This window comes from Medicago sativa, chromosome 5 (assembly GCF_051527215.1).
Source record: "Medicago sativa cultivar Bolivia chromosome 5, Bolivia_mono, whole genome shotgun sequence".
In the NCBI taxonomy this organism is placed as follows: Eukaryota; Viridiplantae; Streptophyta; class Magnoliopsida; order Fabales; family Fabaceae; genus Medicago; species Medicago sativa.
Window position 1 is genome coordinate 54,839,242 of NC_140753.1, and position 71,414 is coordinate 54,910,655.

The window sequence follows — 71,414 nt, forward strand, 5'->3', positions numbered from 1 at the left end:
GTTAGGGATATTGCATATTATATATGCAGGGGTCTGGGTTCGAACCCCCAGACACCTCACTTCTCCACATTAAAACATGTGAGAGCCTATTTGAAAAAAGAAAAAAAAATATTAATAACCAGCCGCTAGATCAATACCAAATAAACGGTTAATAGTTAGTGTAATTTGAACCCTCTTATATTTGGCCTTTTCCCTGTACAGCCGTATTAGGGTTTAGCAGTATTCAACTCTGCTAATTAGTCATGTCGCTCGTATTCCTCCCTGATGAACTCATAGCAGAAGTCCTTTCATTCCTTCCTGTGCAATCTCTGATGCGACTAAGGTGCGTGTGCAAGTCATGGAAAACCCTTATATCTGATAAATCATTTGTCAAACTACACCTTCAGCGACCTTCAAGAAAGAAACACATAGCAGTAATCAAAAATGAAGGAGGTTACAATGCCGTAACTTTTCCTTTGAGTCATTTATTGGAGAACCCGTCAGTAACCATCGCCAGCAACTCTTACTACCAATTGGAGTACAAGTATTATAGCCGAGTTGTTGGTTCATGCAATGGATTGCTTTGTTTGCTTGGTTATTCTTACCTAATGAATCAGGATGAAACAATCTTCTGGTTCCATATCTGGAACCCGGCTACAAGGATAATATCCAAAAAATTAGGAACTTGTCACCAACCTTGCAAACCATGCAAGCTCAGTTTTGCATTTGGGTATGATAATTCAACTAGAACTTATAATGCGGTGGTTTTGTGTTCTAGTGAGGTGAAAGTTTTCTGTTTCGGTGATAATATTTGGAGAAAAATTGCAAGTTTTACTCCTTTTGACCTTGTTGATACCCTTGGCTATAGTTATGTGAACCAACAAGGAATGTATTTGAGTAGCACTGTTAATTGGATTTCCATTTATCCCAAGGATGTTACTGTTGAGAAATTTGCGATTATCTCGCTTGATCTTGCTACTGAGACATACAGGAAATTGTTGCCCCCTCCTGGTGCTGTTAATTTAGTGTCGTCATATATTGAACCAACTATTGCTGTTTTGATGGACCGCCTTTGTTTTTCTCACCATTTAAAGGAAACTCATTTTGTTATATGGCAAATGATGGAATTTGGAGTTGAACAATCTTGGACTCAATTCCTTAAAATTAGATTTCAAAATCTACAAGCAGATCAGATTTCGGAATATACTCTCTTCCCATTCTGTCTTTCTGAGAATGGTGAAACATTGATATTAGCAAGCTATGTAGCACCCAAAGCAATTCTTTATAATTGGAAAACAAATATAGTAAAGGGAGCTATTGGTAACGGAATAATGTGGTGGTTTTCCAAGGATTATGTTGAAAGTTTGGCTTGGATTTGTTGAAAGTAAGTTTCTTTACAATGATTTACCTATTGTCTACTCCTAAGTGTTTGGTAATAATCTAGATTGAATAAAATTGTGATGTTATTATATTATTGTAACTGGAATATGATTCTTCCAAAGGCAAATTCAATTCTCTTAGTAATAGACAAGTTTAAAGCAGGAAACATGTCAATGCGAAGTGACAAGTAAATTTTGACTTGGAAAGATTGTTTTTGGTATAAGACTTGGAAAGATTTATTATCAATCGATCATTACTAAGATTACAAAAGGAAAAACCAAAATTACTTTATTTCTTCAAACTTATATTAATTGCATTTACTTCAAAATTTGCAGATGCTGAGCGTTTTTGTATTGTATTGAAGTTCAAATTTGTTGAAATTAAAGTATGTTTCTGCACACATTTTCTTTGTCACGTCTGGGCTTTGGAATGAGTACAAACTGTTGCTTTGAGTTCTAGAGAATCATGCATTCATTTTTTTCCTTTGTGTTTTGTTTTAACCTTTTGTATTATAGGTCTACGACCCAACTGCAAGCACATCAAGAGTTATTGGTGGTAGATGGTGGCATTAAAGGAAGAAATAGTTTTAGAACTCATTTTATATAAGATATTTTTAGATGATGTCTCTCATGGATTTCTTTGAAAGTGTTGACTAATAGAGTTTAATACCGACGTACTCTTCTTATTAATTTAGGGTCTTTTGGTTGTTACCCAAAGTTTTGTTGATTGGTAATTCTCTATCCATCTTTGAATTATTTCTGCTAATTTCAGCAAGCTGAACATCAAGAGAATATAACATGGTTTCTACTTCTGTAGTGTGAAAACTACACTTGCTCTTATTTAATATCTTAACAGTTTCTTTTGTGCTGTTAGTCATATATGATTGCTGTGGTTTATCTTGCATACTCTTGATGTTGTCCAACTCTCTTTTTTGGACTCAAATTATGAAAAATATCTGATATTATCTTGTCTATATCTTAACATTGTTTTATATCCTAAATAATTTGTTAGGGTTTATTTTTATTAGAAACTTTGTCATTTTTAGTCATATCATACCATGTAAATAAGAATTAAAAAAATCTCTTATGTTTGTTTGCATTTATTGTATCAAGCTGATATAAAACAGATTCTGTTGTATAATAAGACACAAGAAGGAACAATTGTTTAACAAGATGGACATGATAGTTTCTGCTTGTCTGACTAGGTTTCTGATTCTCATTTTGTATTATCTATAGCTGATACAATTTGGCATACAATTAGCAATAGGTTACATGAAGTAAGGTTTAATGTTGATGGTACGATTGCATGGTTCACTTAAAATTAATGCTTGAATCATTTGTGTAGTTTTATATTAATGCTTGAATCATTTGTGTAGTTTTATATGTATGTCAAACTTGTATTTTATTGACCTATGTTGGACATTTTGCCTTAACTGTGGTCCACACCTTGAAGTTGACACCTTAACATTAAAAAGTTTATGGGTGCTTTAATTTCTATGTGAGGGTTGTGCATAGTCACCTTAATTACAAACGGTTTTGTGGTTTGGTCAATCTTCACCATACACGTTGGTTTTGTAGAGTTGAGTTAAGCCTAATCTCGAAATCTAAGAACCTGCTATATAGTCTGTAGGTGAGATGATTTTGCCTTGACCCTGTGGTTCTTGTTTATCCCCCATGATTTGCATTGCTTTTGAAATTTTTGAAGTAAATCAAAACCATTATAGCCTATCTTGGTATATGACAACACATGTACTCATTGTTGTACTGGGACTCGTCAAGTTCTCTGAATGAATTAGATGTATTTTATTTTAAATTAGGCTGCAGAACTCGTAGTTGAGTGTAATTTCCTCATTAAAAGTTTAAGAAGCTAGTGATTTTATTTATTTATTACTTCATTTGAAAGTCGTTTATACCGTAGAGATTAGGGTGGATGAGTGAGGATCCTGCTAAAGCGTTTGTGTGTTATTGTAGCTAAATGGATTTGTTTTGTTGTTGATTGAAAAAGAGTTGTTATACGAAATCAATTACAATAATTTCATGAATGATTTTGCATTCAAAAAAAGTTAGAAAAGTTAAATTTTGAATTAAAATATTACTTTCGTAAAACAAATACAATTAATAACTTTTTTTTTTCACAAACTAATAATAACTTAAAAGACCTCATTTTGGATTTCGCCTTGAGCCTCAATATGTGTTGGGCCGGCCCTGAAAAATATACATATGTGATAACAATTTATATGAGTCAAAAATCACTTATTGGTCTCCATTACCGTCGATAGTATCCGTGCATCGCACAGGTCGAAAGTCTAGTATATATAAAATATAAAATATAAACAACTAGCTTAAAGAAGGTTGACGTTTTGGTTGGTCTCTCATTCCCCAAAAAAAGCATTCTCCCTAATTTAGTGAAAGATAGATAAAAAAAAAAGAAGTATATAGTGAGTCATATCACTAAGTGGATCCCATTGTTATTAATTATTTTCAAACTTCTTTATATCCTTATCTCTTCAAATGAAAGAAAGGGAGAAAAACTAATATATATAAAAAAGATCTTGACTCCTCAAAACACGCCGCTATATAAAATCAAGATAACGTGCTAAATTACACATCCGTAGCGCACGGTCTTTTCCTTCACCCCCAAAACACTCTACTATATATATAACATAAAAAACCTTCAAACTTCGTCACTCCATTTCTTACTCAACACTCTCTTTGAGGTAACACTTTTTCTCTCTCTCTCTTCTTCTCCGATCTCATTTCCGTTTATCTTCTCATTCTTAATCGTTTTTCTTCTTCTTTGTGAAAAAAGAACTTCTCCGTTCGTCTTCTAGGCTCATCTCTTTTCAGTTTTTCTTTCTCCACTAATTTTCATTAGGGTTAATAGGCTTTTACCCCCCTGTAATATAGGTGACTTTTGGTTTTGCCCCCTAGGAAATTTTTTCTTTTAGATTCCGTCCTTGTAAAATTGAGATTCTTCAGTTTTGCCCCCTGAGCCAGTTGAGTCAGCAGAATCTCCTATGTGGCACGCGACGTCAGCAGATTCTGCTGACGTGGCGCGCTGACTGTATAATTATTTTTATTTTTTTATTTTTTTATTAGGGTACACGTGGCATTTTTGATTTTTTTTAAAAAAAATTTAAAAAAATATAAAAAATTCTGGAAAATTGAAAAATTAATAAAAAAATTTTAAAAAAATTCTGGAAAAATGAAAAATTAATAAAAAAATTGAAAAAAATTATTAATAAATTCAGGAAAATTGAAAAATTAATAAAAAAGAAAAAAACGGAAAAAATTTAAAAAATCTAGAAAAATTAATAAAAATTCAGTGTATTTTTTCGAAATTTCAGTGTATTTTTTCAGTGTAATTTTTCAATGTATTTTTTCGAAATTTTTGAGAAATACTAATGAAAATTTCAAAAATTCGAAAATTTCGAAAATTTTTCATTAAAATTTCATTTTTCCAGAATTTCATTTTTATTTTCGAAAATTTAAAATTTCATTAAAATTTATTTTCCAGAATTTTTATTTTCGAGAATTTCATTAAAATTTCGAAAATTTCATTTTTCCATAATTTTAATTTTTTAGAAAATTTCAAAATTTTATTTTTTCCAGAATTTTTTTATTTTTTTATTTTTTTCAGAATTTTTTCATTATTTTTCATTTTATTAGATTATTTTATTTTTATTAATTTTTCCAGAATTTTTAAATTTTTTCAGTATTTTTTGCAGATTTTTTTTATTTTTATTAATTTTTCCAGAATTTTTAAATTTTTCCGTATTTTTTCAATTTTTTTCATTTTTATTAATTTTTCAATTCTCCAGAATTTTTTAATATTTTTTTTCAATTTTTTTATTAATTTTTCATTTTTCTAGAATTTTTTAATATTTTCAGAATTTTTTATTATTTTTCCAGAATTTTTTAATTTTTTTTAAAAAAAATCAAAAATGCCACGTGTACCCCAATAAAAAAATAAAAAATAAAAATAATTATACAGTTAGCACGCCACATCAGCAGAATCTGCTGACGTCACGTGCCACGTAGGAGATTCTGCTGACTCAACTGGCTCAGGGGGCAAAACTGAAGAATCTCAATTTTACAAGGACGGAATCTTAAAAAAAAAAATTCCTAGGGGGCAAAACCAAAAGTCACCTATATTACAGGGGGTAAAAGCCTATTAACCCTTTTCATTATCTCACCCATTTCTTTCTCTACTGTTTTCCACGAATTTGCAATATCTAAGTATTTAGAATCCATCGTATCCACATCACATGGGATCATGCGACACTAGTGCCTTTCAACACTTATTATTGTTTTTAAGCATGAAAAGATGTTTGTTTGCTGATGAAATGATATAAGCATCTCTTGTGATACAATAATGGAGAGATAATATTGATGGGATTAAGTTTTGTTAACTAATTAATAATCTAATGTTCTTCTTTGATCGATTATATGCACTCCTTCTATTTCAATTATACATTCACTTATCGTTATCCGTACATCTCGATGTCTCGCAATTAACGAGATATCCATTTTATCCTCTAACTTCTAATGTTTTGCTTAGTTAGCTGATAATATGACATAACATTCCGACAATGTGTGTGATTCTAAACCTAACTTGATGTCTCACGACTAACATCTTCAAATGCCTCTACCCATGTCCCTTACAAATAAAGTCTATGTCTAACATTTCTTAAGTCAAAATATTAATTTCAAACTGAAGGTCGAATAAGCACTTAGAGTGAGAATAAAAACATCAATATAATGAAATAGGACTTGTATATAACCAATCAAAACAGGCATCTACATCAAAATCATAGAAACTATACATAATCCCATTGATAAAGGGAATTAATTATACATAACCTTACAATACATGGCAAGGAAAAAAAAGAGTCGATGTTGAAGACGATGTCTCGATCTTCTGTGCCTTCAACTCTCTCTCTCTCTCTCTCTCTCTCTCTCTCTCTCTCTCTCTCTCTCTCTCTCTCTCTCTCTCTCTCTCTCTCTCTCTCTCTCTCTCTCTCTCTCTCTCTCTCTCTCTCTCTCTCTCTCACTTCAAGAAGTGAAAAGATACAAAAAAAGAAAGAGACTTTCAGTTCCTATTTACAGATTCCAAAAAAATGAGACCAAGTTTCTTTCGTGGTTAAGTTACTTTAAAGTCAAATTTCTTAGTTTCGTGCTAGCTAAGTTTCTTTCATGGTTACTAAGTTTACTTCTATGGTTTCTTCAAGGTTAAGCTACCTTGCCAGCTAAATAATCTTCACCATTGCAGCCATTACTCTCTTTACAGTTTAGATACAAAATGTATTTGAAATTTTCATATTTGGCTGAGATCTTTCATAATTGACACGAAATTGAGGGTTTTTATTGGGTTTATTGCAAAATAAATTAACAAGGGTCCTAAAATATATAGGTAAAATATCGTAATTTTTTACACTTATTAACTCTCTTCCATTTTGTTTGTCTGCAAACAAAAGTCCTAAAAAAAAGTAGGTATAAGGCACGCAAACAAAAGTCCTACAAAAAAAGTAGGCTTAAGGCAAATTTCACAAAATTTCCATAGTTTCTCTTTATAATATAAAATATATTACATTTTTTTAATACATGTGAAAATGACAAAAAACAACTTATAATTTCTTATAAAAAACCTTATAATAAAATACGGAGGAATATTATTTTATGATTTGACTGAGAGTCAACTATTATTATGATACTCCTAAAAAAACTATTATTACGATGAATATGATAGGATAAGAATTATTCATATACACCATCAAATTACTATTATTTACAAGAGAAAGTTGATTTTTTAGATACATTGAATAATGTATGTATCTAGTCAAGAACCTAAACCAAATATATAAATTATTTAATGTATCTAAAAAGTAAATTGTTTCTTGTAAATAGGACCGAATGGAGTATATCTTATCTATAATATTAATTTGATTTATCAATTATTCAAACAATTTAAAAATTATTTTTCTTTATAATAATGATCGAATGATGTACTTAACTAAATTAATCCGGTCACTATTATAAGCAAAAAATTACTTTTTAAGTTCATTGAATGAGTGATGTATGTGACCATTAATATAGACTACATACATCATTTATTCAATGAACTTAAAAAGTAGTTTTGTGCTTATAATAATGACCAGAGGGAGTATCTACCAATTTTTATGTAGTTGAATGAATAAAATATAGAGTTCCCGGCATTTTAATTGACTTGATAGAACCTTTACAAAATATATGTAGAGGCTGAAGTTCAAACCGAGGATGATGAACACATAGATAAAATATTTTGGTTAAAACAAAGTCAATGTAGAGTAATAGCCGCAAACGCAAATAAATGCTGTCGTTTTGGTCCATTCTCTTTCATTCCCCTTAATAAGATGAGTTAAATATGTTTTTAGTCTCTATAAACATGTCAATTTTTCGTTTTAGTCCCTCTAAAATTTTCCTTCGACTTTTAGTCCCTATAAAATTTTTAATCACTACTTTTGGTCCCTATTTTAAATTTAATTTTTGTATTTTTTTAATGAAATTGTGCAGAAATGTGTAAAATATTCTAAAAAAAATTCCTAAAATAAATTAGAATTTTTTAACAAAACACAAATTAAATATGAATTTTTAACCATAAAAAATATAAAAATTCATATTAAATTCATGTTTTGTTAAAAAATTTGAATTTTTTTTGGAGTGATTCTTATAATATTTTGAATTTTTCTGGAAAATTTTGTTAAATAATATGAATTCTACATATGAGTTTACTTTAAAAAGAGACTAAAATTGAAAATTGAAAATTTTATAGAGACTAAAATTGAAGGAAAATTTTAGAGAGACTAAAACGAAAAGTTGACATATTTATAGAGATCATAAATATATTTAACCCTTTTTGGTCCTTCTTTTTCCCCTTTCCCTCCACGTCACCCAAATCATCGTTACACGCTAAAATCCACAACCGTAGCGCACGGTCTTATCCTTCACACCCCAGAACACACTACTATATAAAATCAAAATCCTTCAAACTTCACACTTCATTTTCTACTCAACACTCTCTCTGAGCCTGAGATACCGTTTTCTCTCATTCTTCTTCTCCGATCACAGTTCTGTTATCGCTTTCAACTCTTCGTAATTTCTCTGTAGTGATATTTTGTCCTCATTTTCAGTGAAAATCACTTCGAAACCCTAAAACGGTTTCCGATTCTGTTTCTACTTGAATTTCTTGTTCAGTTACTCGATTTTTTATGCTAAATCGTAAAAGAACACTTCACTTTTTAGTTTTGAGCTCGATTTTCCTTGGTTTATTTGATTTTAGATCCAACATTACTATTTCTGTGTCGTTTATGTGTTCACAATTGTTTTACTGATTTTGTGAATGTGTTATGCTATATCCGTCGATTACGATGGAAGAGATTCTTCAATTTTTGCGATTTCTTATGTTATATTGTGAATTAGTGATTCTTGGATTGTATTTCTTATATGATCACGCTTATCGAAGTTTTTTGTTTGATTTTGTAGGTTTGGTTATGAACTTATGATAGTTTCAACATGTTCATTAAACAGGTAATTGTGTTTTGAAATGCTTTGATCCATTTATTTATTTTTCATTTGTATTTGTGTCTGCTGTTATAGTAACATTGATGGTTGAATTACTTTTTTGTATTTAACTTTTTTCTTCTTATATTTCCTTTATATTGTTGCTTTTTGGAGTTGATTACTTGCTAAATGAACTTTTGATGCACTTTGTGTATTTTTTTTAGGTTGTGATTGAAGGTTTCAAGAGTTACCGAGAGCAAATTGCCACGAAGGATTTCAGTCCTAAAGTTAACTGTGTTGGTAATAATTTTTTTCGAAAGCTTTTGGATATAGCATCGGAGCAATGTAGGAACGATTACTAGTATTTTGTCGAGAAGTGTATGACTATATTTTTTAGAAATTGGCAAAATGAATTCTTGAACAAGCCATATGTTTTTGATTCTATTGAATATAATTATACAAAATCCAAATGAAAGGATTTACTTTAGAACAAAACTTCGATTCCATTTCTTAATCGAGGCTACTGAAAGGAATATTACTAAACGAATATTTACTAGTTAAACTATTTCTGGGAAGGGGCTAGCAAAATGAATCAATCTTATTGGGAAGTACATTCTCTTCATTTTCACTACTTCTTTATACTCTCATGCTTCTTCCTTATGTTTATTCCATGTAATTTACTGTGAAGTTGTTTCAAATTAATGTGCCTGAATGGTATTTCTTAGTAACATCAATAGTATCTGTTTGCTCATTTTTCTGCAGTTGGTGCTAATGGATCTGGTAAAACAAATTTTTTCCATGGTAAGAAAAATGTCATTTCCTGTGCGACTGTTCTTATTACTTGACCAGATTTTACTCTTTGTGAATTAGCTGAAACTGGATGGCTAACCTTGAATTTGACACTTACTTCCCCCCCTTTCTTTTGTATCTAGCCATTCGTTTCGTGTTGAGTGATCTCTTTCAGAACTTACGCAGTGAGGATAGGAATGCACTACTCCATGTATGGCACAATTCATACTTCCTTTTATATATCTGTACTTCTGGTTCCTTCCCAGGACTAATCAACTGTAGAATTGGACAATGATTAAAAGAATTTTTCTCTTTACAGGAAGGGGCTGGACACCCAGTTTTATCTGCATTTGTGGAGATTGTGTTTGATAATTCAGACAATCGTATCCCGGTAATAATTTCAAAATAATAGTTTCATTTCTATTAATAGACAAAGAGCATGGTTTTCCACTTTTTTTGAAGTTCCTTTGCCTTAATTATGTCATAAAAACATCACTTATGCATATTTTGTTTTAACCTCTGAAAAAAAATATACTACTTTCTATTGTTGTTGGGTACTAGACCAACACTCTAGTTTACTGGAAATGACAAGATTGTATTAACATAAACTCAGGGAAAGAGTCTTGTACTCCTGTCAATTGAATTAAAACTGTAACGTGTCACAATGGTTGAAGGAACTGGTATGAAAATAACTCTCAAGGCTCAGTCGCAATGTTTTCCACTACACTCTACCCTGCCATTCCATTACTCCCTCCTATATGCATATCCTTTCTCTCTGTTATGCCTTCTAACTGCTCCCCTTCCTTTCCCTCCTTCACGCCTCGCTGTCCCTCTGCAGACATGGGTTCCCAGGCCTATTATCCTTCTTTCTCATTTGGTACACATACTTGGCTGGTCTACCATTGTGCCTAGAGATTGTATACTGTTGCATTGCATGATTGCCATAGCAAGAAAAATGACTTTATCCAGATTTTTTTTGTAGACTATATTTGGGAAGATTCTGATAAGTGTAGTTACCCTTTTTTCCTGGCTTTCGTTACTATATTAATCTATGGCAGATGATTGGTTATTTAACCGTTCTTATCCGTCAAGTTCTACACTATGGGTTTTGCTGCTCAATCTATCAGCATAAAGGATCTATATGCAAAAAAAGAATCTAATATAAGAGAGATTTTGGATTTAGTTAACTTAAGACTTGTGAATCTGTGATGACTGGATGCATATTATTTCCATTTTCCTCTTTTAATTTTTCATGTCATTTTTAACTCATCGATTTTCAATGTTGAAGTGATTTATTCTTATTCCATGTATGAACATGTTTGGCATTGTTCTCTGGGATTTTGATTTTACCCACTGCCTACCCCAAGTTGAGAAGTAATTTGATTACTGATATGGTTCTCTGGGTTGGTCAGAGTTTTTATTTGAAAAACTTTCTGGTATAATTTCCTTATTATAGAACTTGCTTTATAGTAAATATCCTTTTATCCAAGTTTTCTGCAAAATCTCTCGATTGATGCTTGGCGATGTACTTCTTTTTACATTGCACCCCGATTTCTTTCTTTTCACTTTCTATATTATTCAAGTGCTTTATCTTTGACAACCACATTTTTTGCAAAATTTGCGCATGTACTTTATCTTGGTATCTATTTGTGTCTGTGAATAGGTTGACAAGGTGGAAGTGCACTTACGCCGGACAATTTGTTCGAAAAAGGACGAATATTTTCTAGATGGAAAACACATAACGTGAGTGTAATAGATTAAGACATTGAACACATACTATATATTAATGGGTTAATTATGTTTTTGGTCCCTACAAAATGGCGACCTTGTAAGTTTAGTCCTTACTTAATTTTAGTAGCATTTTTAATCCTTACAAAAAAAATTTGCACTCAATATTAGTCCTTACTCAATCCAAATTTGTTTAATTTATGCTTAAACTCTTAAGTTTTTTAACAATTTTTTACAGGCATGTTAAGAACGTTATTAAAAGGCACTCAATATTGATTTCTACGTCCATATTTTTGTTACTTATATCTTAAACTTTTGTTGTTTTAAAAAATTCATATTTAATTTATTTCATGTTAAAAAATTATAGATTTTAGTAAATGAACCGTTCATAGTGTTCTAAACTTGTATAAAAAGAATCGTTAAAAAATTTAAGAGTTTAAGGATAATTAAACAAAATTTATTTTAGCAGGGACTAAAATTATAAGTAAATTTTTTTTTGTAGGGATTAAAAATGCTATTAAAATTAAGTAAGGACTAAACTTACAAGGTTGCAATTTTGTAGGGACCAAAAACATAATTTGGTTATTTGAGTATTTATTTACCTATATCCTAATTCCTAAAGAAAGATGATAAATAATTTGCAGTAAAACTGAAGTGATGAGTTTACTGGAAAGTGCTGGGTTCTCGCGCTCAAATCCATATTATGTTGTACAACAAGGAAAGGTATTGGTGCATGCTGATGGTGCTACGGTTCAGTTTTTTAATTTGTTATGTTGATAAAATTCAAAGTAATTACTAATTACTTGCTCATTTATCTCTCTTACCTAGATAGCATCCCTAACCTTGATGAAAGCCTCTGAGCGATTGGATTTACTGAAGGAAATAGGTGGTACTAGAGTTTATGAGGAGAGGCGTCGTGAAAGTGAGAAAATAATGAAAGATACAGGCAAGTTTTAATGATTATTATTATTAATTATTATTATTATACTCCCTCCGGTCCTTAATATAGGAAATTCTTAAAAAAAAAAAAATTAGTTTTGTCTATAAGAAAATGTCACAACTTTTAAGGTGTAGTTATTGGTTAAAAGACTTTTCTACCCCTCATTTAATGGTTGTCTTTTAAATATTAGTGGATGTATTTAATGTTTCACAACATTCTATAAGGTTATAAATGTAAAAGTATTTAAAAAGTTGCAACAATTAATGATTGTATTCGTTTTGATGTTTTTTGGTTTTCTTCTGATAATAAGGACCGGAGGGAGTATTTATTTATTTTTATTTCTGATTTTTATGTTTATTTTCATGTAATTGATATTATCATGTATTTTACCGTGAGACAGATAACAAAAGAGAACAAATTACCCAAGTTGTACGGTATTTAGAAGAGAGGCTGAAGGAACTAGATGAAGAGAAAGAGGAACTTAGAAAATATCAGCAACTTGACAAGCAGAGAAAATCCTTGGAATATGCCATATATAACAAAGAAGTTCAAGATGCTCAGCTAAAGCTTGCAGAGGTTATCTATATTAAAATATTTCCTTATTTATAATTATTTGAACGATTTTTGAACCGTGTTTTGTTTTTGAATTTTTTCTTGATGATTGGATTTGGATTATCAATTACATCCATTTAGGTGATGATTTGTTGTTTTTGTTAATTTGTAATGCATGGTTCAAAATCATTTCTGAGATAATAAGATGACAGATGTTATAATAAATTCATATGAAGACCTCATTGTTTGTTTTCAATTACTATTTTGCTTGGTGATAGCTAATTAGACAGGGTGGCAGATAGCCAGATACTTAAGTACTTGAGATACTCCTGCAGATACACAGTCTCAATTGTTTGGGAAGGTTATAATGATAACAATTCTTGACTAAAATCAGAAATAGAATACATCAACACGGTTTACTACCTACCATAATATAATAATAACTGCCACCATACATATAAATATAAAAGCTACATAACTGTCCTCCAAACCTATCTGTCTAATAAAAATAACTGTCCAACTGCTTAATAAAATTGCTTGCCGTCCATACACATAACTGTCACCAGTAGCTCCTTTTTTATTTGGACATAAACTTTCCAAAATTCCAAGGCCTTGTGTGCTGTAGACTGGTCTGTCATCAATTTGCGTGAAAAGTGGACGAAAGTAATGACCTTGGTAAAAGTAGAAGCCAAACATGTTATCTATTAGCGATGATGGACCATGGCTGAAGGCTGAAAATCCAACATTTTAAGCTGCCGTTTCTGCTAAAGCGCCATGGTGCTTCCGTCCTTCACAAATTTGCCATAGCAATTGTCAAGAAACCCGCCACTGCAACATGGCCAGTATTTGACAACACTGGAGCTAGGTCATGCAGAGAGTGAAATGCACTAGACATTATAGCAATAGCAAATTAATGATATTCCAACTTAGTTGACATCTCTAAATTTGTTATGTTTTGGAGAGACCAGACTACCAAACACATTTGTTTCTGCAAGCAAGTTTTAGGGTAAGTCTTCCAGCTCATTCATACCCAAACCTCCGCTCCTTAGTCTTCTGGCAGCTGGTTACTCTGTCACTCATCCCTTTTTTCTACCTTGTCACTCCCTTTTTCTCTTGTAATTGTCTCTTATCTCTATTTCATCCTCTTCCATTCCCAATTAGCTTAACATTGTCGACTCCTTTTATCCCTGCTATAAACTTTGGTAAAATGCTCTCAAATATTCAATGCAATTATTTGCAGTTTATAGATCAATAAAAAATTAGGATGTCAAATTTATATTGTTATAGTCTTCTAGACATTTTTAATTCTGGTTTTACTATATTAGATTTCTGATGCCTGAAGGTAAATGCTTGACTCCTTGGTTTAGATAGAAAAAGCTCGGACCAAGGTTTCTGAAGTATCAAAAAAGAAGTATAATGAGGCTCTTGTTGCACATGAGAAATCCAAAGATCTGGAGAATAATTTGAAAGATATAATGAAGGAACATCAAAACTTTATCAAAGAAAAAGAAGTTATTGAAAAGCGACAAACAACAGCATTTAAGAAGCACACAGAGCTTGAGCTTGATGTCAAAGACTTGCAAGAGAAGATCTCTCGAAATGAAAGCGCCAAAGTATTATTCTAATGATGATATCATGCTATGAGTTATAATTCTTATGAACAGGGTAGTTCTGCTCATGATTTATCTTTGACCTACATGGTTTTAGGCTGCTGCTGAAAAACAATTGACGATAATGGTGAAAGAAATAAAAGAAGCAATGGATGAACTGGACAAAATCAGTCCTATATATGATGGTCTGGTTCAGAGAGAAAAAGACATTACCATGAGGTATACTTTGGTTGTACATGTCTACTGATAATCTCTCCTAGTGCATTCATTTTGACTTCCCAGTTTATTTGTGACTTCTCTCTCTCTCTCTCTCTCTCTCTCTCTCTCTCTCTCTCTCTCTCTCTCTCTCTCTCTCTCTCTCTCGCTCTCTCTCTCTCTCTCTCTCTCTCTCTTCAAGTGTTTGCCATTTAATATACAATTTAGGGAAATAAAATTTATCTTTCACAGATTTGTACAGTTTTTTATTTGAAGCTTATTTCTGACAAAGTTATATATTGTTAGAATCATGAAGCACGAGAAGGAACTCAGTATTCTCTATCAAAAGGAAGGACGAGCAACACAGTTTTCAAGTAAAGCTGCCCGTGATCAGTGGCTTCAAAAGGAGATTGTTGATCTTGAACAGGTGCTCTCTTCAAACACGGCACAGGTAAGAATTCATTTAATAACACAAATTATTCAGAATTACGGACACGATACTGTTTTTTCTTAGGCACATGGAATTATCAGCTTTTCATTAGGATGTTGATTCATTTTCTATTTTTTTTAGCTCAAAAGCAGAAATGACTTCTTTGAGCTCCAGCGCATATACAGTTTTCTGCATAATGGACTAGTATTAGAGAACAAAATGAAAGAAGTATAAGATCAGGGGATATTGTATGCCCCTGGAAGGAACTTCAACTTGCATTACAATTACAAATAATATAATATAAGCTTTTCAGGCACTGTAAATTCAATCAAGGAACCCGTATAATATTGCTGTTGTCTGAAGCTCTGAGCATCACCAAAAATCCAAAATATAATTTCTCCCAGAGGCACAAATATTTTCACTTATATTCAAGATCTCTGAAGGTTGAGTCTACTTTGCCTCTGATTGTGAAAAGCTGCGCTACTAAACAACTGCCAATTTCTTACAAGAGGCTTTTCAACACTAGGCCATCAGACACTTATGTAGCCTAGTTAATTAGAATTGGGTTATATACATTGACTTTTCATTTTGTCCCACTTCCTAAATCCCATGGTATGTTCATAAATCTTATTGGCTGTTGAGCCATGTTATACTTGTATTATTAAGATTGATATATTAAATTTTGTAGACTGAGTATTCTATGAGGTAATGGAACTGAGTATTAATCCATGATATGATCAATCTGTGTAGTCAATACTGTGCTATAGCGCCGAAGCCGTAGTGTTGCTGCCGCTGCTCCAAATTGTGGCAGTTGTGGTGAGATAGCTCTAAACCTCAGAATAATATAAAAAATATGCAAAAAAAAATCCCTTATGATTTAAGTATTAAGGATTTTTAGTTGGGATATAATAGAAATTTTTCAATTAAAAAACACCGAAATAGTGCGACCACTACATGTAGTTCGAGTTTTTAATTATATATACACTTCTATAGTATAAACAATATAAATTGTATCGAACTTTCAAAATAATGGCCATCCCGCTTTCCACTATTATTTTATAGGCATTTTGGTGTCGGCTGCTTTGCTCCACTATCTGTGATTCGTAACACTGATGAATAGCTCTTGCCGTTGTCTTGTACTGTTACAGTATCTTTGCTCTCTTCTACTTCACTTTCTTTCTAGTTTTTTATTTTTGTTTTGCGCCACAGGTGAAAAAGCTGATAGAAGAAATGGAATTGCTTAATGTTGAAATGCATGGCTGTGATACGGATATCGATAGCCGTAGAACAAAGATTAATACTTTGGAATTTCAAACGGCCAAGTCACGTGAAGGGTTGAATAATAATATAGTAAAAAGAAACGGTCTTCTTGATGAGAGGAAGTTCGTATCTTGTCTTTTTTTGTGATGCGTTACATGTTTTTGATTTCATAGTCAATGAGATATTTCTTATACGGTTTGATATTTGTATATTATAGGTCCTTATGGAGCAGGGAGAAAGAACTTACTGCTGAAATTGATAAACTGAGAGCAGAAGTTGAGAAGGCTGAAAAGAGTCTCAATGATACAATTCCTGGTGTATGTAGCCCATCTTAAAAAGTTCTTTTATTGTGGTATTTCTCAATGCATAAAATGTATAGATCCCTTGTGGTATTTCTGAGGCATTGCACCTTTCACTATGTGTGAGGTACTTTGTGCTTGTTTATTGTATATAATTTTAATGATTTGTACATACCCTGCATGAATTAACACATGTGTTCATAGAGGTAAACTACGTCACTCTAAAAATTTACGAATAATCTTGACTTGTCCTTTAGGTGTTTTTACAACTATCTTTAATTAATCTATAGATGTTACAACTTCTGGTCCAAAAGAAGCTGCAGACTCTTTACCTCAGAAAATGACATGACATTAGGTGATAAATGAAATAAAGCGATTCTATTCTGTGGTTGCAGTACTTTTATTTTTTTAAATATGCTGAAAAAGGGCAACCTGGTGCTACAGATATCTCACCATGGAGGGGGTCTAGGGAAATTAATAATTACCACCAACAGTAATTGGTGAATGAATTTAATAATTGCTACAAGGTTATACATTATTAAATTATATTATATGTGTGTTTTAAAAATGTAAAGGAAAAAAAAAAAGAGACCATGAGATTGATGGTAGTGGAGAACGTCATCACTCTCTGGTTCTGATTCTGAATAAGATGTTTTGGGGTGTTTTTGGTGTGAGTGTGCATGAATTTGTTATCTGTAATTATATATGATATTTGTGCCTCTATTTTGCTTATCTTGTTTACTAATGTTCACTTAGCATTTGATAATAGTACCCGCTATTATTACCCTGGCAATTTGGGGATGATCTGTCATGTTGATGTTTCTGTAGGTCTATTATAGAGGCAGGTTGGCATTATTATACATCACCTTCTTTGACACACTACTATAATGTGCAGGATGTTAGAAGAGGGTTGAATACAGTTCAGAAGATCTGCAAATCTCAAAACATTTCTGGAGTTCATGGTCCAATTATTGAGTTGCTAACCTGTGATGAAAAGTTTTTCACTGCAGTTGAAGTTACTGCAGGAAACAGGTCTCCCTGTAATTCTTTGAATAAATAGGCTCCAGCACATGTTACATTCACAGTGTATTTTTGTTTTGGAAATGGGGATGGGATAGATTTGGCATATGATATCCATAGCATGTATTTTTTTTTTTCTTTCAACTCTAATATATGTTCTTGGCCTGGTGTTTTTATTGGTTTTATAATTTTGCATATTTGGCTTGATTTCTTAATTTAACAACTTCGTTTTAACAGCTTATTTCACGTGGTTGTTGAAAATGATGACAAGGCAACTGAGATTATTAATCATCTTAACCGACAAAAAGGGGGACGTGTTACATTTATTCCACTTAACAGAGTAAATGCTCCACGCATCACTTATCCACAGAATTCTGATGTCAAACCTCTTTTAAAGAAATTGAATTTTAAACATGACTACACTCCAGCTTTCAATCAGGTTAGCTTCTACTCGAGTGTTGTTTCTTATTTACATATGGGTATGTGGCATGGTATCTTCAGGTGATATGTAGTAATTAACGTAATTATATAATGGTTTATCTGGTTTCATCACAACTCTTAGACTATGGGCTGGACCTAACTCAACCCTACAAATTTTCACCCATTTAAAAATTAGAAGTTAGTCCCTCCATCCCAAATTATAAGTCGCTTTGGGAAATTCTTTTGTCCCAAATTATAAGTCGTTTTACAATACCAATGAAGCTTTAATGCTACTTTTCCGACCCTTAACTATTTAGTACTTTATCTTCTTTCAATTCTTTCATTTATCTTTCCCATAACATTTACAAATTTGTAAAACAACTCATAATTTCTCTTTCCCATACAGAATTAATTACATTTCTAATACGTGTGAAATACAATTGAAGCAACTTGCGCCTCTTCATTTGGACTAAAACCATTTTTTACCATTTTAAACCAGTTTAAATTTATTGGAGGGTAGTTTTGTAAGTTTAATTTAATTAATTTAAAACACATAAAAAAATCCCCTTTCTCGTAAACACCTATATTTATAAACTGTTTCTCGTTTCAATGCGGGACTAGAGTTTTTTCCAATATACCCCTTCATGCTTGGCACTATTGGCTTGGCGCGTGGGTAATTCTATCTTAGGTTTTTATATCAGACCTAACTTATCCTTACGAAATTGGCTTGTAAGGCGAGGGGTGCCCTCTTTTCTTCGGCATTGTCTATTTTCAATGTTGGATTTGTTTTTTTCCTAATAGTCCAAAACTTGGGTACGGCAGCATAGAAAATAAGAATCTAATTACGGATGAAACATATTTGAAAACAAACAATTCTTAGTATTTAGAAATATAACAGATTCAAAACACTATTTTGGGGACCAAATGCAGTTATTAGCATATTTTGGGGAACTAACTATATTTAAGCCATTACTAATTTAGAGCGTCTAAGTTTGAGTCATAGTTGCACACTATACCTAGAGTAGTCTTCTGGGGAATGCCCTTCCATGAGGAGCATTTCGAACCTAAATATTACTTTGTCAACATCAGTGATGTCATCCTCTTAGTTAAATAGTTGTGCAAGATGTTCCTTGACATCATTTATGATATTTATATTAGGTATTTGCTAGTACAGTTATCTGCAAGAATCTGGATGTGGCTTTAAAGGTAGCTCGTACCAATGGTTTGGACTGCATAACACTGGAAGGTTTGGTTTGTACTCTGCATGTGTCTGCATAGTGTGGACGGTCAATTGTTTTGTCTTGACAAATTGTTGTTTGTCTTTTTACAGGTGATCAAGTAAGCAAAAAAGGCAGTATGACCGGAGGATTTTATGATCACAGACGATCAAGGTTGAAGTTTATGAATACCATTAAGAAGAATGCTGACAGTATTCACATCAAAGAGGAGGACTTGGTGAAAGTTAAATTTGAGATACAAGATATCCTTTAATGTTGGGAAATAAACACTGTACATTTTCCATTTTTAAGGTAAGAACTTATTTGTTACAATAGACATGTAAAATATATGTAAACTCTGTAAATTCCTTTAATGGTACAACTTCCTAGGTAAAAGGTCACAAAGTCACAAGCTGCTCTGATACCATGTGAAATATATGTAAACTCTAAATTTTGTGCGACTATAATGAGATCACACACCTTGTATTTATAATGGCTTTACAATAAATGCATTGAATGCTTAATTAGTAAGCACTAGCCTAGGAAGTCGTATATTCTACGAGTAATAACAATCAATCTAGGAAGTTGTACCATTAAATGAATATCTAAATATTTTCAATTTTAACAAGACATAAATTGAAACTGAGCAAATAAAGTAAATCCGGAGGACCTTGGTTATCATCAAATGTTTGAAAGAAATAGCTCTAAGAGTGAGAAGAGAAACCATTTGGTAATCTGTACCCAACTGTCATATTTACTTTTTGCTTTTAAAATTTTATGGTTATGTTATAGTACATGTTTTCACATGTATAAAGGGAGATAATATGTTTTTCTATAATTTTCTGTGATTAACTGCAACTTTTACAGACTGTGATTTCGTTATGGTTTGACCATCATTTTTTTTCCTGGTATCTCTAACCATCATTTCGTCATGGTTTGATCAGCATTTTTTTTTCAGAAATTGTGTTTCTTCTATTACAGGGTTTCCTACACATGGTTCATTCATTGATGATGATTGGTTTTCTTTTTAGATTATTCATTGTTTTGTCTTGTGCTAAAAAAATTTATTTTTTATAAGAGGCGCTTGATTTGTTTATGATGTGGTAACATGAAATACCACATATCCATTAGTTCTGTGATTCATTCTGTGATGGCTATACTATTCCTTGTCATAAAGCCATTTTCCCCCATGGTTTTGTTTTCACTGAACTGGTCTCACAGATAGACCAAAAGGTTAATGAACTTTTTACTGAGAAGCAGAAGGTTGATGCTCAATGCGCTCATAACAAATCAGAGATAGAAGAGCTTAAGCGGGACATTGCTAATTATAACAAACAGAAGCCATTATTTTCTAAAGCACTTGTAAAGAAGGTGTCATTGAATTTCTCAGATTCTACTCAATTATCACTTGAGTTTCCTTTCTATTTGTAGGGTCTTGTGAGATTGTTCACTGCTAATTGCTTTTCATCTTTTCCAAAATTGCTTGTAGGAGAAATCGCGTGAGGATGTCCAGAATCAGATTGAACAGCTTAAGGCTAGCATTGCTACGAAAAAAGCTGAGATGGGCACAGAGCTCATTGACCATTTAACGCCAGAGGAAAAAAAGCTGTTGTCAGACTGGAACCATGAAATTGAAGGCCTTAAAAAGGACCTTGTTGCTTGCAAGAATGATCGTATTGAGGTTATTAAGTGAATTATATTGATGTTCATAATTGCAAAGGGCTATCTATTCTCACCATTTTAACTTCAAATTTTGCAGAAAGAAGAAAAGAAAGCGGGGCTGGAAACTAATCTAACCACTAATCTCAGGAGAAGAAAACAAGAGCTGGAGGCTGTGATATCATCTGCAGATGATGACTCTTTGCGTGGTGATGCTGAGTCAAAGAGTCAGGAACTTAGGGATGCTAAAGGATTGGTTGATGATGCATCAGATCAGCTTGAAAGTGAGAACTTCAGCTAATGTTGTCTTTTATCTATATCTTGAGGCTCAAATTGTTGTTCCTTGTTTGACCAATATTTCTTCTTCAGGAGTATCGGAAAGTATAATTGATCGAAACGGGCAAATTGCAAAGATCAAAGATGAAATTAATAAATGGAAGGTATGATTCTTTTAAATTGTTTAATGGTTATGTCTTATTGGTCCATAATGATAAAGTTATTTGGCTGCAGTCTTTGGAGGACGAGTATAATAGAAAACTTCAGGAAGAAGCTAAAGAATTGGAGCAATTGCTGGATAAAAAAAATGCATTTTCTGCTAAAGAAGAAGAGTATACCAAGAAAATAAGGGAACTGGGCCCATTGACATCAGATGCTTTTGAGACGTAAGGCTTGCCTTGAAGCTTATTTTTACTTTTCTTAATTTTTTTGTGTGTTGAAGATTTATTTCCATCTATTGGTTGTGTTTTATATTTTTTTAATGAATATTTGCAGCCTTTTTTTTGTGATAAACTTGATTGATTTACCTTGATATTTTAAATGTTTCATTAAGATATATAGTTGTTATGGTTTCTACATTATAATTTACCATTTTCTCTGTACTGTGGTTTTTGCTAGTTTTAGTTGACTCTTTTCCTTTTATCATTGGACGTGATAGGTACAAACAGAGGAATATTAAAGATTTGCAAAAAATGCTACAGAGGTGCAATAAACAATTACAACAGTTCAGTCATATCAACAAGAAAGCCCTCGATCAGTACATAAATTTTACAGAACAGCGAGAAGAAGTTAAGAAAAGACAAGCTGAACTTGATGCAGGAAAAGAGGTATAATGTCATTTAGTTAAGGAAATTATTTATAATTATTTCTGAAGATTCAAAAGTTTTGTATCTTAACAAAAGTCTCTGATGTCCAAATTTGCCTGACGAGTATTGCTGGTTCTCCACTTTATCATCTTAAGTTTTCGAACAAATGATCTTTTATGGCTGTGAATTTCGTTGCATCTTTATGTGTCTGTCTATGAAGTCGGTCTTGTTGAATACTGACCTGCATGTGGAATAATGTATATTTGAGATATTTTTGTCACCAAGTTTCCATTTTTTTATGTATCATGTCCTGAAGTGTAGTTTTAATGTCATTCTTGGTTTTAAGATTGGGTTTGAGTAGGACTGATTCAATGCCAACTTTTGCATATGTGATTGTATTGTATGCAACATTACTAAATTTTTGAATTTTTTGCCTTTAAATAATTGCAGAAAATCAAGGAGCTAATAACAGTGCTAGATCAACAGAAGGATGAATCAATAGAACGCACTTTCAAAGGTGTTGCTATGCATTTCGGAGAAATATTCTCTGAACTTGTACAGGGCGGCTATGGTCATCTGGATATGATGAAGAAGGTTTGTGGCTATTAAAAAATGTCTTAGCTTCTCCCATTGATTCTTGTGATTGCATTGGATATGAAAAGATGACGCTTTATAGTTTGTTATATGTGTTGTGTTGCATGATTGTTGAATTATTGCAAGAGAATTATTATTTCAGTAGAAGTCTAGAAGAGCACTCCTTTTATAGGAGGAATACTTTAATGTAAACTTCTCAAATTCAGGAGTGATTTAATCAAATAATAGAAATAAGTTTCATGCTAACCTGTGCCCAAGTTAAGGAGCTAAACAAGGAATTAAAACAAATTTTGTATTGAAGTGATAAATTTTTAAGTTTAAGATATTAAATGCACAATTTTTATGATTATATTTCTATATTTGGCTTCTTAACTTATGCCCTTAAAAGTTAGCATTTCAACAGGAGTTCTACCATCATCTTTAGTTCCTTTAGGACTCTATCAATCCATAAGCCTTCACAAATTCCACGGGCTTTGCTCTAAACGCGGCTTTCGTGCTACTTCTGACAACCACTCTTTGTTTCTTGCTTCTCACACTTGCCGAGTTTCCCTACACATAGGTACAATAACTTAAATTAGACTTCATATCTTTTACAGAACCCGTCCAATCTACATTTGTAAAAACAGCCACATTCTTATCATTGGTTTTTTCAAAGAATAAACCTTTTTATGGGGTAGCCTTTAAGTATCTAAAAATTCTATGGACAGCCTCATGATGGTCTTCATAAGGAGAGTGCATAACTGACTGACCACACGGACGGGGAAGGCAATATTAGGACGGGTATGGGCCAAGTATACCAATTTTCCAACTAATCTTTAGTATCTTCCAATATTAACCGGAATATTTCCTTTTTCCAAGTTTTGCATTTGTGATTCATAGGAGTATCAGCTGGCCTTCAACCACTCATTCTCGTTTCCTTCAAATGATCAAGAGTGTACATTCGTTGAGAAACTAATATTCCTTTCTTATATCTAGCAATCTCCATGCCAGGGAAGAGAACCTTTTATAGGAGGAATACATAATGTCAACTCCTCAAATTAAGAAGTGATATAATAATAAAGACTAAAATATTAATATTCCTCGAGATATTTTTTTCATATTAAATTTTTTTATGCTTTCATGTCAAACTGTTCTCTTGCTCCTGTTTGCATGTGGTGTTTGATTATTGATTTATTTCTGTGTATTTACAAAATTTGTGAGTAATCTCCAGAGATAAATTGTTGTTTTACCTTTGCTACTGTAACTCATGCCAATGGTATTTCTATATTTTATTATCTTTCTCTTAGGATGATGATCAAGACAAGGATGGTCCTTGGGAAGCAAAGCCAAAGGGGAGAGTAGAAAACTACATTGGAGTGAAAGTGAAGGCAAGTGTATTCGATTTTTGCTTCTTTATTTTTAATGTAATGTTTGTAGCGTGATTTATGATGTTTTTGTTTTCAATTTTTTTTTTTTGTTGACAAAAGTAAATGATATTTCATTCAAATTGATAAAGTATATCGATAGAATACAAATTCAAAGTCGCTGAAAACAAAAAAGATGAATCTGCGAACAAACTCACAACATCCATGTTAACAACTCCAGAATACTCATCTCTCAGGTTCTGCAACATTGACGACACCAAAGTCATTGATTGGAATATTAATATTTATGTTTAGAGATATATTTTAAGTTCTTTTGTTTTATGGTTGGCATTTGGAGATAAATTACATTCAATTGGTAGCACAACCAAATAAAAGCAAAATTTGATATCATTCAACAAAGATGTGTCCTGTTCCTTGACCCTTAACTGAGTGTAAAGCCCTCACATATATTTTCTCTCTATCACATTTTGGCTGGGGATGTGGGTTTCTTCAGTTGCTCTTTATTGATCCAAAAAAATGAAGGTTTGCATTCCTACTACCTGATATTCGTAGACATGTTTATATCTTGCAGGTGTCTTTTACTGGACAAGGGGAAACACAGTCCATGAAGCAGTTGTCGGGAGGTCAAAAAACTGTTGTTGCCCTTGCACTTATCTTTGCCATACAGAGATGTGATACAGCGCCCTTTTATCTTTTTGATGAGATTGATGCTGCTTTGGATCCACAGTACAGAACTGCTGTTGGAAGTATCCTTTTTATCATTGTGGGGGCTATCTTGTCACGCCCTATGTCTGTTACTGCATTTTCCCATCTGTATTTACTGCAAGCTTCGTAAAATGTTGCATTGCATGTTAGAGGGGAAGGTTTCAGTTGTACATAGAGGGTCTTCATTCATTGGAATATATAAACCTTAGGTATATGGTTCCTCCTTATTATTGAATTCCTTTGTACATAGTGATCTATACACCATAGCTAAATTGTTAGAAATAAATTTTTAGCCTCAATCTCTTAACAATTTTTAGCTAGGTGTTATCACTTTGTAAGAAGCACGCGCTTCTAGTGAGGCTACGCAAGGCTTGAATGGAGAAATACTTGTAGAGTATTAGGTGTCACTTGGTCCATCTCAGTGGTAAAAATGTTGGTAATTGTTTATTTATTACTGTCAAATGGACTTCTTGTGATATTAAAAATTAAAAATTTGTTCATGGTTGTGATATTCTGAGTGACATCTGGATTTCCATTTATACTCTCGTTCCTTTGGGGATCCTTGACTTCTAACTATAGATATGATCCGGCGCCGGGCAGACATAGCAAACACTCAATTTATCACAACAACATTCCGTCCAGAGCTAGTGAAAGTTGCCGACAAGATATATGGAGTGACACATAAAAACAGGGCCAGCCGTGTTGATGTGATATCTGAGAATGATGCTCTAGAATTCATTAATCAAGATCAGACACAAAATGCTGATTAAGGTAACATTATAGCTTCACTATTTCTCTTTCCGATGTTTATGACTATGACAAATGCTCGCTACTCTTATTTGGGGCCAGGCAAAGCGGAAGTAACTCGTATTCTTCATGTGCTAGACAGACCGAACTCTTAATTTTTCTGGAAAAATGATAAACTGACTGTTTTATTTTTGGTAGCAAACTGAATTGGTTTGAACTTATTCTTTTCATTTTTAAAATTTAACATACCATTTTAGTCAAATATACATTTATGTTCAAGGTCTGTTTAAAACTGTAAAGAAAAGTTATTTAAGGTTTATAGTTTTACTTCTTCGCTTTTAATAAAATGTCATTTTTTACTTTATTTTTTATTTTCAAAGTTATATGTAGTAAACATAAACATTGAAAACAACATAAACCAAGTAACCAACTCTACATAGTAAGAACGGGTTTAGTTGTTTGTTGATCCTTCTTTTTATGATTTTATATATATTATTATACAATTACTACAGAATGAACTTGCATCTCTGTTAAATCAATGAATAATGACATTTCAATAACAAGTCAAAGGCTTACTGAAATGCCCTGATACCGTGGTTCGCCCATTCTATCTTTTATAGTAAATTTTGTTTTAATTTTGAAGTGTGTATTTATGTATTATTAGGTGTTTCTACTTGCATGCCCAGACCTAAATCAGCTCTTGGAACCCTTCAATGTCAACAACTTAGCTGTCAAACTCTCCAACCTGCACTTTTGTGAACTGATGCTACATAACACATAGGTCTTAGTAACTCAAAAGCTTGATAACTCTTCATTAGTTTTTGTAAATCCTTTTTATTCATGTTAATATCTTGTGCTTACTGTGGTAAGTAACCATTGATCCATAGAGAAGATCTTTGGAGGATTGGTTGATAATATACAAAAAGTCTTAGAAGCTGGAAGATCTTGGTGTGTGTGATTTGAATCCGCTTTATTTGCAAAAATGTTAGGCTGAAAAACGAAAATTGTTTCATGTTTGATCTGAAGAGTGTTTAGGATACAAGACACCACACTGTTCAACACTTTCTAATTAATTAGCAGCAAAAAAACACTTTCTAATTAATTAAAATTGAAATGGGGCATAGGGCCCGTTTGGATTAGGCTTATTTTGAGCTTATGTAAAACAACTTATGCAAATAAATAAGCTTTTATGTTAATTTATAAATTCCCACTAACGTAAATTGTATCTTTATAAACTGTTTTTTCATAAACTACATTTACAATCTTATGAATAATACATAAAAACTTATTTATTTGCGTAAGTTGTTTTGTATAAGCTCAAAATAAGTCTAATCCAAACTTGTCCTTACTATGTTTATGTCGGGCTTATATTATTTAGTGAGATACATTTAATTTTTACTCGATTAGTGCATTGAAGAGTGTTCGAAAGTGAGTTGATAAAAATCCTAAAATATAATACGCGTCTTAAATATAAGCAAAAATTCTCTTTTCAAAATCCAGATTTTTTGAATAACTAATCAGATAAGACGCGTATATTACTTATACAACTGTAATCAAAAGAATATTCTTTTTTTTTTTGAATAACTGTAATCAAAATATGTTGCTAGCATTACTTATACAAATGAAATCAAAATATGTTGCTGGCATTACTTATACAAATGATTATGTCATATTTGCCAATCTCCCAAACAAAGCATCCCACCTATTCTTGGCTCAATTGTTAAATTCTGATTATTGATACAAAAATACTTACTATATAGTGATACTACATGAAAAATATCAAATTTTAGAGGGGTGGTCTTTTAACTGGCGATTACTTGTATTTTGTAGTCTAATCCTGACATAAGAAAATCTTAGTGATGCTCTATTTTATAAACAGTTGAATAAATATAAACATAGTGTCCTAATTATTAACCATCTTGCTTCTCCATTTCATGCTTAAGTTATTATTTATTAAATCACTCCAGTATCTAAGTGGAGAATACCAAAGCCCTGTCTTTTTCTTTTGGCATGTGGTCCTCACATTTGCTAATAATTTTCTGACAGGAATGATAAAATATTGCATTTGCTGCATAGAAATAAAATATTGCATGATTTTGTTCATAAGGAATTCCAAAGTGGTCACAGGTTTCACACGAAGTATTGATCAGGACCTTTGGCGAGTATATGTGTGGACTCAACAATGTTCTCTCAATGAGTGGAATATTTGATGTGGACTTTAAATTATCAAACTTTAAAGCATGCTATATTACACTCTTTAGCTTTCTTTTATATACACAAAGGTCACAGAAATTGCATTAACATTCAAAGTTTCACATCATACCTAATCTTAGGCCAGCACTCTTTTAATAAACAACTTAATTAAGCGCTTATATTATAAGCGCTTATCATACATCTGTTTAAGTTATTTTTATAACAAATATAAAATAAGTCAAACTATTTCTATATAAGTTATAAGTTGTTTTCATAAGTTATCTTAGAGAGTTTATATAAATAAGCTGAAAACAACTTATGGATACGTCATAAGCTGTTTTCATAATCTCTCCCAAACAGTCTTATAAGTTATAAGATTTTATGACAGTAGATAAATTCAAATAAGCCAATCTAAACACACTTTTAATGGAATAACTATATAGCAGAAAATCGGTTGGCAATGTGTCTTGTTGTACTTGCTGCTTTGATGAAAGAATTTACAAATAACAATGGTACACAATTCAAGTGCTGGTTTTGTAAGCTTCTATTGAAGTAAGTAACTGATGTGTAGTCCCCACCTTCCTAATTTTTTATTGTCTTGTTTCTGAGGTAGGAATGGAATGATGACATAATTGCTTTAAACTAAATATTCCTGCTATCTTTGGTTTCACTCAAGTTAGATGCCTTTTGTCCACTTCTCCATTACATGGAAATCATAAAGTATGATCTACAAAGTCACAAGGAGCTCTGCCTCTGAAATAGAAAGTAATAAAGAGTGCAAAGTGCTTCTGCTACTTTTTTACTTCTCAAAAATATAGATATGCTTCTTTTCTGACCATCTTAATCCACTTTTGTGCTTGTTATTTTTGAACTTTCCTTTGTTCTTTCACACAGGTTTTTCATGATAACCATTCTCAAATGAAAAATAGTGTAATTAAATATCCCTATAAGTTCTTGCTTCTTACTCCAATAGCTCTCACCTAACAGCTTCACATGTATGGTATATTTCTCTAAAGAATATTAATATTATCATCATGCAAACAATAGTAAGCAACAAAATGAGTCACAATGAAAAAACAAGCTTTTCATGGAGACAAAATTCTAATAGAAAATCGGGTAGAAATCGACATGTTAGGAGCTGTACATTCAGGATTCCTTGGCAATCGGAATTCTCTCCCGTTGAACTAGTCAAGGATCTTGCAGAAAGAGTAACAAATGCTTTACGCTCGGTCTCTCGGAGGAGATCATTAAACCGAGACCCTTCTTCCTTAGGAAGATCAGCATCAGCAGGGTCATCTGCTGATTCTCATAGGACAGCTGCTGTTGAGGATTGCATTGAATTCATCCACTCTTCTTTTTCTAGATCCAATTCCTCAACCAAAACATCCCACGAAGATTCTATAGAAGCTTCTTGAGATACTTATGATCACAGAATCAACTACAAAGGTTTCTGCTTATTGTATATAAACAGAATTAGTTTATACTTTTTTTTTCCTTCATGGATTTCTAATAATGTGCATTTCATTTCTGCAAAATATTAGTTTGATTTTCAATAAAAAACCATCTTCTCTTGCCTTTGTTTATTCATTCTGTAAGATTCTGTTGACCTGTTATGAAATCAACTTCTGTGTTCAACCAAGAGCAGCAAACTAGTCATTACAAGTGTTATGAGTTTGAGGTTTTCCGAATCCTAAAAGAGTCTAGCTTCTCTAAATAAGCAATTCATTTAGAGAGTGAAGTAAGTTATCTCAATTGTTGATGAAAAACATCATTATAGTTGGTTGGGATCAATAAACTGATATAATAATTTGTATGTGGAAGATGTTATACTCAATGAAACTAGTTTATCAGAGATTAACTCTGTCAAGCAGTTACTTGAGCTCCCTAAAATGCATACTTGGATTGGACGTGGATCGTTCCGTTAAAGTATTCACTCCAATCAGAGAAAACATGCCCTTGATATTCTCTCTGACAAAGGTTTGATTGCAGCCAAGCCCTGTTTTACTCCTCTCACCAAGGATCTTCACAACATCTTCCCCTCCTTATGACAATCCATCAGCATATAGAAGACTTGTGTGCAGATTACTATATCTTACCAAAACTTGTCATGATATATGTTTTATAGTTCAATTTCTTAGCCAAATCATGTCTGCTGCCACTACTCTACACTGTCAGCCTAACTAATTGGATCAGTAAACTAACTATCTAACTGTCAGTTTATTGATCTCAATAAATATTACGTGCACACACATAATAAAACTTGAATGTGTTAGAATATACCGATGATTTTTTCATGAATAAGTGAGATTTATTACTTCACCCTCTAAATTGCTCACTCTAGAGATAATAATGATAATAATTCTGTAAGTTTAACAATGCAAAGGCTAAACTAACAAACGATTACTGAAATTATGATGCAAAAGGTAAAGAATGTGAGTATTGTTTCAAATCCCTAGCATATAGCTTTATTTCATTAACAATTTTTTCTCTCTACAGAAAGCGAACGTGATAACAAGAGAAAGGTGAGGTCATATTGCGTGAGAATAACAACATTGTTTAAACTACACAAGGTTCTTAAGAATAACAACTATCATTTCTGAGCGGTACATGTTTTTGGACCATTTGCAACAGATGATAATGTTAGAACATCAACCTGGTTCCAAAGAATAAAGATACGAAAATACAAACAAAGAAACACACAATGATTTTCTTATGGACACCGTTCTTTGATTGACAGAAACACATGATGTTCGGTAACAAAGTTTGGTCAATTTTGGCTACGTCTTTCTATCATTTCAAGTTTAGAGTTTACAATATACAACTTGTATTTAAATACTATGGTCCAGATTACAACAATTATCCTGAACCGTATCAACAACATAAACAAGGCTGGAGTTATCTAAGTCAAATGGTTACAGTCAGTTTGAAATTTGGCATTGAATTCATCTAGTTGATCATAACTTTGAACTAGTTTCAATTCCATGTAACCTATGAAAGTTTCCCAAAATTGAATTGGAGTTAAGTAAATTAACTTCTGGTATCATCAACAAACAGAACAAATCATAAGCCTAGAATTATCATCTCCACATAAACCAACAACATTAACTGCCTAGCTAATTACATGACTTAACAAGGTTCATTTAGAATGAATTTCCATGACTTCAAAACCCAGGACTAAAACCACCATACAAAGCAACATTGTGTAAATTGTGTCTACGAGGCACTGATACTGATACAGATGCACACATAAAACTAACTATTGACACTAACGTAAAACAAAATGAGTCACTATGAGAAAACAAGCTTTTCATGGAGACAAAATTTTAATAGAAAATCGGCTAGAAATCGACATGTTAGGAGCTGTACGTTCAGGATTCCTTGGCAATCGGAATTCTCTCCCATTGAACTTGTCAAGGATCTTGCAGAAAGAGTGACAAGCGCTTTACGCTCGGTCTCTTGGAGGAGATCTTTAAACCGTGACTCGTCTTCCTTAGGAAGATCAGCATCAGCAGGGTTATTATCTGCTGCTTCTCACAGGACAGCTGCTGTTGAAGATTGCTTTGAATTCATCCACTCTTCTTTTCTAGATCAAATTCCTCAACCAAAACATCCCACGAAGATTCTATAGAAACTTCTTGAGATACTTATGATCACATAATCAACTACAAAGGTGTATGCTTATTGTCTATAAACAGAATTAGTTTATACTTTTTTTCTTCTTCATGGATTTATGATAATGTGCATTTCATTTCTGCAAAATAGTAGTTTGATTTTCAATAAAAAACCAACTTCTCTTGCCTTTGTTTATTCATTCTGTAAGTTTATATTTGACCTGTTATGAAATTAACTTCTGTGCTCAACCAAGAGCAACAAACTATTTTCTTCATTAGAAGTGTTATGAGTTCAAGGTTTTCCGAATCCTAAAAGAGTCTAGCTTCTCTAAATAAGCAATTCATTAAGAGAGTGAAGTAAGTTATCTCAATTGTTGATGAAAAACATCAATATAATTGGGATCAATAAACTGATACAATAATTTGTATGTGGAAAATGTTATGCTCGGTGAGACTAGTTTATCAGATATTAACTCTGTCAAGCAGCCACTTGATTCGACCTTCAAAATTAAGGATTTGAGCTCCCTAAAATGCATACTTGGATTGGACGTGAATCTTTCCATTAATGTATTCACCCCAATCAGAGAAAATATGCCCTTGATATTCTCTCTGACAAAGGTTTGATTGCAGCCAAGCCCTGTCTTACTCCTCTCACCAAGGATCTTCACAAGTTTGATGCATTTTGCCCTCCTTATGACAATCCATTACAACATAGTAGACTTGTGTGTACATTGCTATATCTCATGACAACTCGACGCGATATGTGCTTTGTAGTTCAATTTATTATCCCATTAATGACTGCTCCCACTACTCTACACTATCAGGTCAACATTGAATCAGTAAACTATCTAACTGTATCAGTTTATTGATATCAACAAATATTACTGCACACACATCATAAATCTTGAATGTGTTGCTTCACCCTCTAAACTGCTCACTTTAGAGGATAACAATAATTCTGTAAGTTTAACAGTGCAAATGCTAACTAACAAATGATTACTGATTTTATAATGCAAAAGGTTAAAAGAATGCGAGTATTGTTTCGAAACCTTAGCCTATAGCTTTATTAGATTAGCAATCATCTATAGAAAGAAAACATAATAACACGAGAAAAGAGAGGTCATATTGTGTGAGCAAAACTTGAAAATAACAACTATCAGTTCTGAGTGGTACGTTTTTGGACCATTTTGCAACAGATGATAATGTTAGAACATCAACCTGGTTCAAAAGAATAACAGCACGGAAAATACAAAGATACGCATGATGATTTTCTCACGGACACTATTCGTTGATGGACAGGAACACACGATGTTTGGTAACCAAGTTCGGTCAATTTTGCCAATGTCTCAAACTGTAAAGTGATTCAATGGTTACAGCCAGTTCATTTAAGTCCAATGGTTACAATCAACTAGATGAATCTGTAAACTGGCTGTAACCATTCGATCATTTCAAGCTTAGGGTTTACAAGGTATATAACTTACGTGTCAATTCCATGCAAGCTATAGAAGTTTCCCAAACTCGAATTGGAGTTAATTAAATTAACTTCTGATATCATCTACAAACAGCACAAATCATAAGCCTATGATTATCATCTCTACTTAGACCAACAACATTAACTGCCTAGCTAATTACATGACTTAACAAGGTTCATTTAGAATGAATTTCCATGACTTCAAAAACCAGGACTAAAAACCACCATACAAAGCAAGATTGCGTAAATTGTAGATCGCATCTGATTGATTAGCAGCTACGAGGCATTGATACAGATGCACACATAAAACTAACATTGACATGTAAACACTGCTAATAATTTGAAAAAATAGAAGTGATTCTACTATGTAGCCACATGCGTTGGACACCAGACACATCTTTAATTTAAAATGTCGATGCTACTGAACCAAAATGAATCAATTGGTTTGTTCTATAAATTGAAATATATATCAACCAGAAAAACAAACAACATATAATAGTCCTCATAATGTTTAACATATTAAAATCTAAATAAACAGAAACATATATAACATACATGCAGTTGGAAAAGGTACTTGCATGAACATTTCTTCAATTAATCCTTGTTAAAAAATCCTCCAAAACCACCCTTCTTCTTTTGTGGAACTACCACAGAGTTCTTGCCACCACCAGTAGTGCCTTTACCACTAGTAGTACCTCTACCACTAGTAGTACCTCTACTAGTAGTGCCTCTACTATTATTCTTCTCTTCAACCTTCTTGAGAATAGGATCAGTTTCATAGAACTGATCTTCTTTTGTTAAACCACCAACAATCCAATCCCAAAAACCTTTCTCTTGCTTGCTACTGCCACCACCTGTAGTACCCTTTGCACCTGTAGCTGCAAAGACTCTTCCTGTTGTTGGAACCATTGGCAACATGGTGATAGAAGCCATTAATTCTCCTAGCTTAATTTGAAAAATTATATCAACAAAGAAACTAAAATATAATATAAATTCTCTTTGCCTAGTGTTATTGATGATATATATGGTTTGTTTTGTGGCTGTTTTTGTGTAGTAAATGTGAGGAGTTGGATTGAGTTTGTATAATGATATGGGAATTGAGGAGCAAATTATGGCACGAGGTCTCCACAAGTGTATTATCTTGTCTTGCATATTTTGGCTACTAAAATAATAGGAGTATATTTCTCAATAGATGAATGATTATAGCACGGTTGTGAATTTGACGTGTGGCACAATCAAAACCAGTTTTATTTTTACTTTTAGTCCACAAACCAGTTTAGTTTCTTTGAGCACCTTGGTGGGCCAATAATGATTAGGTTGCCCTTTACTGGTGACGTATACTCTTCAATCTCAAATTGTGTTTTATTTTTAGTTTTGTGCGGTTATTTAAAAAATAATTAATAGTATTGATTTTAATGAAAAAAAAACTTTCATTTATTACTAATTGAAAAAAAAACATGTTTCATTTATTACCAAAACGTTTTTTTTTTTTTTGGTTACAAAATAAACTGATGATTATTACCAAAACGTTTACATTAACTAAATGATTGAAATACAACTGGAAATTTAAAAGGAGTAAAATAATTTAAAATAAAGAAGTATTTCCACTGTTTCAAGCTATAAGTAACTTTGAAGAAAAAAATTAGTCATAAAATATTGGTCGCATTATAATACTTTTGAAGCACTATTGATTTTTTTTTTTCCTACCGTTCGTTTTACTATTTAATACTCTCTTCTTTCAATTTTTAAAATTTCTCTTCCATATACATGAATGAATGATAATTTTGTAAAGTTATATAATATAATTTCATTTTCCCATATAACATTGATTATTTCTTAATTTGTGTTAAATAGTCAAAACGACTTATAATTTGGGATGACGGAGTAACATACTTCTAAATTTTTGTCACCGATAGTATTGCGGTCTAATTCCCTTTTGCAATAATTATAAAATAATTTTAATGTCATTTTTTTGACTAAAAATAAATAATATTCACGCATTCGCATTGATAGAGTATATCGATACAATATAAATTCGCTAAAAAAAAGGATGAATCTGCGAACAAACTCACAACATTTATTATAAAACGGCAAAGTACATAGGCCTACAAATATATTCAAGTTTTAGGATCTACACTGGATCAAAGCTGATCTAATAATCTGAACCAAATAAACACTTGAACAAGACAAAAAAGACAAACAACGCTGCTCAAAGACGAGGAACAAAACAACGTCGCATTAAGACGACGAAATCACGAAAGTAAAAAACTAAATAGATGCGAAAAAACACTTATTTAAATAAAAAGGAAGAAAAAAGTGATTTAGAGTAGTGATTTGAGGTAAAAGAAATTGATCTTAAATTAGCCCTCTTTGGTGGATGAAAGAGAATAAATTAGGATCGTAAATGTCATCTCATGAGAGAGAGAGAGAGAGAGAGAGAGAGAGAGAGAGAGAGAGAGAGAGAGAGAGAGAGAGAGAGAGAGAGAGATACTTTTTATCTTGAATGTCATTTTGATTAATAATAATATTTTTTTCCACGTTTAAAAAAAATCAGGTTATGATTAACATATTATTTTTAATAAATCTATGGGTTATTTTATTTTTAATTTATACTATATATAAAGAGAATACATAAATTTGGTCTGGCTTGAATATGAACTGGTTTTATCACTTTTAACTATAACCTTAAACAAATTTGTCTATAAGAAGTTTTATTGTTTTTCCAAAAGAATACTATATTGTTGTTGTCATTAAAAAAATTATATTATATTTTTATATTGTTGGCGTCATTGAAACATAAGTATAGTTCGTTAAAATATACAAATGTAAAATATTTATATCTATAATTCTAATTAAAAATAAAATAATTTTAATCAAAATATAAATTTCATTTTTTTAAGGAATCAAAATAAAAATTTTATAAAATCTACTAATTCTCTCTCTCTCTCAAAAAAAATCTACTAATTCTAATTAAAAACAAAATAAATTTAATCAAAATATAAATTTTATAAAATCTAATTTTCGTAATTTATACACATTAGTGCAATAAAAAATGGATAGACGGACAATGAATGTTAGTATTGATAATTTTGATTCATAATATTATATTACCACCAGAGTTCATTCACATTAGATGGTCCAAAATAATTTTTTTTTTCATTCAATATTTTTTTGAATTAAAACTATCATTTTGTCGAACTGTTGTTTCAGAATTTCGCACAAGGCCATTTTCTAAAAGCGGTTTAACTGTCTCTAACGACCCTTTCTCTTGCACTCCACCATTGTGTTCGCAAGCTTACAAAGAAAATGGGAGGAAGTTGGCATTGAAACTTGGATTTTTTAAAATAAAATAAAAAATTGTCATACAAGATATCGACTTGATTTCAGTAGTTAAAGGCAATCTACCTTACTAAAATTCAATCTAGAATTCCCTCCTTTAAAATAAAAAATTGTCATAAAACTTATTGTCGTCTTATTCCTGTTTCAAGAAGCTAAAATATTACTAAAAAATGTCATTTGAGTACAAGATGCTTTTATAATAAAATCAACAAAAAGTCATAATAATACAAGAACACTAAAACTGAACCAACAAAACAAATGCAATAGAATCACGAGGTTGACGTCCCAAGACAAATATATGGACTGAGCCAGCCTTCAATATTTCAGCTCAAAAGATCAATTACAATTCTTAGCTTTTAACCATCAAAACTAAAACTTACACTTTATCTAACACACCCTGATGTAATGATGACTTTTATTATAGAATATGCGATAATTTTTCTCCGGGAAATGTTAACTTGTGCCTTGGGGCATAAGTTAAGGAACCAAATGTAGAAACTTTTTCTTAAAAGTTGTGCATACAATGCTTTGAAAGTTTCAAAAGTTATCATTTAAATATAAAATTTATTTGTTAATTCTATTTTAAGCTCATTAACTTGTGCCCTTATGACACAAGTTAACAAGACCCCTTTTCTCCTTCCAAATGCTCCAAACACAAGCCAGACAAATCATATGCAAATTGGACCGAATGTTTTTAGAGAATAAAGTAGAACCTCGAAACTGGAGAGCAATATTGTAAGAACAATTAAGAAGAACACAATAGATATCAAGCCTATTTAGAAACAAGGTCCAAATTTTACCAAAGAAATCACAATAATTAATCAACAATTTCATCTTTCTCACATCCTCCTGTGCATAAAAGAGAATCAGAATAGCAATAAGATTCTCGTCCAAAATTTACCTTACCTTTACGAAAGCGGATTAGGTCATAGAAATTACACTACCAACAATCAACTTCAATCTATTGGCCAAATCTTTAGCCAACACTATCTACATGCACCCAACAAACAAAATTGGTCTAAAATTAGACGGTCTATTCGGACTAACAACTTTTTGAATCAAAGCAATAAACATACAATTTGATGCTTTCACTAACTTTATATTCTTGTAGAACTCAACTAGAAATCTCATAAAATCAACTTTGATTTTTTACTAGTGTTTAAGAAAACTAAAATTAATACGATCGGGGCTTTTGTAACTATCACACTCCTACACTCCCTTCTTCACCTCATCACCAAAAGGTCTCTCTCACCAAATCAACACTTGCCTGATTACTGATAGATTTAAAATGATTAATGACAGTTAACACCAAAAGAGCTTATTTTCTAAAACATGGGGTCACTTTTGCCATCTTTTTAATTGGTGGCCAAAATTTCAATATTTTGAAACTTAGAGGGCTAAAAATGTAGTTTAGCCTAAAAAAAAAAAACACCACAACTATGCTTTGATCCCCCCACTTCCCACCCCAGCTCTAATACTCCCTCTTCCCCCTCCATCAACCCCTTCAGTCACTCACAGCCACACCCTTATAACTCCTTCATCTCCCCCACCATCACTAACTCTTCTACCTCCACTCTCCACATTAAATAAAATACTAACCTATTTCTTTTTCTCACCCTTAAATTTAACACAAACGCTCTTCGCTATCCCCCACATCCTCCACCACTACATCATGCTTATCATATAAAATCACTCGATTCATCTAGTCACCTTTAATAGATGAAAAGGAATAAGTAGGGAGTATGCTAGTTTTTTTCTAATCTTTTAGTTTTTGTTATGTAGTTTAATGACTTGAATTTCAATTTTAAAATGAATAAGTAGGGGTTTTTTTAGGATTTAAAACTCGACCTCTATATAAAAAATGCAACGTCCCTATCAATGAGCTATGTTTGCAAAGACACACAATTTTTAGTTTATAAAAAGTATCTAAGCCACTAGAAAAAAGAAATGAAATAATGAAAAGCAATAATGGAGTTTATATTATATGAAGGAATATAGATGATGTATCGGCACCAATTTTCCTTTACATGATCTTTTTGAAAGATCCTTTGCATGATTAGCTTGCATGTCATCTGTCAAAAGAAAATAACTGCCCGGTTTTATAAAAAAAACCACCGGCTTATCGTATTTCAATCTGCACGTCATAATTTTCCCACTTACCTTCACTCCCCCTTTTTTATTTCAAACCTAATACCATTATTTAATTAATTTAATTAAGGTTATTTCTACCATTCAAAAGGCAATAATATTTTTATTTTTTTTTACAAAAGCTACTGTGGTTTTTTAATAATAATCCAATATTAAATATAAGTAAATTAAAGGTATGTGTATTTTGTCCAAATTTATATTAAATACGTGTACATTTTTTCATTACATACAATCATTATCTACTAGGTTCCTCTAAAAAAAAATCATTATCTACTTGGTATAGCAGTATGGATAGAAAACATAGCTACAAACTACATAAGAGAACTTCAGAAGTATTGATTTTAAAATACTTCATATTGAGACATATTGAGACATTGGTTTAATGTTATTTTTGAAGGTGAAATGTTGTTATTAAAAAAAACGAATATATTTATTTAAGGGAAAAGAAATATCAAACGGTACCAACACAATTCAAATTCCTAAATAAACGCACTCCCAAATGCTACTATTATTTTTCACTAGAAAGATATTCAAATATCAGTTTCGAAATACTTTCTTGATTAACTATATATATGACAAATGCCAACTACGTATATATGAAGCCTTACGAAAGTTGAAGAGTACACACATTAATTAGTGGATTATAAGAATGCGATTGTTTTTATTTTTGAGATGATAAAAATGTGTTGAAATTAATTGGATCTCTTAAAGCTTATGGGCAAAGGTTGAGTGGACATAATGAGAAAAAGTAAAAACGTATACATAGGACAAGAGGCAATTGCATCATACTTTGTAACAATTATTCTAAAAGCAAAAATGTCAAATACAATTTTCATAGCAACTACCCCGTACATATATATTCTCCTAATAATTCCTATAAATGTCTGCAGATGATATATCCACCTAATATTGACCACTTTATTAATATTTATACGTAAACTTCCCCCAACAACTCTCTCCTAAACATTGTCTTATAATGTTTACCAAAAAGAGCTAAACATTGTCTTATAATGTTTACCAAAAAGAGAAAACCTTGTCATATAATGTCATACTCATTCCACATAATATATATACGCGAATGTAACCCTTGTAATCACATCACATACAAATGGAGACCCTCACTCTTCTCCTTACCCTAACAGCCTCCCTCTCTGCCTATTTCCTTTGGTTCCATCTCCTCGCCCGAACCCTAACCGGTCCAAAAGCATGGCCCTTCATCGGTAGCCTTCCGGCCCTATTCAAAAACCGGAACCGAGTTCATGATTGGATCGCGGAAAATCTCCGAGCAACTGGTGGTTCAGCCACATACCAAACATGCATTATCCCCTTTCCTTTCTTGGCTCACAAGCAAGGGTTCTACACCGTCACATGCCACCCTAAAAACCTCGAACACATCCTTCGAACCCGGTTCGATAATTACCCGAAAGGGCCTACGTGGCAAACAGCATTTCACGATCTTTTGGGCCAAGGCATTTTCAACAGCGACGGTGAAACGTGGATAATGCAACGTAAAACCGCTGCCCTCGAATTCACGGCACGAACATTGAAACTAGCTATGGCTCGATGGGTGAACCGGTCCATCAAAAACCGACTTTGGTGTATTTTGGATAAATCGGTTAAAGATAATGTCTATGTGGATTTACAAGATCTTTTGTTAAGATTAACATTTGATAATATTTGTGGACTTACGTTAGGTAAAGACCCTGAAACTCTTTCACCGGCGTTACCTGAAAACCCCTTTTCTGTTGCTTTTGACACCGCCACTGAAGCCACCATGCACAGGTCAGTAACTCTTACTTATAGTTGTAGACATATGGTTTTGAATCTTAATTAAGTTCATGTTTGAGCTTATTGTGAAACGTGATTTGGGTAGGATTAATTAATGAGTCGCTTGTCAAAAAAAATCATCAGTCACATGTCATAATTAACTTAATTTGCTTTCTGTTTAAAACTAATAAAAATCATTTTGCTTTATTTTTTCCTTAAAAAGAAAAACCATTTTGCTTTATTTTTAAAATTTAATTCATATACGTCATCAATGTGAATAGTTAACCAGCTAATCACTAAAATGTTTAACATTTAGATTAATTATTTCTAAAGTCACACATGATTCATTGTGATTTTCCTGGACAAAACTTGTCAAAAATTAAATTTTTTCTTTTATATATAATGTGAATTTCGTTTTGATAATATAATATAATAAGAGAGGTCATGTTATTCCAAGCATATATTTTAGTTGAGTTATTCCGTTTAATAATTGACAGAATTTTGTCAACTCAAACTTGCTCCTTGAGTAACTTGATCATTCTCATTAATAAATAGTGTTATTTCGATACATGTTGAGATTATAATTTAGTCATCTATATCATTCTCACAAAAATAATTGCTCAACATATATAGGTTCCTCTACCCAGGTCTAATATGGAGGTTTCAAAAACTTTTCGGCATAGGATCCGAAAAAATGTTAAAACAAAGTCTCCAAATTGTAGAAACATACATGAACAACGCCATTTCAGATCGCAAGGAAACCCCTTCCGATGACTTAATGTCTCGTTTCATGAAGAAACGAGACATAGATGGAAAACCAATCAACGCAACAGTGCTACAACACATAATCTTAAACTTCATCTTGGCCGGAAGGGACACATCATCAGTTGCTCTCAGCTGGTTCTTCTGGCTGGTCATGAACCATCCGAAAGTTGAGGAGAAAATAATCAAGGAGTTAACCACTGTTCTTGAGGAAACTCGAGGAGGAGAAAAGCAAAAATGGACAGAGGATCCGCTTGATTTCAGTGAAGCGGATCAATTGGTTTATTTGAAAGCGGCACTGGCGGAAACACTGCGTTTGTATCCGTCAGTGCCGCAGGATATCAAGCAGGCAGTCGTGGACGATGTTTTTCCCGATGGAACAGTTGTTCCAGCGGGTTCAACGGTTACATATTCGATTTATTCTGTTGGGAGGATGGAGAAAATATGGGGGGAAGATTGCTTGGAATTTAAACCGGAAAGGTGGCTTTCGGTTCGGGGTGACCGGTTCGAACCACCTAAAGAAGGGTTCATGTTTGTGGCTTTTAATGCTGGACCAAGAACTTGTTTGGGAAAGGATTTGGCTTACTTGCAAATGAAGTCAGTGGCTGCTGCTGTTCTGTTACGTTACCGGCTATTGCAGGTTCCCGGTCACGTTGTGGAGCAGAAAATGTCTCTTACTTTGTTTATGAAGAATGGGCTTAAGGTTTTTTTGCAACCACGTAAGCTTTGAGAAGGAAAAGGGTTGCCACGTCAGCTTGCATTAAGGATGTTTTGGTTGCAGGGAAGAAATTCAAAGAATTTTAGTATTTAATAAGATGCATTGTTCCCACTTGTGTATGTTAATGTGTTCATCTTGTGTTTAAAATTTAGATGTTGTTATTTCATATTTGTGTTTCAATGTTTTTTTAATTTGGGTGTTGGTTATGTAAAAAGTGAATGTTGAGATGTAATGGATGTTTTTTTTTCCTATTATATTTTAAATGGAAAAAGATTGTGAAGTAATTAATTAGAAAACTTTTTTTTTGACACAATTAATTAGAAAACTTAGAAAATTGTGAACCGTAGCGGGTGTTTTTATTTTAGTAAAAGATTTAAAGTTGTGACATACCTCATCCATATATTTTTTTTATTATTATAATGAAAATTGTCGTCTATTCATTTATTGAAAATGAGTTAAAATAACATTTATTGATAATTGTTAAAAGAACATTTTTTTTATATAAGTTATAATACGGTCATTTAGTCATTAACCACTCATTTTGTTACATAGCCAACTCTTCACAACTATCATAGCGGAAAAAACATGTTTAAACCTTACAAACAAGAACAAAGTCAACTTCAAAAACTTATAAATCATAGCAAATGTGTTGCACTTATTTATTTCACGCGAAACATAAGTGTTTTGATATAGTTGGGAAATGGATGTGTGGCTTTAGCCACACATAGTCCAACGTTGGGACCGTCCATGATTGTTTTTTTCCGAAAAGAAGAGGAAAGAAAAAGGCTGTTTCAAATGTTGTCGCAAAGTGATTTTACCAATAACATTATAAATGATCTTATAATACTTCAATCATGTTTAATTTATTTTAGAAAAACATGTTATATAATCCGTAATTAAAAAAAAAAGTAAACTAAAATAAAAACATGTTATATAATCCGTAATTAAAAAAAAAAAAAGTTAGCTCTCTCATCTCTTCCCTTTTTAAACCCAATCCAAACACACCCTTAAGTTCCGAGAATACAAGCGATCCTAGCAGGATATCCGATATCATCATACTAAGTTTATATTTGGCCTGACTCATCAAAATCTATTTTAAAATTAAAGGTAAAGATAATATCTTTTATAAATAAAATTAAAGTTGACGGGTAGTTATTGTTATTTTTTAGCTTAAACATCTCTTTTATATAATGGTATAATTTTAGTTAAATAATAAGAAAAGAAAAAAGATAAAATTATTGATGATCTCCTACTTACTTTAAAAAGCTAATCTAAGTTAGTTTTCTTTATTAAGACTAGCGGAAAGACAGGCACTATCGTGCCCGTCTGTCCGCTCTTTCTACTGCGCTAACGCATGTGATTATTTTATTATGTTTGTTTGTATAATTTTGATTAAATTTTTAAATATTAATGGAAATTATTGATATATTGATTTATAAACAAAATATTGTCAAGATATATAACAATTATTTATGAACTATACATATTTTAGTTTGTCTGCATATAAAATAAATAAAAAATAATGATTTTTTATTGTTTATTCTAATAGTAATTAGTAACATCATAACATAAATGTATAAATGACATTTTATGTAAAAGAAACATTGTTATGATTGTGATCAAAGAATATCTTTAAAAACTATATTTTCGTAAAGTCTCCATCTTCTCCTTCTATTTTCCCTTCGTTAATGAGAACTTTTGTTGAATTTTGAGAAACTCCTCTCGATAAAGCTACATATAATTGACCATGACTGAAAACATGTCGTGGAAGATAGATTCCGACATTGGGAATGGTCTGCCCTTTAACATTAATTTTTGCTCACATTTGTTACTAATAATTTTTTAGAGGATTTAAAGTCCAATCTTTAACATAATATTTTGCTCACGTTTGTTACTAATATTTTTTTCCAAAGGATTTAAAGTTCAATCTTTAACATTATTTTTTACCCACGTTTGTTACTAATCTTTTTTTAGAGGATTTATAGTCCATTTAATATAGTGCTAACAAATCTTTTTCTAAAAGATTTTGAATCATAATATTTTGCTCACGTTTGTTACTAATATTTTTATCAGAGGATTTAAAGTCCAATTTTTAACATTATTTTTTGCTTAGTTTGTTACTAATCTTTTTTTTTTGCTTACATTTGTTACTAATCTTTTATTAGAGGATTTAAAGTCTAATCTTTAACATTATTTTTTGCTCATGTTTGTTACTAATTTTTTTTAGAGGATTTAAAGTCCAATCTTTAACAATATTTTTTGCTCACGTTTGTTACTAATTTTTTTTAGAGGATTTATAGTCTAATCCTCATCGGCTATTATTTTTGTTTAAAAAAAATTAAAAAAACTCATAGACTCGTGAGAAATAAAGCAGGAAAAAACATAAACTTTGGATTTTTTTTTTCATAAGTGATTATTGTTCAACTTTGATTTTCTCAAATTCCGATTCATTCATTCTTCTAACAAAAAAAGTAAAAACAAAGCTTGAATTGTAATGTTGGCGGAAAGTAAATTGCTCGAAGGATAAAACAGAAAGATATTCAATTCATGAAGTGGACCTTAAAGATATTCCAGTCAATGGTTTAGAAGTATGAATCAAGTTCGTGAGCCTTGGAACTTTCTAATTTTTTAGAGGTGATGAGATGTGATCAGAGGGTACTATGATGAATCAAAGAATGCAGATATAATTTTTAAACTTTTTGTGAGTTTGATTTGTTGTTAACGGTGGTAAAAGAAAGTTAACGGTGACGATTAGTGACATTGATTATTAATCCACATGTTATTTTATAATTGGCTATTTGTATTTAAAATTAAGGGTATTTTTGGAAAGAAAATTCCAACCCAAAAATGTGCTGAAAGAGGTAGTTTTCTTTATACTATATAGTATAGATATTTTCAAGCATAATGTTAACTACTAACTTTGATGCTAAATGTAATACATAAGAGGAACCTACAACATTTGCAAACATCCTATAACATTTGGAAACACCCGAACGGTCAAAAACTTTTTAGCATAACATTTTTTTTTTTTTTTGACAAATTGAGTTGGCATAACATAAGCCTTGCTATATCGAATCATTAAAATCATTCAACATAGGATTCCAATGTATAGAAAACACACATTAAATAATAAGCTATAATCAGTCAAAATGACATAAATGGAAAGAGGAGTTAACGTAAAAACAGTAAATTCCATGCAATTAAACGTTATTATTGCAGCTAAATCAAATCAAAAGAAAACAACAAATAGTTTAGAAACGCCTAAACCACAATTAATATCCATATTAGAAGCATCACATTAATAGCTCCACTCATAATAATAATAATAATAATAATTAAAAAAACTTATAGCTAGGTTTTTATTTGAACTAATTAAAATGCTGAAATGAGAATTTCCAATCTTGACCTTCCAGCTCAAAATCCTTGCCTTGTTTTGATCCCATGCATATCCAGCAAAAATGGATGAAATGAGGAATCATCATGTACTACCAGAAAAAGTTGAAATAATGACAAAAATTAGAGACGAGAAAAAAAATACGCCTTTATACATTAGAGCCTGAATTAGAGACACATTTTATATTTTTCTTTCTCTAAATTTTTGTCGCTATTTCAACTTTTTCTATTAGTGCATGAGGCTACATATTCAACAATTGAGAGAGGTAAAGATCATAAGGAAGGAAATTATTCATTGAGGTAGGAGTATCCAAGTGCATGTTGTAACTTGGGTATTGGATTGAATGAACAAGCTCACTCTCATTCACATCATCAACAACATTTTGATTATTATCATCCATCAAAATTTGTTGTATGAAGTGTAATTCATTGGAAAAAGATTCAGAAGGTAATTCATTGAAAAAAGGATTTGATTGATTTTCTTCATGGCTAAAGGAAAGTGTCGCATGAGAGGAAGAGGGTATGTTGGTAATTTTTGTAGTGATGGAGGTGTTGGTTTTGATATAGTTTTCAAGTATGTAGGACTTTAGTTTTGATCCCTTGGAATTATTTTCATTCTTCTTGTTCTTTCTTCTTGAATTTTGTCTCCTTTTAGTGGCATTCCAATGATTTTTTATGGCATTTTCAGTTCTTCCTGGAATCTTCTTTGCTATCTCAGCCCAACGGTTTCCAATTTTGGCATGTGTAGCTACTAATATCTTCTCTTCTTCTTCACTCCAACTATCTTTCTGTGAAAGTATTAATTATAAGTTTCCCAAGTAAAATAATTAGTATTACAATTTTGAAAGTTACTTAAAAAAAAATTATTGAAACTAAACTAATTAAAAATCTGTAAATAAAAATGTATGTAATTATTTGGAGAGGAAAAAAATATTAAAAATATAAGTATTGCATATGAGGTTCAATGCCAAGTTCTAAAGCTGTAAGGTTAAGAATGTTTTCGTCCTTAAAAATGTTTAAAATTTGGTTTTAGACATTTTTTGAAAAGTGATGTTCTCTTACTTTGAAATATGTTGTTTATGGTTTTTGTGTATCTTGAAAATATGTTGTTTATTTTGGAAGAAATTGAATTGATTAATAAAATTGAATTTCACCAATCAAAAATGACATATTTCAAATGTTAAGGAACAATTTTGTCAAAAAAATTGTTGAGAGACAAAAAGTATCATTTATCAAAGGGTAGATTAGAACAAAATTTTACATTTTTATTTTGTGCTAAATTAATAATGGATGAAGCCCACATCAAGATTGATGATTTATATTAACAAGACATATGTTCTAACTATAAGAAGAAAACAAACTAACAAGAAAATAACTGTAAAAAAACTATAAAGAAAACAAAGAAATTAGATCTCTAGCTGTATCAATCAACCTATGTATGCAGATAACAAACATAGATTCTCCCTAAAAGACACAGATCCTTGAAAAATATGAATCTAAATCTAGATCATCGGATAAATAGGAAAATATTATTTCAATGAATAATCTCAAAAAACATAGTTGAAATTAAATAGAAATCAATTACATGCAACTATGTAGAAGCAAAATTTATCGCTGTGCTACTATATCATCCTAGGGTCAAATTCAAGCACAAAACTTGTAATAAAAAATTATATGAAATCAAAAAATGGGTACATATATATCTAACCTTAATATCAGGACGCAAATGATTATGCCATCGCTCTCTACACTGCTTGCCAACCCTTCCTTCTAACTTCTCAGCTATTTGAGCCCATTTTCTTTCGCCATATTGCTTAACCAACTTTATCAGTTTCCTTTAATCATCATAACAAATAAAACACATTAATAAATAAAAGTTTAGTACAAATCATAGTTCTTTATAAAAAATGGAGCTTTTTCTATATAAAGAACCTTTTTTTTAAAGTTACAAAATATATAGATATACGATTAAAAAAGAATATAAGAGGTACTCAAACCCGATATAAGATATGAATTTAACCTGTCTTCTTCGTTTGTCCACTGTCCTTTGATCAAGACCTCGGAAGTCTCTTTCTTAGTTATCCTTCCCACAATGTTGGTGTTTTCACCATAACCTTGAATATCCTTAAGGCACAATGTGGAAGTTTGGTTGAAGTTAGTCCACTTCAAAGCCTCTTCATTTGCTAAGACACCATCAACAACAAAGCTTGATTCTTGAGTATTTGGCCACATAAACTCATGGTTGGAACCATAAGAGTAAGGGAACATACTTGCATTGTTTTGTTGATGGTTAGGGTAGTGAATCATTTGACCCCATAAGAATCTATCCATGAAAGGGTCATTGACATTTATATTTTCATTGCCAAAGATTTTAACGCCATTGACCCCATGATTTCCTCCTCTTACCATGATTTCAATGGAAATATGAGGTTGAAAGAGAGTGACTCAAATTTGCAAGGACTAGTTTATAGGGATGATTAATGTATTTCTTTATGGGCTGGTCATAAGGATTTTATTAGGTAAAAAATTTGGTTGACAAGTAAGCTTCTTCTAAGCCTTGTAGTAAGCCAAATAGTTTAGTAGTCATTGATTATATGTTCTTTATCCGAGGTCAGGAATTAATCAAGAATGTTTTGTAACTCCTGAACTTCAATTCAGACAAAAGGAATTATGGGGTATTATTACCCTATTATTCATTTGTAAATGTTAGTTTTTATTTTTATTTTTGTTTGATTTATTTAAAATTGGAGTAGTATACCATCTTAATAGACAAGTTGATGACACTGAAATAAATTAGAGTTATTTTTCAATTATGAGTCATTAGTATATGTTTAATACATTTTGTTTTTTTTTCCTAAATGTTTTCCTTTTTTTTTTAAAAAAAAACTTTTTTAATTAACATATTTGTTGATTCTTTTTTTAGTAATATAAACTTCCAAAAAACAATCTAAGATGAACTCTTACCATTTTTAGTAAAATGATATATTTTAATTTTATAATATAAAAAGAGAAAGAGATGTAATATTTTATTAATATTTGTTATAAATGACAAGAGTCCATCTTTAAATTTTTTTAAAGTCCATATTAGATAACCCTTTGTATGAGTGAAATATAATTGAACTTCTAGATCAAGCATATTTTTTTGAACCATAAATATATATGCACCAAAAATAGGGAGTTGAAGCAGTACTCCAAACCAATATACAGTTAATTATTAGTCGACTACACCAAACACACTCGTTATGTAAATTTGGAGTTGGCGTTGGAAATATTGTATAGACGAGGAAAAATCCATGGGTGGATGTTATCAAGAGAAAACACTATTTATGCTTACGGGAACCAATGGTTTAATAGTTAGACAATCATTGTCACACAAGCAAATGAGGTTGCTCGTAGACTTGCTAGGGCGGCCACATTTTATGCTAGTATCCAAGATTTCACTATATTACATGATTGTATTCAAGATGTTCTTATTAATGAAATGAGATAGTTATCTTCTGTCAAAAAAAAATCATTGTCAGAATAAACTTGTTGATCATGCTTTAGCTAGTATAGTTGGCCAAATACCTCTTTTAGTCCTTTAAATTTGACAAAAATATCAGGATTTTTTAAGTTTTTAAAGTTTTAAATAGATCATTTAAGTTGTTAATTTAATGCACATATTTAAATATTTTAAGTTTTTAAGTTCAAATAAGTCCCGATGAATTAAATTAACAATTTAAAAGATCTATTTAAAACTTAAAAATTTTAAAGATTAACCTGGTATTTTTGTCAAACTTAAAGACAAAAAAAAAATTAGCATACATAGTTTTACTTGTGTGGTAGTGCTCCCGGTTAGTTTAGGGAGGACTTCTTTCGTAATGTTCTTCCTTTTTTAAATAAGTATTTTTTTTAGGAGTTCTGTAACACCCCGTTTTCCCAACATAAAAATTTCATTTAAAATCAGAGTATTTTGATCACAACGGAATGTCACATACTTCATTTAAATCATAAAATGGATAATAATAATAATCCTTCAAATTCAACATCATGAAAAATCTTAAACTATTGCAGCGGAAAATAGTTCAACATTTAAAAGTCTTGGCACGCAGGCCTTATTGAAAAATCTCATAAATTAGTTCATAAAAGAGACACGTAAGGAATAGAAGTAAATGCAAGCCCCTATCCCGTTACGTATCAGAGCACATAGACACCAACTGAGAGTCCACTCATGAACGCCTCTAATCTTTATTACTTGCACATTACCCACGGTCGAGGCAACATATACGCAGAAGGGGTGAGATTTCATAATCAATACATTAAGCATATAATCCAATAAAATGCATTTAACAACTTAAACATTAATAACATGTCAACAATTAACAATCAGTATATTTTTCATGTCATAACAAATACAATCATCAAATATCATTACTAATTTTCATCACAAATCATAATCAACTTAACACTCAACTTGACGACACAACTCATCTTTGACCATGCAACTCTATCAACTCAACAACAACTTGACAACTTAAACATCATGAAACTTCTTGATATGCAAATGCATGTGGTACCAATCAACAACAAATGAGCATAATAGGCTCTTCAACGTGTGAGCACAAAGGCTGCCGGGCCTAAAGCCCCCAACTTTAATGAGCACAAAGGCTGTCGGGCCTAAAACCCCCAACTTTAATGAGCACAAAGGCTGCCGGGCCTAAAGCCCCCAACTTTAATGAGCACAAAGGCTGCCGGGCCTAAAGCCCCCAACTTTAATGAGTATGCAATGAACTCAACTTCCAACAACTTAGACAACGACGTGTACAACTCATACGACTCATAATCATGGACAACTTCTTAAATTCCAACAACATAGACCGACTCATGCAACCTCAAGACACTAACAGTCGACAACAGAAAACAGCAGCAACATACAACAATTAACAACGCTTGAATGTGTTAACATTCACATAAAGGATTAATTACATCAATATAAATATCATAAAACATCATTATAGCATTCATGCAGCAACACTTCTAATTTCAGTCACCATAACGGACTTCTGGAGCTTATGAAAGCATCCTAAACAGCTCTCTAACTTACTTCTAAGGTCATCCCAAGACTACACGTGCGAAAGGATCGCATCGGGACAATTTTGGGCAACTAACAGCCTAACTCGCAGTGGCGAGTAACTTCACTCGCAATGGCGAGCAAGGTGTGCATTCTGGGTTCCTACGTATTTACTCGCAGTGGCGAGTTATTCTGCTCGCAGTTGCGAGCTCACAGGTCACTCGCAGTTGCGAGTTGTGTTGCTCGCAGTTGCGAGTTCTGGGTTCTAGCTCGCAGTTGCGAGTGTTCTTGCTCGCAGGTGCGAGCGATGAATGTCAGTACGGCCAGAAACCTAAAAATCACAACTTTTCACCTATATTCATGATTCCTTCATCCAAATAGCATCTAATTATCATCTTAAGTCATATCTAAGGTCTGTACACTAATTTTGCATCAATCTAACATCTGTTCTTGATTCATTCATCAAAATTGATCCTAAACCTAATTCTCAATTCTCACCGAAACTTAACCTAATCATGCTAAATTCATCCTATAGAATTATACCCTTAATAATATTGAAAATTAGTCTCACCCTTACCTGGTTATGATGAAATCGCAGCTCTCCCTCTGGTTCTCCTCTTTTCTGACTTTTCTCCCTTTTTCTCCAAAAACGTACGCATTATGTTTTCTAACTTTTGTTGTCTATTTATCTCTCCTAATTACTCTTATCACTACTAATTGCACATCTCACAACACAGCCCAATTTTTAATATTTTTATTTTATTTATCAAATCTTATTTTATTTAATAATAAAATAAGTCATAACAACATAGCAACTTCACCACAACAAAATATCCCTCATAATTCAGTTATAAATCATATAACCCACTCAACTTCATGAATCATAAAATTCACACATGTCAATCATGAAAATCACGTAAATCATATATAAAAAATATATTTTTAAATAATCGAATAATTAAGACGGGCGTTACAACTCTCCCCAACTTATAGAATTTTCGTCCTCGAAAATTTACCTCAAGCAAACAACTCTGGATAAGACTCCATCATCTTACTCTCTAGCTCCCATGTCAGGCTTTCACCAGTCGTTCCACTCCAAACAACTCTCACTAGAGGTATCTCCTTGCCTCTCAACGTCTTCATCTTGCGATCATCAATCCTCAAGGGTAAGGTCTCTACCGTAAGGTTGTCTCTAACTTGCACATCATCACTCTGAATCACATGGGATGGGTCTGGAACATATTTCCTCAGCTGCGACACATGAAACACATCGTGCAAATTCGATAAATGAGGTTGTAAGCCAACTCTATAAGCCACCGTGCCAATTCTCTCGGATATCTGATAAGGACCAATAAACTTTGGAGTCAACTTCTTTGACTTCAATGCACGACCAACACCGGTCGTTGGAGTAACTCTCAAGAACACATGGTCTCCCTCTTGAAACTCAAGGTCTTTCTTACGCTTATCATGGTAGCTCTTCTGTCGACTCTGCGACGCTTTCATCTTCTCTTGAATCATTTTCACCTTCTCAGTAGTCTGTTGAACAATTTCTGGTCCTAGAACCACACTTTCACCGGTCTCAAACCAACACAACGGAGTCCTACACCTCCGACCATACAAAGTCTCGAAAGGTGCCATCCCAATACTTGAATGATAGCTGTTATTATAAGTGAATTCTATCAACGGAAGATGACTATCCCAAGTTCCACCTTGCTCAAGTACACAAACCCTCAACAAGTCTTCGAGTGACTGAATCGTTCTTTCTGACAGACCATCTGTTTGAGGATGATAAGCCGAACTCAATCTCAACTTAGAGCCTAAAGCCTCTTGCAAACTCTTCCAAAATCTAGAAGTAAATCTTGGATCTCTATCTGACACGATGCTTGAAGGAACACCATGCAATTTCACTATGTCTCGAATATAAATCTCTGCCAACTGAGCCACAGGAAAACTAATATTAATCGGAATGAAATGTGCCGACTTCGTCAATCTATCAACAATCACCCAAATAGCGTCATTTCCCTTAGGAGTATTTGGCAAACTTGTCACAAAATCCATGGATATACTATCCCATTTCCATTCTGGTACATCTAACGGTGTAATCAATCCTGCAGGTTTCTGATGTTCTACCTTCGACTTCTGACAAATCAGACAAGAGTGCACAAATTGTGCTACATCACGTTTCAATCCAGACCACCAAAACAACTTCTTTAAGTCATGATACATCTTTGTAGCTCCGGGATGAATACTTAAGCTACTTCTATGACTCTCTTCAAGAATCATCTTCCTTATCTCGTCATTGTCTGGAATACAAATCCTACCTCGAAACCTCAACACACCCTGATCATCGACCTTAAAGTCACTATCTTCAGTTTGATTACTAGCAACAAACAAGTCCACAAACTTAACATCAGCTTTCTGCGCATCCCTAATATCTTTTAAGAAATCATTATCAATTTTCAACATTCCTAACTTAACGCTCCGAGATGACATTTCACAAACTAAGCTCATATCTCTAAATTGTTCAAGTAATTCAAATTCCTTCACCATCATAGCAGACATATGTAAACTCTTCCTACTTAAGGCATCCGCAACAACATTAGCTTTACCTGGATGGTAATTCAAGCTAAAGTCATAATCTTTCAACAATTCGAGCCACCGCCGCTGTCGCATATTCAATTCCTTCTGATCAAACAAATACTTCAAGCTCTTGTGATCACTAAACACCTCAAATCTCGAACCATACAAGTAATGTCTCCAAATCTTAAGGACAAATACGACTGCAGCTAATTCAAGGTCATGAGTAGGATAATTTCGTTCATGAGTTCTCAACTGTCTTGATGCATAAGCAACAACTTTACCATCTTGCATAAGCACACCGCCTAAGCCCAGTTTGGACGCATCACAATACACCTCAAAAGGTTCATCAGGTTTTGGCAAAATCAAAACTGGCGCCGTCGTCAAACGCTTCTTCAATTCATTAAAACTGTTCTCACAATGAACATCCCACACAAAGGTTTTACCTTTACACGTCAACTGTGTTAACGGAAGTGCCAACTTAGAAAATCCTTCTATAAATCTTCGATAGTATCCTGCCAAACCCAAAAAGCTTCTAATCTCTGTAACTGACTTAGGAGTCTCCCATTGTGATACTGCTTCAACTTTAGATGGATCGACTGCAATACCACTACCAGAAATAACATGGCCCAGAAAACTTACCTCGTTCAACCAGAATTCACACTTAGACAATTTAGCATACAACTTCTTCTCTTTCAGCACTTGCAAAACGATTTTCAAATGTTCTGCATGTTCTTCTTCTGTCTTAGAGTAAATCAAAATATCATCGATGAACACAACCACAAAGCGATCCAAAAATGCATGGAAAATGCGATTCATATACTCCATAAACACGCCAGGCGCATTACTCACACCAAAAGGCATCACCTTATATTCATAATGACCATATCGCGTCCTAAAGGCCGTCTTCTGCATGTCTTCATCTTTTACTTTAATCTGATGATAACCCGACCTTAAATCAATCTTGCTGAACACACGTGCACCCACCAGCTGGTCCATCAAATCATCAATTCTAGGAAGTGGATATCTATTCTTTATAGTTACTTTATTCAGTTGTCGATAATCAATGCACAACCTCATACTTCCATCTTTCTTCTTAACCAACAATACCGGCGCTCCCCAAGGTGAAACACTCGGTCTAATGAACTTCTTATCTAGCAATTCCTCCAACTGTTTCTTCAACTCAGCCAACTCAGAAGCTGACATACGATAAGGTGTCATAGACACAGGCTTTGTTCCCGGAACAAGGTCAATAGAAAATTCAACTTCTCTCTCTGGTGGTACATCAGGGATTTCATCAGGGAAAACTTCAGGAAAATCACACACCACTTGCAACTTATCAATCACTGCTTGATTCTCCAAAGATAAGGATGCCATCAAGGAAAACATCAAGATTCCATCACGTTCTAATTGCTTCAGCTGCTTAGTAGACAAAAATTATGCTCCACTTTCCTCTTCAGCAGAAGAGAAACGCACCGACTTACTAAAACAATTAATGAGAACATGGTTGTACTCTAACCAGTTCATACCAAGAATTACATCCATTCCACTCAGAGGCAGACAAACTAAATCAATCTCAAAGTCACGATCAAACATAGACAAAGGACATCATAAACAAACAAGAGAAGTAGTCACCGAACCCTTAGCTGGAGTTTCGACGACCATTTCTCCACTCATATCAGACACAGCAAGACCCAACTTAGAAGCACAATCAAAAGCAACAAAACAATGTGTAGCACCAGTATCAATAATAGCAACTAAAGGAGTATTGTTAATATAACAAGTACCTCTGATCAAGCGGTCCTCATTTTCAGTCTGAGTACCAGTCAACGCAAACACTTTCCCTCTAGTCTGAGTCTTCTTCGGATTCGTACACTGAGACCCAATATGACCCTCTTCTTTGCAGTTAAAACACACAATGTCCGTATGCTTACACTCTGCAAGTGTATGTCCTTTACTGCCACAACGAAAGCACCGTTTAATATCCTTAGTACAAGCATTACTCTTATGGCCTTTCTCGCCACAAGTGTAACAAACAACCTCAGCACCAGCATCCTTCTTATTAGACCTCCTCTCATCATTAGCTCTTCCTTTTCCTTTGTCAGCAGGAGCACTGTAAGGCTTTGGGCGACTTTGTTGGCCCTTACCCCTCTTCTCACTCATAATCTTATAATGAGCTTTGCTGTCATCTTCATAGATTCTGCATCTGCTCACCAAAGCAGAAAAGTCACGGATCTGTTGGTAACCAATGGCTCGCTTAATATCAGCACGCAAACCATTCTCAAACTTGATACACTTAGAGAACTCAGCATTGTCCCCCGTGTAGTGTGGATAGAACTGAGCCAGCTCCACAAACTTTGCTGCATACTCTGTCACCGACATGTTTCATTGCTTTAGCTCAAGGAACTCGATCTCTTTTCTCCCGCGAACATCCTCAGGAAAATATCTGTTTAGGAATTCTCTCTTAAACACAGCCCAAGTAATAACTGCATCATCCTGCTCTAGGGTAGGTTGGAGGCTCACCCACCAGTCATCAGCTTCCTCAGCCAGCATATGCGTTCCAAAACGCACCTTCTGATCATCAGTACATTGCATAACTCTGAAAATTCTCTCAACCTCCTTGAGCCACGTCTGTGCTCCATCAGGGTCGTACCTTCCTTTGAAGGTAGGAGGATGATTTCTCAGAAAGGTCTCCAACATTCTCACATCAGCATTCGCACCAGCACCAGCATTTGGATGTTGTCCCACAGCTTGGGCTACAGCTTCCAAAGCAGCAGCAATCGCAGCATCATTTCTTCCGGCCATTCTAGTCCTCTTATAGCAAATAAGATTCGCAGCCTCCAGGTCTCTTCTCTGCACAACACACAACATTTAGAATATCATAATAGTGGTATTCCAACTCCTAATAGACACAACTCGACTCACTACTTGGCCGGACGGACCGACCTGCTCTGATACCAATTGTAACACCCCGTTTTCCCAACATAAAAATTTCATTTAAAATCAGAGTATTTTGATCACAACGGAATGTCACATACTTCATTTAAATCATAAAATGGATAATAATAATAATCCTTCAAATTCAACATCATGAAAAATCTTAAACTATTGCAGCGGAAAATAGTTCAACATTTAAAAGTCTTGGCACGCAGGCCTTATTGAAAAATCTCATAAATTAGTTCATAAAATAGACACGTAAGGAATAGAAGTAAATGCAAGCCCCCATCCCGTTACGTATCAGAGCACCTAGACACCAACTGAGAGTCCACTCATGAACGCCTCTAATCTTTATTACCTGCACATTACCCACGGTCGAGGCAACATATACGCAGAAGGGGTGAGATTTCATAATCAATACATTAAGCATATAATCCAATAAAATGCATTTAACAACTTAAACATTAATAACATGTCAACAATTAACAATCAGTATATTTTTCATGTCATAACAAATACAATCATCAAATATCATTACTAATTTTCATCACAAATCATAATCAACTTAACACTCAACTTGACGACACAACTCATCTTTGACCATGCAACTCTATCAACTCAACAACAACTTGACAACTTAAACATCATGAAACTTCTTGATATGCAAATGCATGTGGTACCAATCAACAACAAATGAGCATAATAGGCTCTTCAACGTGTGAGCACAAAGGCTGCCGGGCCTAAAGCCCCCAACTTTAATGAGTATGCAATGAACTCAACTTCCAACAACTTAGACAACGACGTGTACAACTCATACGACTCATAATCATGGACAACTTCTTAAATTCCAACAACATAGACCGACTCATGCAACCTCAAGACACTAACAGTCGACAACAGAAAACAGCAGCAACATACAACAATTAACAACGCTTGAATGTGTTAACATTCACATAAAGGATTAATTACATCAATATAAATATCATAAAACATCATTATAGCATTCATGCAGCAACACTTCTAATTTCAGTCACCATAACGGACTTCTGGAGCTTATGAAAGCATCATAAACAGCTCTCTAACTTACTTCTAAGGTCATCCCAAGACTACACGTGCGAAAGGATCGCATCGGGACAATTTTGGGCAACTAACAGCCTAACTCGCAGTGGCGAGTAACTTCACTCGCAATGGCGAGCAAGGTGTGCATTCTGGGTTCCTACGTATTTACTCGCAGTGGCGAGTTATTCTGCTCGCAGTTGCGAGCTCACAGGTCACTCGCAGTTGCGAGTTGTGTTGCTCGCAGTTGCGAGTTCTGGGTTCTAGCTCGCAGTTGCGAGTGTTCTTGCTCGCAGGTGCGAGCGATGAATGTCAGTACGGCCAGAAACCTAAAAATCACAACTTTTCACCTATATTCATGATTCCTTCATCCAAATAGCATCTAATTATCATCTTAAGTCATATCTAAGGTCTGTACACTAATTTTGCATCAATCTAACATCTGTTCTTGATTCATTCATCAAAATTGATCCTAAACCTAATTCTCAATTCTCACCGAAACTTAACCTAATCATGCTAAATTCATCCTATAGAATTATACCCTTAATAATATTGAAAATTAGTCTCACCCTTACCTGGTTATGATGAAATCGCAGCTCTCCCTCTGGTTCTCCTCTTTTCTGACTTTTCTCCCTTTTTCTCCAAAAACGTACGTATTATGTTTTCTAACTTTTGTTGTCTATTTATCTCTCCTAATTACTCTTATCACTACTAATTGCTCATCTCACAACACAGCCCAATTTTTAATATTTTTATTTTATTTATCAAATCTTATTTTATTTAATAATAAAATAAGTCATAACAACATAGCAACTTCACCACAACAAAATATCCCTCATAATTCAGTTATAAATCATATAACCCACTCAACTTCATGAATCATAAAATTCACACATGTCAATCATGAAAATCACGTAAATCATATATAAAAAATATATTTTTAAATAATCGAATAATTAAGACGGGCGTTACAAGTTCTATACTCATTTTCACTTCACCATAGTTTTATCTAATTGAGTTTTACTCGTAAGATTTTTAATGAGGTAAATGCAATTTTTCACTTAAATGTTATATTAGGTTTTGTTCGAGTCTCCTCAAACTCCTTTCTTCCTTTCTATTTTGTAATAAATTTATTGGGGTATGCAAATAATAGGTGGTAGTTTTGGTATCCAACATCGTTGAGATGTCATCTTTACAATGTGATAATTTTTCACTCTATTTTTTGCGTAAAAAATATTTCGTTCAATAATTTAAAATAAAATTAACTAAAAGTATCCAAAAATTGTTTCATTCATGGTTCTTATCCCTGCATTTCCTCTTACCTCTTTAGGCATTAGCGAGAATATGGATCAACTAACACTTGAAATGATGTGGCTTGTCTATCTTTCCCGTTGAAATGATGTCGCATCATGTTTTATGTGCCTCGTAATTGCTACATCATTAGTGAGGATGTCACATTAACAAACAAAATATACTCAATTTGGTGGGGTGGAAAATGTTGAAAGTTGTAAAAGATAAGGTACAAAAATGTGTAGTCTAATTTTTTTTTTACACATTTATGTCTAATATTTAACTGTTCTATAAATGACTCGGGATTATCTCTAAAAAGTAAACTAAATAGAGGTTTATAAAGAGATAATAGTATTTGGATTCGATATAAGTCTTTGTCCTTGCTTCCTTAGAATGACTATATTACATTTATAGAAGTGTTAAGTCATTTCTATAGTTTTCTTTTCTCATAGTAAGTTTTTCCCAATTTAGAGAATCAATTCCTTTACCCCGACCAATATTCCTACCCCACAAAAATAAGTTGGCAGCACACACTATTTCTTCCCCTAACAAGAGTGGGGTAAGGATTATGATCATACAATACATAGAAATGTCCCGAGTCACCACTTAACCAGCGTTTCTCTCTCAGCTTTGAAAGAAGCTTACCATACCAACTTTAAATTTTCTTCCACACCCGGTTTTTTAGGTAACCAAAAATCTCAATTTTTTCCTACCAATCATCGAAAGCATTCTTGAATATCGACAACTACCTAGACATTTAACCAAACCTAGTATGTTGTTCATGTTTGTTCTTGCCTATCCTGATTCTGGTCGACATTGTTTTGTGTCATGAGTTGTTGGTTAGTGAAGGTGATGATGTTGTGTTCCTAATTGGGTGTAGTTGAGATATCTTGATTTGAAGGGCTTATTCCAGATTTTGGAGACAAGTTTGCCGTTACTTCCAACATAGCCTTTGGGATGGGGGTGAACTTCTCTCCATTCATAGATTTCATAGGGTTACTAGCAAAATTTCCCTCCTTCTTATCAATAACTCTCCTCTCTTATATGTTGATCTCATCCAAGGCCCCATAAGGTTGATCTCTCCCAGGTTCAAGTTGTTCTTTCCTCTTATAACACTCTTCCTCAGTGTTCCCAATCAAACCACACTCAAAACAAAACATGGGTAAGTTTTCACATCGAAAATCTACCCAATTGTTTGCATCATTCTCATTTTCAATGTATAGCCCTGCAAGAATGAGTTTGTATATGGTGAAGAATTTTAACCTTGAAATTCTTTGCTCTGTTAGGATATATCATATATCATATAGAGCTGGGTCTTCAACCTTTTATTTTGGGAACTTTTCAGGGACGTTGAATTTTGTGTTTTAGCACAAACCATGTTGTTGTGATCGTTAAATAGGAAGGAATTATAAGTCTCGTTAGAATTGATAACATTTTTTCGTTTGGATGATTCCATTAAAGAAATCTGAGCAGTTGAATTAGGCAAGAGCAAATGAGTTTAAGAAAAGGCATGATTGCAGAGTAAAGAACACATGTTGAAACTAAACAAACAAAGAAAGTAGCCACAAAAGAGAAGAAGCATCAAAAGATGTAGAAACAACGAGCTACTATCCACATAAAGAATCCATGGAAGGATAACAAAGAAAGTGGAGCATGAAAAGAGAGGGGGAAAGGAATAAGAGAGAAACAATAAGGGGGCGTTTGTTTGATGGTTTAAAATTTCATTCCTGGGAATAACCTTTCCTGGGAAATAATAATGGACATCTTATTCCTGGGTATTTTTGAAAAATTGTGTTTGGTAAATAATTGTCAGATCCATGGGAATTGTTTGTGATAGTGGGTATATGGGTAGTTATTTCAATTTTATTACTATTTACATGGGTGGATTCTAGGGTAAGGGTTCAAACAAGTCCTTCACCGGTGTACCATTAAATTAAACCATTAGATTTAATACACAGTCTAGATGTGTCAAAAATAAAGAGCAGAGTATTTATAGATTTCCACACACAAATCTTCCCCTGAAGCTCCCATCTATGTAACTGTGTCCTCTTATACACTGCTTCAATGGTGAAATTTCACAAGATCTCTAATCTCACTCCCAACCAAGTGTCTTGTTTTTTTGTGATTAATCCAAATCCATTGTTACGAGCGTCACATTCGAATTGAAAGTATGTACACGTATAACTACAACATAGTGATAATCAAGGTGGCCATATAATATGTAACTTAGTGTTTCAAAGACAAATACAAGTGTGTCCGAGAGTTTCTCACCAAACAAACAATTTTTTTGAGATTGAAAGAGGAAAAGTGTTTAGATTTCATATTAGTATTTAATTTTAATCTTTTTCCCCTCCTGTATTACACCCTACTTGTAACACCCCGTTTTCCCAACGTAAAAAATTTCATAATTAAAAATCAGAGTATTTCAGTTTAAACGGAATGCTACACTTCTTAAAAATTCATAAACTGAATGAATAACAATTTATTCTTCAAAATCATTTAACATAAGTAATTCAAAACTTCGTAGCGGAAATTAGTTCAACAATAAAAATAATCTTTGGCACGCAGGCCTCAACATAAAAATCTTTTAAGTCTTGTTCAACATTTATTCATAAAAATCCATAAGTAATACGTAAGGAATAGAAATAGAAGACATAATCTCATCCCGTTACGTATCAGAGCACCTAAGACACACTTGTGAGGAGTCCACTCACGACCGCAACTAATCCTGGTTACATGCAAGTTACCCATACAAAGAGCAACATTTCCAAGCAGAGGGGTGAGATTTCTCAAACAATAATATTAAGCATATAAATCATATAAAGTACATTCAACAACTTAAACATCTTATAATTCATTAATCATATCTAACAACTTAAACTTCCTTAACTAGTGTCATTATCTTCTTATATTGGTCGTAAAACTATCTTAATACTAATCATAAACATCTTCATATATTATCAATTACTAATCCTAACATCATCATATAACATCAAATAATAGTCTCCAACAATCATCACATAGCATCAATATTAATCACAAACGTCACCACATTTCATCAAACATTATTTATAAGCATCAACACCTAATATCAAATATAATTATAAGCATCATCATGTAATTTCACATAAGTATTATTATCAAAACATAGCATTACCGAAAACAACTTCATAATCAAATTCGTAATCAACTTCATATATCAACATAATTATAACTCACGTAACATCTTATCATAAATCATTCGTCTTCATTCATCATAGCACTTCATTAATAACTTATCAACTTGACATCTTAACAACTTGACAATTGACATCTCAACATCTTAATAACTTCGACTCGACTATGCAACTTCTACTTCTCAAATCATCTTAAATCATCTTAGACATCTTCATTATGCATGTGGTACCACAAGGGCATTAAGCCCTCTTCTCTAAGGTCATAAAGGACCTGTCGGGCATTGAGCCCCCATCTCTAAGGTCATAAAGGACCTGTCGGGCATTGAGCCCCCATCTCTAAGGTCATAAAGGACATGTCGGGCATTAAGCCCCCATCTCTGACTATGCAACGACACAACTCTAATGCAACGACATAACTTTCGTACAACTTAGACAACTTCATGAACATCTATGACATCCTAACATCTTGACATCTTGACAACATAACATCTTAACAACTTGATGACTTCATAACGACTCGACGACTTAACAACTCTTATCATCTTAACGTCTTAACATCTTAACATCTTAGCATTTTGACAACATATGGATCACATAAATAATTCATGTCATGTCATATCATAATATAACAATATCAAATGATAATAAACAACATCTTAAAACATCATATTCATCAATCATAAACAACTTCATATAACATCGTATTTAAACATCAACAATAATTCACTATGTATCTTTGTAAAAACATAATAAATTATCCACAATATATTTTCATGTCAAACCAAAGCTACTGGAAAGATATCACAAATATCAACAACTTTCATGTTTACAACAAGGATCAATTCAAAACAGAAACATATGAACAAAACGCAAAAACATGAAACAGAGAATGTTGTCACCGTACAATTTCGCTAAGACCTCCTTGTAGTATTTTCATCATAACTCAAAGGCCAAACATCATTTTCACGTCAAACCAAAGCCACTAGAAAGCTAACAAAATTATCTAAAACTTTCATGTTTACTCCTAAGACCAATTTTGTACCGATCAATACCAGTTTTCATTTTAAATTCGGAAAAGTTGTGCTGAAAGTCCATAAAAATTCACTGTGACCTACGTGCAGTAATTTGACCATAACTCAAGTTCTATAAATCGTTTTGACGTGAGACTAACGACATTAGAAAACTAACATCCATACCTACAACTTTCGTGTTTATACCTAAGACCAATTCCGCACCGATCAATACCAGTTTTAATATCAAAATTCGGGCAGAATGCAGATTTTCTTCAAGTTTCACCTAATCTCATGGTGTTAACCTCAAAACTACTTCCAATAATCATCATATGGATTATCTAAGGTCTGTACACAATTTCTACATCAATTCAACAAGTTTTCATCATCTAATCATCAAATCTCTCTCAAAACCCTAATTCTCAAATTCTCACAAACTCTCCCCAACTTGTTAGATGTAATATAATGATTTAACAACTTAATATTAATGCAAGATAGTCTCACCATCACCTTAGATTAATTCCTGAATCAGCAGCAGCGTTCTTCTTTCCTAAGGTCTTCTCCTCTTCTCTTGACTTTTCTCTTCTCTTCTCTTCTCTCCTCTTCTTTCTTGTTCTCCTCTTTTCCAAAAAGCGGTTTTTGGTAAACTCTTTCTAACCTAAGCTTCTCTATTTATAATACTAAAATATTCTTTCCAAATCTATTTAGGCCCAACAACTTATTCTTCTTTCTATTCTAACCTCCAATTTTACTCACACTAATAATCCTCATATTCTAATAAATAATATTTCTCTACTAAATATATAATAATACACCAAATAACTAATATATATCTATAACAATTAACAAATATATTATGCTAGTAAATACCAACATATAACATAACAAAATATCGCTCAACAAAATATATTAACTAAATTATAAAAAGACATCTAATCTCAACAAATCATATATCCCTCATATACATCATATAAATATATAAATATATTCTAAAACTAATTAAAATAATTAAATAAAAAGGAGGACGTTACACCACTTCTCTCTAAAACGTACCCAGAGAAAGAAAAAATGTTTCTAGAATTGAGATCCAATTTTTTATTTTTGAAGAAAAAATTGTCCACACATAACCTAGATAAAAAATTGTATAGAATTTAGATGGAGACGGAGAGATTGTTTGCTGGAAGATGCCGGAAGTTGCGAGTAGAAAGAAAGTGTATCAAAGAGGAGTGGTTTGATCTAGTGCGGTAATGGCAACCAAAGGTTATTTATGGCAATTTAATCTGATGGTGAAATTTAATGGTACACCGGTTAGGGACTTAATGGAACCCTCACCCTAGAATCCACCATTTACATGAGAATCTTGTATTCCTAGCCACTTTATTTGGGAATAAAATCATGGGTAAGTGGAAGTTATTATTTTCCTAGGAATTCTTTATTTCCGGGAGTTATTTTTTTAACTTTGTAACAAACATAGGAATCTATAATTCCAACCTCCACGTTCCTGGGAATAATTTTTTAAGGGTAAACAATGCTTTTAGCCCCTGTAATATAGGGCACTTTTGGGTTTAGCCCCTGTAAATTTTTTTTTTTAGATTCCACCCTCATAAAATTTTTTTGTTTTGGTTTTGGCCCCTGACCCCCTTGAGTCAGCAGAATCTTTGACGTGGCATGCTGCGTCACCTTTTTTGATGACGTGTCACGCTGACTGTATAATTAAATTTATTTTCTATTTTTTTTTTGGGTACACGTGGCATTTTTTATTTTTAAAAAAAATTAAAAAATTCTGGAAAAATTTAAAATAATTAAAAAATTGAAAAAAAAATTTGAAATTTTTTTTTTTCAGAAAAATTTTATGAAGGTGGAATCTAAAAAAAAAAAAATTACAGGGGCTAAACCTAAAAGTGGCCTATATTACAGGGGCTAAAAGCACTGTTTACCCAATTATCTTTAAATTAAATTCAAATTTACACCATAATTATAAAGAATTTAAAAACTAACTACATATTTTAGTTGAACTCTTGTCAAAAAAAAAATATTTTAGTTGAACTTTTTTCTTTCGTTTTTTTTTAAAAATTTAGATAATATCTAAACAAACTAATTAAAACCGAAATACAATAGAATATGTGAATAAACAACATATAATGTCAAAAATTATATTGATTATCATCGATCTATCTCTAAACCAACTCCGATCAGACTTTTGAATCTATAAATCGATGTTTATACCGGTTCAATATTTGGTCCAGTATTAACTTAAAGAGGATTTTATCATAGGACATAGGACAAGGAGAGAAAAGATGTCACGAGTATCTTTCTACGTGGCAAGTAACAATCATATTTAATTAACAAGTTTCTACCATCCTCTCTTAAAAAAAAAAAAAAAAAAACAAGTTTATTTGATTGGCACGTAAGCTTTTAGCTTTCTTTATCCAATTCTAACACTTACCAAACTGGACGCATGTTTTGCTTCTTTATCCACACAACACAAAGCTCCATACAAATATATAAATATATATAAATATATCATCGTTTTTTGTGTGTTGTACTGTTTCCTGGTTATTTTCCAACATTAATCAATAATCCTCAGACATCAAAGGTTTGTTTCTATCATCTTTTTTACCTGTATGTATGATTGATTTTCCTAACATCTACATATGATCAATTCGGTTGCTTTTGTATGTGCTTTGTTTTCCAAAATTCATTACTTTGAACAAGTTTAATCTTTTGTGTCCTCTAGCCATACTTTAGCTGTTCATAAGAGGTAAGTTCTGTGGTATTTAAAGTACATAAATTAATTCTTTGGAGGTTGGTTTGATTCTGATTATACTTGCAATTTGTTACATGTTTTATTTTTTAATATTCATTTATTTATGATCAAATTCAACCAATTGAATCATGACTCACTTTGATCAATGATCCATGCATGGATCATGCTAACAAATGTTTAAGGGCGTTGTTTAGGAAACCCAAAAAAGAAAATTGTCTTAGAATTACAAGTCAAACACTTGTCAAAGTAATAAATACATTATTTTCTATACAAAATTTACCTATTGTTGACTTACATTACTTGATGCAGCCAACCATATGCTACTTCTGTTAACTGCTGATCATTTTTAGACATTGTAATCTCAAATTATTTCTGATCCTTTACCTACTGTTATTGTTTGATCTTGTTGTCCATCAAGGGATTGGTATTTCATCTTGAGTCAACACTTAGAAGATGACTGTCACCAAGGTCTACATTGTGTAAGCACATTTTCAATTTGCCCCTTTTCCCCTTTTTTTTACTTGCACAATGTTAGTATTGATCAAATTAAAATGGTGACATAAGTAATTTCAGTTTTATGTTGTCAGAATTTTATGTATCACATCAATTTTTGCAGGTATTACTCATTGTATGGACATGTGAACACTATGGCAAGAGAAGTACACAAGGGGGCAGCTTCAATTGAAGGTGTTGAAGCAACACTTTGGAGGGTAATTTTTCAACTATCAATAAGAATGTGTTATTATACTGCTATTGTAAAAGAAAATATTTGGATTCTTTTGTAGTTAGGATCATTTGTCTCGGTTAGTAGTTTGATTTCAGTTTGATGAAAACAGGTACCTGAAATTCTTTCGGATCGAATATTGGAAAAGATGAAGGCACCTCCTAAACCAGATGATGTAGCTGACATTAAGCCGGAACAACTTGTGGAGGCTGATGCTTTGATATTTGGTTTTCCTTCACGTTTTGGTATGATGCCAAGCCAGCTCAAGGCCTTCTTTGACGCTACTGGAGAGTTGTGGGCGTCTCAAGCACTCGCAGGCAAACCTGCTGGAATCTTCTGGAGTACTGGATTTAACGGGGGTGGCCAGGAACTCTCAGCGTGAGTATCCCCTTTGACCTCTATCTATCTTATAAATAGTATTTTTCCTAATTTCTACTGACATGTGGCCGAATTTCACAATCTGTTTTCCACTACATTTTTCTCGGGACTATGCAAGCGCATGAGCTCGTTAGTAGTTTAATCATAAAATGTTTGGTTTATTTTTTATGTATCGGTGTCCTTATGTGTCTTATGTTTTTGGCATTAGCAGTGTCAACGTGCCTGTGTCCATGTCGTGTCGGGTGTTCGTGTTGGAGTTCATGCTTCATAGGCTATTACCATCAATAACTCTCATAAGAGGCTATATCAACTTGATTTTAGTTCAGTTTCCTCTTTATGTCATGGTTGCAGATGGACAGCTATAACTCAGTTAGCTCATCATGGTATGCTTTATGTTCCCCTTGGATACACCTTTGGAAGTGGCATGTTTGAGATGGATGAGGTAAAAGGAGGCTCGGCTTATGGCGCTGGAACTTTCGCTGGAGATGGAACTCGTCAACCTACTGAGCTAGAGCTTCAGCAGGCCTTTTACCAGGGTAAATACATTGCTGAAATTGCAAAAAAGTTGAAAAGTTAACCTTCCTGCATGGTAAACACTTGTAAAGATACAGCAAACTTCTACATCAATAGAACTCTTGTTGTTAACTTACTATCCTTTTACTAGGATTGTACTGCAGAATCCCTCTTTTTTAGAAACTTTCAAATTACTCTAATGCAATGAATAAGAATTACAGCATTCTAGAATTTTTAAGTAAAATGCTCCAAAACAGAATTCTGTTAAAAAAATTATGATTGAATTTCATCATACATACAAAACATTACCCTATAAATATTTGAGATATAGGTAATTAATTAGTTATAAGATCACGTGTGTGTTTGGTTCTCCGGTGACAAAATTTGATTTTGAATAAATTAATTCTTAAGATTGATCCTGGCAAAAATGAGTTGAATGTAAAAGTGAGTTGTTCTAATAAAGTAGGTGTTTGAATTATTAAAATCACTTAGAAATCAATAGTTTAACTTTTACTTGTTTTTGTCTGAAATTAAGGACTTTGCCTCTGATGTAAACATTCTAATGCAATTTCTTGCAACCCTTCTGTTATAATCCTTAGGCCCAAGTCAAATTGTGAAAGTTTCATATTGGACAGTGATATGACCAGAACATAAATAATTGTGATGAGTTGGATAAAAAGGTAAATGCCAAATTCAGAAAGTTCTGAGCAGTGTTATTCTACCTGGTGTACTCTGAATGCAAACTTAATTTCTTTCTATGAAGCACGGACACTCCTCGGATTAGGCGTGTCCCAGTGTCGGACACGACACCGACACTTGTAATTACACTGATCTATGTGATTTTTCAAATTATTAGCTTGTCAGCATGTCAGTGTTCATGTCCGTACCCATGCTTCAAATTATTAGCTTGTAAACACTACTCTTTTAAGAATGAATTTATTCAAAATCAAATTTATATCAACTAAAAAGATATCATTCAGCTCATCCAATCTTTTCTTGGTTTTTTCAAAATACATGATGCTCGCAAATACATCATTTGCCAAAGTTGAATGCAAACATGAAATTGCTGTTTCCCTCATACTGGTTTCCTCCTCATGTTGCTTGATTTGCGATGGAATTAAATTAATGGTAGAACTTGTTTCTTGGTTTTAAGAGGTAAAACACTTTGTAGACTTGAATAATAAAATATTATTATCAACTAAAAAGATAAAATGATATACCCCGTAAGAAGAAAAAAAAAAAAAATCAATGTACTATTGACCGGCGTTTCTTAATTTATTCTGTTGACTATTGACTCATAATTCTTTTTTAACTTCATGTCTATTTTTTCTATTTGAAAAATAGTAAATGCAATTTCACGCTACATTTTTTTTCTTGAGTCCTCAGCCCTGCTTGTACTTTTGACTGTGCAGCCGTTGAATTAGAAATAATAATAATAATAATAATAATAATAATAATAATAATAATAATAATAATAATAATAATAATAATACTTTGTTACATTTTGATATAAATTAAGAAAAAAATAATCTGCTTTTAAAGAGGTTGATTTTTTGTAACATTAAAATTAAAATACAGATAAAACCATATATCTTGTCAAAAAAAGGAAAAACCATTTATGTTTAAATTTATCTTTCAATCAACAAAAATAAATAAATTATCTTTCAATTACTTTTTTTTTCCATAGATTATCTCCGATAAGTAATCCTAATTGAGGCATTGTTTGTCGTGTTGTAGACATTTAACCTCTTCCACTAAACACGATCTTCATTGTTATCTTTAACTTACTTTTATCTTTTATAATTTATACGCATTTAAAAAGTACACACAAAAACTAAACGACACCATACTTAACATCAAAATTTTAATTTTCATAATTTTTTTTTGAGAAGAATTTCCATAAATTATTTGTCGTTACAAAAATTTAACATGTTTAATAATTTTCTCATGCATTGTTTCTTACTCCAAAACATTAGACTAGTCCTGCTATTGTTTTTGTGCAAAGAAAGGTTATTTTGACTATTAATTAAGGAAAATGTTACATAGACACCATTTATTCCCATACACCCTTGTACACCCCATGCATTAGGAAGAGAGAAGAGGAGAGGAAAGAAAAAGTGTGTTTGTGCGGGATCCACATGGCCACGTGTCAGATTGTTGTGTGGGTGTCAAGAGGTGTATTGCCACCTAAGGATGTCTATGTATCATAACTCATTAATTAATTAAGTTTAATCAACCTCTATAAAACTGTTACACTTACACCTTAAAGAGGAGGCATCAAAAACTTCACTTACTCCAAAGTCTCCACTTAAAAGAAGGAAAGAAAATGGTTGTGAGTGAGATGAAGAAGAAAGCAGAACTAATCTTCATTCCTTCACCAGATATTGGTCACTTAGTTTCATCACTTGAATTTGCAAAACTCTTAATGAATACTCACAACAATATTTCCATCACAGTCCTTTGCATCAAATTTTCACATACAGCATTTTCTGATTCATACATCAAATCAGTTTTAAACTCACAACCACAAATCAAACTCATTGATCTTCCTCAAGTAGAATCACCACCAAAAGAACTATTGATATCACCACCTTGCTACATCAAAGCACTCATGCACACTCTCACACCTCATGTAAAATCCACCATTCAAACCATTTTATCATCTCATTCAAACCAAGTTGTTGGTTTAGTCCTTGATTTATTTTGTCTTTCAATGATTGATGTTGGAAATGAACTTGATATCCCTTCTTATTTGTTCCTAACATCAAATGTTGGATTTTTAGGATTCATGCTTTCCCTTCAAAACCGTCGAGTAGACGACGTGTTCAATGATTCTGATCCTGAGTTGTTGATTCCTGGTTTCACAAATTTAGTACCTTCTAGTGTTTTGCCTAATGCTGCTTATAGCAAAGATGGTGGTTATGAGGCCTATTACAACCTTGCTCAGCGAATCAACGACACCAAAGGAATTATTGTTAATACCTTTTCAGGTTTGGAACAATATTCTATTGATGCATTATATGATCATGATGAGAAAATTCCTCCTATCTATGCTGTTGGTCCTTTGTTAGATCTCAAAGTTCAACCTAACTCTAAGTTAGATCAATCTCAACATGATCTTATATTGAAGTGGCTAGATAAGCAGCCAAATAAATCAGTTGTTTTTCTATGTTTTGGAAGCATGGGAGTTAGCTTTGGTCCCTCTCAAACAAGAGAAATAGCATTAGGACTTAAGCATAGTGGAGTTAGGTTTTTGTGGGCTATGAAATCTCCACCAAGAACCAACAATTATGAAGAGAAAAGATTACCAGAAGGGTTTTTAGAATGGATGGAATTGGAAGGTAAGGGAATGATATGTGAATGGGCCCCACAAGTTGAGATTTTGGGGAATAAGGCTATTGGTGGATTTGTTTCACATTGTGGATGGAATTCTATTTTGGAAAGTATGTGGTTTGGTGTGCCAATATTGACATGGCCTATTTATGCAGAACAACAGCTTAATGCTTTTAGGTTGGTGAAGGAATTGGGATTGGCGGTGGAGTTGAGAGTGGATTATAGAATAGGTAGTAAAGAACTTGTTATGGCTGAGGAGATTGAGAAAGGGTTGAAGCATTTGATGGAGAAAGATAATATTTTGCTTAAGAAAATTCAAGAGATGGCTAGGAACGCTGTTCTTTGTGGTGGGTCTTCTTTCATTTCTGTTGGGAAACTTATTGATATTATGATAGAAAGTAACTAATAGTAAATTATTGTTTTACTTTAAAGATGTAGTTTCTCTTATAGAATCAATGAATAAAAAAGTTATATTATATGTGTGAGCTACTTGTATTATGTGGGCACATTTTCAGAAAGAGAAATGATATTTTGACAACCACTTTTTGACAACTTTTGGACAACTTTCTCTCTCATACTCACATGATGTTGTTATCCTATCTCTTCCTTTTTCTCTCTCCATTGTTTTTGACCAATAAGAAGTGAGAAAAACAAGGTTGTCAACAAAGTTGTCATCAAATGGATGTCAAAATATCATTACTCTTTCAGAAACAAGACTATTATACTACTATGAAAATGTTTACTTCGTGCATGATAAATTTACTTGAGCGATAGAAGAAAATCAAAGTGCATCTTCTAAAAGTATGTGAATAACTCAATTTGTTAAGATACCAAGGTTACAACTCAAATACTCTAAGCTCATATGGTGAAGATACACAGTAACCAAAAAAAATATGGTGAAGATACACAAACTCACGATACTAAGGTTTTTTGGTTTGGTTTCATGAGTTGCCTGATGTGCAGGGTTTTTCGAAGGTCATGAGTTGACTGATGTGCAGGGTTTTTCGAAGGAACAATTCCTAATCCTTTCAAATGTTTGACTTCTTAAAAAATAATATAATATTCATTTGTACAAAATATTGATTTCTTTTTTTATTATAATTTTCTTATCTATTTTTTTTGTTTGTATTTTGTTGTCTTCGACGAACTCATAATCATATACACATATTTTTTTTCAATTTACAACTGCATGTCTTCATCTGATTCTATTTGTTTTATATAATTAAACAAGTTTTTAATGTTTGTAATCCGGTTGGATTTAGGAAGAATGTTCGTTGAGTTGAGATCCTCTATGTAAGGGATTGAGCTTTCCATTGTCCACTATGGTATATGTGAGTCCTTCTTCGTCGAAGGGGATGGTGTATATGCACGTGCTCCAACGTCGAAGTCCGGTGACGGAGGGAGAGGAGGGCATTTGGAGGTCATGGTCCCTCTATATTTTTAATAATTTTTTTATATACTACAATTAAAATTAGAATGTTTCATAAAGTATATATTAGGTTATGGTCGTCTCAATTAATCTAATTAAAACCATGTTATTAGATTAATCGATAACTAATATCATTAGTCTTATATGTTATGTTATTTTAATTAGCTCATATGGTCCTTTCCGCAACATATTTTAGATGGAATGAAACACAATAATATAGCTTTACAAAATAAAAGACTATTTTAAAGCAAAAAATAGCTAATT

The 71,414-nt window shown here is 32.7% G+C and overlaps 6 protein-coding genes and 1 pseudogene across 11 annotated transcripts; 5 read left to right on the plus strand and 2 right to left on the minus strand.

Annotated features, from left to right (window-relative positions):
• Window positions 1-242: 242 nt before the first annotated feature.
• Window positions 243-1,361, plus strand: LOC146923141 (F-box/kelch-repeat protein At3g23880-like). Its single transcript, XM_085710878.1, has one exon. The coding sequence runs from the start codon at window positions 243-245 to the stop codon at window positions 1,359-1,361; it is 1,119 nt and encodes a 372-aa protein (XP_085567004.1).
• Window positions 1,362-8,381: 7,020 nt separating this feature from the next.
• On the plus strand, window positions 8,382-26,449 carry LOC146923142 (structural maintenance of chromosomes protein 3-like). Of its 3 annotated transcripts, XM_085715849.1 has the most exons (31): window positions 8,382-8,464; window positions 8,880-8,924; window positions 9,122-9,197; window positions 9,660-9,698; window positions 9,830-9,897; window positions 10,006-10,077; window positions 11,350-11,429; window positions 12,059-12,137; window positions 12,243-12,360; window positions 12,755-12,930; window positions 14,274-14,519; window positions 14,614-14,735; window positions 15,018-15,162; window positions 15,892-15,957; window positions 16,351-16,523; window positions 16,619-16,718; window positions 17,596-17,732; window positions 17,958-18,159; window positions 19,299-19,386; window positions 19,471-19,620; window positions 20,577-20,728; window positions 20,847-21,038; window positions 21,117-21,300; window positions 21,386-21,456; window positions 21,527-21,678; window positions 21,951-22,119; window positions 22,549-22,692; window positions 23,979-24,059; window positions 24,628-24,802; window positions 25,341-25,532; window positions 26,173-26,449. In XM_085715849.1, the coding sequence occupies exons 2-30, from the start codon at window positions 8,910-8,912 to the stop codon at window positions 25,529-25,531; spliced, it is 3,663 nt and encodes a 1,220-aa protein (XP_085571975.1). In that variant the 5' UTR covers window positions 8,382-8,464; window positions 8,880-8,909; the 3' UTR covers window position 25,532; window positions 26,173-26,449. The 3 variants fall into 3 exon arrangements, with proteins under 3 accessions (XP_085571975.1, XP_085571977.1, XP_085571976.1); XM_085715851.1 differs by lacking the exon at window positions 15,892-15,957; XM_085715850.1 differs by lacking the exon at window positions 8,382-8,464 and having other exon boundaries at window positions 8,788-8,924.
• A 6,766-nt stretch (window positions 26,450-33,215) lies between these two features.
• LOC146923143 (uncharacterized) lies at window positions 33,216-33,942 on the minus strand. Its single transcript, XM_085715855.1, has one exon. The coding sequence runs from the start codon at window positions 33,933-33,935 to the stop codon at window positions 33,378-33,380; it is 558 nt and encodes a 185-aa protein (XP_085571981.1). The 5' UTR covers window positions 33,936-33,942; the 3' UTR covers window positions 33,216-33,377.
• Window positions 33,943-39,367: 5,425 nt separating this feature from the next.
• LOC146923144 (cytochrome P450 86A1-like) lies at window positions 39,368-41,813 on the plus strand. Its single transcript, XM_085715858.1, has 2 exons — window positions 39,368-40,052; window positions 40,671-41,813. The coding sequence occupies exons 1-2, from the start codon at window positions 39,379-39,381 to the stop codon at window positions 41,527-41,529; spliced, it is 1,533 nt and encodes a 510-aa protein (XP_085571984.1). The 5' UTR covers window positions 39,368-39,378; the 3' UTR covers window positions 41,530-41,813.
• Window positions 41,814-45,152: 3,339 nt separating this feature from the next.
• LOC146923145 (uncharacterized) lies at window positions 45,153-47,319 on the minus strand. Its single transcript, XM_085715859.1, has 3 exons — window positions 46,931-47,319; window positions 46,619-46,745; window positions 45,153-45,698 (listed from the first exon to the last, which is right to left on the minus strand). Exons 1-3 carry the CDS (start codon window positions 47,317-47,319, stop codon window positions 45,153-45,155), a joined length of 1,062 nt encoding a protein of 353 aa, XP_085571985.1.
• Window positions 47,320-64,543: 17,224 nt separating this feature from the next.
• Window positions 64,544-66,619, plus strand: LOC146923146 (putative NAD(P)H dehydrogenase (quinone) FQR1-like 3). Of its 3 annotated transcripts, none has more exons than XM_085715861.1 (5): window positions 64,544-64,767; window positions 65,192-65,252; window positions 65,390-65,483; window positions 65,610-65,875; window positions 66,227-66,619. In XM_085715861.1, exons 2-5 carry the CDS (start codon window positions 65,227-65,229, stop codon window positions 66,450-66,452), a joined length of 612 nt encoding a protein of 203 aa, XP_085571987.1. In that variant the 5' UTR covers window positions 64,544-64,767; window positions 65,192-65,226; the 3' UTR covers window positions 66,453-66,619. The 3 variants fall into 3 exon arrangements, with proteins under 3 accessions (XP_085571987.1, XP_085571988.1, XP_085571986.1); XM_085715862.1 differs by having other exon boundaries at window positions 64,544-64,602; window positions 66,087-66,619; XM_085715860.1 differs by having other exon boundaries at window positions 64,544-64,602.
• Window positions 66,620-68,582: 1,963 nt separating this feature from the next.
• Window positions 68,583-70,206, plus strand: LOC146923147 (UDP-glycosyltransferase 71K2 pseudogene; annotated as a pseudogene). The gene has a single exon (XR_015012732.1). The product of XR_015012732.1 is annotated as a UDP-glycosyltransferase 71K2 pseudogene (transcript).
• The last annotated feature ends 1,208 nt before the right edge of the window (window positions 70,207-71,414 follow it).

Coding starts and splice junctions, on each gene's coding strand:
- LOC146923141 (XM_085710878.1), top strand. CDS start 243: ATGTCGCTCGTATTCCTCCCTGATGAACTCATAGCAGAAGTCCTTTCA.
- LOC146923145 (XM_085715859.1), bottom strand. CDS start 47,319: ATGGTAAGAGGAGGAAATCATGGGGTCAATGGCGTTAAAATCTTTGGC. Junction 46,746..46,930: donor TGGACAAACGAAGAAGACAG/GTTAAATTCATA, acceptor TGATGATTAAAG/GAAACTGATAAAGTTGGTTA. Junction 45,699..46,618: donor ATTTGCGTCCTGATATTAAG/GTTAGATATATA, acceptor ATACTTTCACAG/AAAGATAGTTGGAGTGAAGA.
- LOC146923144 (XM_085715858.1), top strand. CDS start 39,379: ATGGAGACCCTCACTCTTCTCCTTACCCTAACAGCCTCCCTCTCTGCC. Junction 40,053..40,670: donor ACTGAAGCCACCATGCACAG/GTCAGTAACTCT, acceptor CAACATATATAG/GTTCCTCTACCCAGGTCTAA.
- LOC146923142 (XM_085715849.1), top strand. Junction 12,361..12,754: donor GAAAATAATGAAAGATACAG/GCAAGTTTTAAT, acceptor ACCGTGAGACAG/ATAACAAAAGAGAACAAATT. Junction 22,120..22,548: donor AACTTGATGCAGGAAAAGAG/GTATAATGTCAT, acceptor AAATAATTGCAG/AAAATCAAGGAGCTAATAAC.
- LOC146923143 (XM_085715855.1), bottom strand. CDS start 33,935: ATGCAAGACAAGATAATACACTTGTGGAGACCTCGTGCCATAATTTGC.
- LOC146923146 (XM_085715861.1), top strand. CDS start 65,227: ATGACTGTCACCAAGGTCTACATTGT. Junction 65,253..65,389: donor GTCACCAAGGTCTACATTGT/GTAAGCACATTT, acceptor CAATTTTTGCAG/GTATTACTCATTGTATGGAC. Junction 65,876..66,226: donor GGTGGCCAGGAACTCTCAGC/GTGAGTATCCCC, acceptor TCATGGTTGCAG/ATGGACAGCTATAACTCAGT.